This window comes from Gymnogyps californianus, chromosome 3, assembly GCF_018139145.2.
Source record: "Gymnogyps californianus isolate 813 chromosome 3, ASM1813914v2, whole genome shotgun sequence".
NCBI classification, from domain to species: Eukaryota; Metazoa; Chordata; class Aves; order Accipitriformes; family Cathartidae; genus Gymnogyps; species Gymnogyps californianus.
In genome coordinates, this window is record NC_059473.1 from 30,762,800 (window position 1) to 30,834,438 (window position 71,639).

Here is a 71,639-nt window from a genome sequence, read left to right on the forward strand (position 1 = left end):
TTGGAAGGGACCTACAATGATCATCTAGTCCAACTGCTGTATTTGTTGGCCTGAATGAAACACAAGCTTAATTTTAGGCATGGGCTTGGGTCTGTGGACTTCTCATATTTCAAATTAAGTACCCTCTCAGAGGTTAACTGAATCAGACAGTTTTGTTCCTTTTTTGGTTGACTGTTTCTTCTTTCTTTTTTTACTATCTCTTCTACCCGTACTTTCCTATCCATAATTTTCTCACTCTTCCATCTCCCTCCATTTCCTGCAGCATCCTTCACCCTGCTTTGGCTTTCCCTCTCTTTTTTCCTTCCTTTCTCCGTCAGGAATCTTCTTTTCCAACTGTAGTAAAGTAATGTTACATTTAATGTCTTCCTTAATTTCCTAAGAGGGGCTGGTAAATAGCATGCTAATGAATTTGGCAGCAAACACTAATTTGGGAGGTATTACAGGGATCAGCATGGGATAAATAACCCCAGAGAAATCAAGAAAAAGATTAAGTAAGATCTTAAGAAACTTATTTGGGGAAAATCAATCAAATTCACAGCTATTTCTCAGGACAGAGAAATCTGGAAAGCTAGGCATGTACCTGTGGTTTGTATCAGTTCACTCGCTCTCCTTTTTATGTGTTGTGCACTGGTTGAATTTCTTCAGGAATTGGTCTATAAACTCTGCAGAAGAGAAACTGTTTTCCACCCTGTATTTGAGTAGTTCCTATTCAAATCACCTCAATTAAGGACACGAGACTCTATTGTGATACAGTAGAATAATTATTAATAATAGTGTGATGATACAGCATTGCTGCAAAATCAGATGTATTCTTGGACTGTATATCTAAAAGAATTGCAGCTCAGAAGTGGACAGCACTTGTTGGGTGGTTATACTCGGACAATGACGTTGAAAACTGGGTACTTCATTACTGAAAATAATGACAAACAAAGAGATTTCAAGGGAAAAAAGTTACTATGAGTTAGAAGGGAACATATTATCTTACCATAGTTTAGCATGTCATGAGCATGAGGGAGTGCATAAGCTCTGCAGATGATGAAAATTCAGTTTTATGAATATTTTTGAGACTTGTCTTTGTCCTAATTAGGAATGCAACCTGAAAATTTTGAAATCCCTTAAAAAAAACTTCTAGAAGAAAAATGAGGCTGATATTGATTGAAATGTTTAATGATGTCACCTTTTCGTTTATGTTACGCTATATTCTAACACTATGCTAACTTAAATTGAAACCATAGTGATTTAGAAAAGAAAATATTTTGCTCTAAAAATATAAAAACTGGATGCTTTGAAGCTGCCAGAACATTTTTCTGCTTTTCTTAAAACATTTTCATGGAATTCACATGATTTCAAAAAGTATTCACCTCAAAGGAGCTGCCTTTTCAGAGAAAAGGGTTCCACTGATGTATTTTCTTTGACCATCTTTAAAGCTCCTGCACTACAGTTATTAAGAAAAAAGCACATAGAGTAGTGATTGTGACACCTTCCAGTGTCTAGTGCCAAATTTATTTTTAAAACATTGTATCTCATTCTCAGCAATGGGCTTTAGTTTTGGTCCTGGTGCCACTGTTTTGCTACTGGCAAGCTACGTATGAAGTCCACTGAAGACTCCCATCTCAGTTACATCCGTGCAGAAAGGAAGGAAATTATTTAGGGTGGTTAATAAAGTATCACAAGCTGTAATAGCATGACAGAGTAAGATGAGACAATTCAAGAGACCTGTGCAGGAGCTTTCCATATAGTGGACCACACTAGGTTGCTCCCTGAAGAGACCACATGATGTTTCCCCTGCTTGCGACATTCAGCCCCATTCTGGGAAGAGGACCACGACAGGTACAGTAAAGAGCCAGTGTGCTCTAGCAATCAGATGACTACAGCAGATGACCTAGAATGTGTCATCCTGTTTTATTCTGATTTTATGTACTGCATGCCTTTGCTTGGAGACATCACCGTGTTCATGAAACATATTATGAGGGAAGCAAGCACACAGTCAGGACCTTTTAAATTGAGAGGAAATTAGTACCAGTGCTCTTGTAAATGATTAAAAAAATATTTAGGGTAGAGTACACACTGACATTCAGAAGGAATTGGATCTGCAGCTACTGAATTGCCTATCCATTTTTGGCACATTAGAAATATGTGATTTGTTTCCTCTGTATTAGCTGGGATACATAAACATTCTCTGCATTACATAATCTTGGATAGAGAAGCAAAACTGTAATGATCAGATTCATAAATTGTAAAAATGGCATTCTCACCATTTATGACAACAATAAATCACTCTGACTGAAAGCCAGGCTTGCATTATGTCCATTCAGGTGTTACCTTCTGCTGCTTAGGGACAGCTCTGCTCGAAAATGAGTGATTGATTGGTCTGAAAGACGATATGCTGCAAACAGGGCATTCAGATGACGTTGCCCTTTTCGCTGACTTTCCTAAAGACTTAACATTCCTTGTAAGTCTAGAAGTTTTTTTAGAGAATCATAAACCATGGCTCCAATCATGCACAGACAGGCATGCCTAAAAAAATGAATCCTCTGATGGACTTTTGTGGGACTGAGTGTTTTTCACACATCACTTTGAGCTTTGGCTGGGACTTGGCATTTTTAGGGGTGTTCCCTCCAGTATTGGCTACTCCCATGAAGTAATTTCACCGAACATGGGAAGATGTCCATCTCTGTCGTGAGATGCATGGCCACTCTCTAGCGGTGCACATCAATCCGGTGACAAGGTGAGGCACCGTGGCTTATCTGGCAGGGTGAACAAGAGGATTTGGACAGAGAAACACTGGAGTGTACTCACAACGCAGAGTGGCAGCACAATTGACGAAAATAACCATATTGTGTAAATTTTGAGGTTGAATTTAGAGAAATGTTAATAATTGAGATGGACGGATTTATCTTTTCAAAATGTGTTGAATTTAGGCAATTAACAACACTTACTCCCTGGTTCCGTAGACCAAACAGGTCTTTTGCTGCTTACTAAGGCCTGGCTCCATCACTTTCTCTTCTATTTTTCCTGCTGCTGGTAATTTCACATGAAAGACTTTGTGATTCTACTTCATGGTCCTACTCCGTGTTCGCACTTGCAGAAGTCTGTATACCCCAGAAATTGCTTCCAAGAAATGTTTATCTTCTGTCATCTAGCTGCATGGTCATCTATGGGGTTTCACTAGGCTTGTGTCCTCATAGGCTTCCCATCGTTTATTAGACCTTCTCCTCTACACACTTTCCTCCATTACTGACCTGAATTATTTGGAACAGGCCTGATTTCTAAGGGTAATCGAGCTGTGTTTCTTCCTCCCAGTGAATGCTCAGCCTCATACGTATAGAGAGGTCTTACAGAAGTCCTACAAAGCAAAATTTTAATTCTGAAAATGAAAAAAATGGACTGTTTAGTGCTCATATGTGACGCTGAAGTAACTGTTCAGTGCATAAGCTAGAACTAGTCACAAACTGTCCTTAGAAATTAATTGTGAAAAATTAGATTTCTCTGAACTGTTTTTCATTTCCTAACAACTTTATAGTAAACAATGAGAAATAAAAATACATTTTAAATATCACTAAGATGATAGGAGTTTCCTTTTAACATTTCATACTGGTTTATTTACTACCTTATGAAAGAAGTTAGGGAAAAATGGTTAGATTTAGTGTATTCAATGAAGATATTTAAAATAACATTTGTCACAGGTAGGTAATTATTTTAACACATTTTTTATATTTGTACTGCTGAAAAATGGAAGTGTATTACACTTCCAGATCAGGTTGTTAATCTATCTGAAAGAAGGGTGTGATTCCTGGTAAGGTATTTGTTGTGCCAAGATATAGCTGAGTTGAATTCCTCCACTGAGCCATGTCAGTTGACACCAGGAGAGGCTCTAACACATTCTTAGGGAGCTGCTGAAATTCAGAAAAATTTAAGAGAAGAAATCAATTTCCAGGAACTCCCGGTGACTTTATTCTCCTTATTGTTGCACCCTCATTATCACATGGCTCTGGGTGCTTGCTCAAAAAGGACATTTGCAAAGGGTGAAAAACAAGCACAGGAAATATGCTGTGGGTGAAACTACCTGAGCACTTACAGTCCTGTGCCCCTATGGGTGATTCCCTAGAGCCGTATTGGCCGTGGGGTTTGTGTGAGGTTTTATGAGGTCCCACTCCTGCAGCTACGCGACTCCCCGTGGCTGTGCGACCAGCCAGGCTGGTGAGGAGAGCCCAGGCGAGCGTTTCAGTTTACCAGTTCCGTATCTTCATTTTCTCTAAATATTTACTGCAGACTAATTGGCCATCCATTGTCTGAGAGAGATGGGGGACTGGATGAGAATCATTTGGCTGAGATTGTGCAAGTTCAAAATGATGATTACGGGATTTGAGAAGCAACACTAGCAATTAAGCAAGCAGCAGACTGGAGGAGGTATACTTCCCACTGATTGCGCAGGCGGCGGCCTGGGGTGCTGTTGCCCAGGGATGCAGGTGTTGGGTGTTCCTGAACATATACATTGGCAAGTACAGCAAAAAGGAAGTGGATGTCACCTGGGCCGCTGAGTATTTGCGTGCTTTCAACTCCCTCATGGGTACCTGGGAACATCTAACCTCAGGTAGCATGAGTCAGATCACTGTAAAGCAGTTTTCCTGGACCTAGTCCCAAAACCCATCCCGAAACAGCTGCTCGTGCAGGACATACCTGCTTATTAGGCAAAGATGCTCTCTGGGAGACCTGTGTGCCGAGTCCTGCGCTGGCTGCCAGCTGACTTCTTGGTAAATCCAGCTTTTTTTTATAGCTGGTAATTTCCAAAGGGCTGAGGAAATACCTCCTGGGGCAGCCTCTGTCTGCTCGTGGGTTTGGGTTGATGCTCTCTGGATGAATCAGGAGGAGATCGCAGCAGAGCAGTCTTGGATGTCCTGCTTTCCCCCTCCGTGGTCTGAAGGCATGAAAGTTCGATTGACTAAGCTGAAAAACTTGCAAAGTAATAACTTTTCTATTTTGTCCTGATTTGAAACCATGTTTTATCGAATATTCAGATAAGCTTTGTGCAATGTGGGATTTGCATTTATTTTCTCCCTCAAGCATGTCAGAACAAATAGAAACACAAACTACATGACACAGAGGTCTCCTCATGGTTTGCGCTGTTGCGTGCCGTTTTTTGTCGTAATTGGATAGGGCTTATAGCATAAATCTGCAAAAAAATACAGACTAGAAAAGGCAATTGTTTTCTGTCTGACTGTAAGTGTATTTCACACCATTTGAAAATGTGAAGTTGGAAACAGCTTGGCTAGGGCGAAAGCCTAGTGTCACTGAATGGTGGGGGTTTGCCATTGACATGAGTGGGAGCGTGATTTCACTCATTTTTCATGCAGTATCTGATCTCTTTAGCTCTTGCCCTCCGGTCCTTCAGCCTTTCAAATGGGTACGCGAGGTTGTTTAAACCACACACGTTCGTGTTCTTAAATACACGCCCACCCCTGAATTTCAGACCCAGAGACAATAAACTCAGCGCCGAAAAAAATCCTTTCTCGTCCCGTTGATTATTTTCATACTGAGTCAGTTACGGGCGAATGCCAGAGGATGCGGCCGAAGTTTCCTTTATACGCAGAGGGGGCGATGGCGGGGGGAGCGGGGGGGGGGGGGTCAGCACAGGAGAATTAAGGAGCCCCCGCCGCTTCCTCGGGGCAGGAGCTGCCGGCAGCGCCCAAGTAACTTGCGGAGCGTGCCTGCTCCCCGGGAAGAGCTGGGTGTTGCTGTGCATGCGTGTGCGGGCAGCGGGGCCGGGGCGAGCGGCCGCTCACGCACGCCGGCTCCAGCCCCGCAGCCCCGGCGGCCACCCGGCCGCCGCCTCGCCCCGCCGCCAGCCCACGCGTGGGGCGCCCCTCCCCGCCCCGCGTGGGGCCGCTCCCCGCCTCCGCCCGGCCCCGCGCCCGGGCGGGCGGCGGCGGCGGCGGCAGCGGCGGGCGCTTCCCCTGCGCGGCGCGGCCGCGGCCGGGGGAAGGCGGCTCCCGCCGGGCCCAGCGCGGCGGCTGATGGCGGGGGGGCCGCGCCCGGCGGGGGCCGGCGGGGGCGCCCGCTGAGCGGCGGCGGCGGCGATGCCGGGGGGCCCGGCGCGGCGGGGCGCGCCCGCGGGGCCATGAGGGCGGGCTCCGGCCATGGCCCATGGCAGCGCGGCGGTCATGCTGAAGTGCGTGGTGGTGGGGGACGGCGCCGTGGGCAAGACGTGCCTGCTGATGAGCTACGCCAACGACGCCTTCCCCGAGGAGTACGTGCCCACCGTCTTCGACCACTACGCAGGTGAGCGGGCAGGGGGCCCGGCCGCCGGCGGTGGCAGCCGCCCTCTCTCCCTCCCTTCCTCCATCCCCCGGCCTTACCCTGCCAGGGGGGGAGCGGGCTGTGTCGGCCGGGATTTGCCCCCCCCTTCACCCGCTGTGTTTCTTCCCCCTCGCAGTCAGCGTTACCGTCGGGGGCAAGCAGTACCTGCTGGGGCTGTACGACACCGCCGGCCAGGTGAGTGCCCAGCGCTGCCCGCGGCCCCCCCGGCCCCGGCCCGGCCCCTTCCCCGGCCCCGCGGCGCTCCCGGCGCTGAAGTTATTTGCAGGGCTGCGGTCCGGGCTGGGTGATTCAGAGGCGGGTTGGCGGGGGGCGGGGAGGGGGCGATTGATAAAAACCGGCTTTAAAAGAAAACCATCGATCCAACCCTTATTCCCGAGGGCGGGCAGGCAAGCGGAGACGGGCTTTATTTCTAACGGTGCGTGGCCGGCTCCCGGGGAGCCGCGGCCGGGGCGCCACGGCATCGCCCGGCCCAGACTGTGCCAGCGCTTGCAGGGCAGCGCTCCGGGCCGGGCATCGCCCCCGGTCAAACCCCCCGGAGTGCCGACCCTCTCGCCGGCCTTCGGCGGGGGAGATGTGCCTCGTTTAGCCCGGAGGGAACTTGCCGCCTCCAACGCGTCGGGTCGGATAGAGACCCAGACTGCCGCAGCTTGCCTTGTTTACGCTTTACAGCTCTTAAATAGCTAAAAAGAGTTGTTCAACTTAAAGGTGGAAAATAATAAAATGTAATTCTCAGCCACTGCCTTTCAGATAACCGGGGTTTCTTCTGCTATCCCAGACAATTCGAGTGATTCATTTGGTTAAGATTATTACAGCCTGTTGTGAAAGATGCTATGTCAGCATGTATCTTAAGTAACTTTAATGATGGATAAAATGCTTGATGTTTGGAGGGGTCACTGGCGTAGCGGCTACTAAAGGGCTCTATTATTCAAGTCACTTCTTGGTCAGCTTAACTTGCACGGCCCTGGCCGCGGGCCGAGCACGGTCTCCTGGGTTAAAGTACTCCTGGCTCTCTGGAGATGCCTTATTGGAAACAAAATAGTTTGTGGAGGGCCTGACCCCGGGAGGTGCAGGCGTCTCCCAAGGAGGCGCGGAGCATATACGGAAATGCTGCATGGGTTTTTGCGAAGTTGAGTATTCCTTGTATTAAAACTTCTTCTTGCAGTGTGAGCATGTGTTTTGGTCTCACATGACCTCAGTCATGCTTCCTTGTTGTAAAGAGCAACTAGTAAGATAATCTCACTGGACTCGCATAGGCTGAAGCCATATTTTTTAACCATGTTATTCCTATACTTAATTGAACAACTGCTACCTAAATTAGTGTACCTTTTTAGATCCGCATACAGCCTTAAGTAAGGGAAGCAGCATTTAACCGGTCTTTTATATCTTTGTTAGGCCTGAAATCAGTAATAAAATTAATTCCATGAGAATTGTAGGAAACAGTCCCATTTCCAGAAAGCTGATACCTGAAGGGTGAGACTCTTCCCAAAAAGACTGACTTCATGATTGTCATCTCACTGACGTAAACACAAACTAGTCAAATTTATGCCAACTAAGTGCATTTCTTACTACTGTCATAGTCCTGTTTTTCAGTAGTAATTGGGTTCAAAACACAGCTTGTAAAATATTGCTTAAGTAGGTTACAAAACGAGGATCTAGTGCTTGGGCAAATAAAGCATTTGGTTAATATGCAACTATTTTTCTATTTTTTTATAATGAGCATTGGAAAATGTGAAAGTGACCCTAGCGCTACTGTACATATGCATAGCTTGTTTGTGGATGCCATCTCAAACTGCTTGTGCTGGCTTGTTGCTGTTAATGGGAGCGTGCGTTGTTAGCTCTGTGTGTTTTTGTGGTATCCCACTCTGCCTGAATGTGCTGAGTACAAAACCAAGTGACCTTTGGCCTCCTCAAAAGCTAGTAGGGTAAACTGGCCAGTTTGGAGCAAACAGCAAGCAAAGGTATTCCTGTTATACTAAGAAAAACTTTTCAGTGTGAAATTGTATATCCAGATGTGTAAAAAGTTGAGGTAAGCTGGTTTTTTTTTCAAATTCTGAGAAGCTGAAATCTTAAGTTTGAATTACGGAGCAGTTTCTGATGTACCCAGGACCAGATCTTGCTGGCCTAATTCAGAGGAGCCTCAGCTCACGTAGAGTGTTTTAATGAGGCTACCTTTACAAATATATCTGGTCTTGGCAAAACTCCCCTTTTAGTCTGACCTGCGGTGCTAATAAAATCTTTACCATTATCCCCATCCCACTTCAGCATGTTTGGGGAACTGGTGGACATCTGGGGCTGCCCACGGGAGCCCCATCCCAACATCCAGCACAACTAAGGAGGGCAGTCTGTGTGAAGATGCCAGTCCAGCAATTTCATTCAGCTAAAAGCTGCTTCGTCAGAGAGTGTACTGACAAGCCCATCTTCCCAGAGCTATGAGATAACAGAAAGCTTACTTTAAAGCTTAAATATATGTAGCAAAGAGCAGAAAAGACATGAGTTGATGGTGCCTTCTCTGTGTTGAGGAAACAGCGTGCTGCATCTGGTACATGCCTGCTGCTTGCACAGACTTCTGTACGGCTCGGATTCTTTGCTGCTCAAAGTCAGGATTTCTGTGCCAGCATACATCAGTGTTTTTATTTCTAATTCTGTCACCCCCAAATAGTTTTGCTATAAAATAATGGCCTGATACGGTATCATTTTATCAAAACTTGGCAGGGCGTGATCACTGTGGTATCTAAGCAGTTCACAATCTTCAGTGTATGTATACTCCCAGCTCTGGACAGAGTACATAGGTAAAATCTACAGATGTCATTTCAGGGGGAAGAGGAGTGAGGGGGCAAACGGAGGTTCAGACAGTGACCTACTCCAAATCCATGCAGGAAGCCCATAGCAGAGCAAGGATTAAAGACCTTTTGATTTCTAGCTGGTGCACAGCAGGCTCATCGCCCTGAAATACTGACTTACCAGCCTGTGGGTCTCTCTAACTTGCATGGTTATGTATTTAGCAACTTGTGACAGACTTCTCTTTGGCAGAGAATTGCAAGCTTTTGAGTTCATGGCATCCAGTACTCATTTCTAGCTTGCTTCTTCACAACACACACAGGATCACGTGTAGTAAGTATACCGATGACATAATGCCTCATATCTTTGTGAGTTTAAAGTAGGTTGAGAATAAATCTATTAAAATCCCGTTTTTTTTGCAGGTTATAAATAGCAGGGAAAAATGCGACTAGCGGTTCACAAACTTCAGTGTATATGCAGACAGACCTTCCCCCCTTTGGGTGTGTGTGAGTTCAGGCAGGCTATTCTCTGGCTGAAAATACTGAGGCCCTGGTTCGGCAGAAAATAGCCAGTACAGCTGCTGGGCAGTGGAGGCTCTCAGAGCCCTTCTGGGTTTGCAGCTGTGGAGGCAGGCTCCCGTGCCAGGGAGGCGGGTGGGAATTCGGTGCCCGTGGTGTCCGAGAGTACATTCCTCCAGCAATTCCTCCCAGAGGTGGAGCCGGCAGCTCCTTTTAGCCTTGCTGCTGCACATAGCCGTGTGTTGAGACTGGGTGGGCTTGGAGTGGGTCCTGGTTTCCCCAGGAAGATGAGAATTGTGGCACCTACCTACAGCACCTGGGGCTGGGAGCATCAATGCACTGAAATTTAAATGTGAGGTGCTTGTGATACTGATGCTTGGATGCCTTTGGCTTTGCAGTAGCCTCTCTTGCTCTGGGAGACCAACAACTGCATGTCAGTACTGCTCTTCATTGAGCAGGGGTACGTGGCAAAATCAGCCTGGGAAGAGAACCGTGGCTTCATCAGGGGTCTGTTAACTTCACCGTGGTGGACTGCTTTTGAACTAGTGACAAGTGATGATCATTTTGATCTTCCATAATACCAAAAATAATACTGCCAACTCGTATGATATTAAAACTTTTGGAGGAATGTCTGTAAGCACTAACGAAGAGGTGTGCTGCATGTCCCCTTGCCACAGCCCAAATGATCGGGATAAGTGGGAGGACACACAGGAGTTACCTCTTGGGGATTTCGCTCCATATTGAAGGCTGCAGCTTAAAATGGCAGTTGGGGTCCGTCCTCCTCTCAGTCCCTTTTGCTGTGGGGTTTTCTTTCATGGTGTCCCTTTCCTCCAGTATGTGCTGACGACATACAGGTGGAAGCCTTGCTCTGCTCCTGTGTCTTTGGTGTGAAGGACTGTCAGGACCTGGAGGGAGGATGGGGGGATGCAGGAGCAGAGCCTGTGCTGCTCCTGCTGCCCCAGGAAGAGAAATGCTGAGGCATAGCATGGCTGGCTGGTGCAGGTTTGGCACCAAGCCAGCATCTGGGCAGTGCAGAGCAGGGTACAGAAGGAGCAGAGTGAATCTTACTATGGTGCAGTGCCTAATAATAACATTTATATCCCTCAGCATCACTTACTGTTGTGATACTAGCGTGGCCTGGTTGGACAAAGCTGAGGTGAACTGTGTTCCTTGGCTTGCCACTGTTATTTCTCTGCCTTAAAGGCCCTAATATGTGCAGGACAAGCTGTAGGTCTGATACAATAAAGCTGTCGGTGCCTTCTCAACTGTCACCAAAACAGTAGCCACAAAACATGCTAAGCACAAGAGCAGAGCAAGCTGCTTCTTGGTTTCTCTCAGCTCGGATACTGATGGCTACTCTGGTTGCAGCTGCAGCCATCTTAATTCAGATACACTGATTCTTTGGTTGTAACGGAGGCCCTGATGTTAAAAGCAATTTTATATTAAAGTTGGTTGGGCTGCTGAAGTGTGTAAAGCTAACTCGACTATTAGCAGTCATTAAGGCCAGATGTAAAAACAAATGGTTATAACTGTCAACGTGCCTGTGGGAAAGAGAAGGGTGGAGGTGTTGTTATTAAAATGGGTGGCCACCAAACTTGCGGTGGTTGCTATAAATAAAACAAGAAATAGCAGTAGTCTTTGTACTCCTTGCTGGCTGTTTGTCTCGGCTTTGGTAGGTAGCCCTGGTCTAGCAGGTACCACTTCAGTATCCTACCTAAAGGAGAGACAGCTGCTGATCATTTTGGCTGGTCTGTTGTGAAATAGAAATGTTCCTCCTCAGACCACATTACTCCTTCCGAGTTGTACCTACCGTGCAGCCGTAGCACCAAATGCCAGCCTGGAACATGCGAGCACGGTCTCACACAACGTAAAGCCTGCCACCCTTTACTGTAGAGTTGTAAACACCGAAAACTATAACGTGATTTTGGCAGATCTAAAAACAAAATGTTAGCAATTAACATCCTGTCCCCTTTCTGCTCCCCCCGCCCCGCGCTCCCCTCCTCCCGCATGTGTTTTCCCTCGCTCCCTTTACATTGTCCCAGCTGAGCTGGCAGCTGGCGCTGGGAAGCTGCGAGCTCGTGAGCTCACTCCCGGCCGGCATGCTGGCCTATGAATAGCTCAGCCTCCGCTGAAGCTGCTCCGTGCTTCAGGATGTTGCCAGCCACATAGATTTAACGGCTCTGCAGCAACAACTGGATGTATGCGGATAAAATAAACACGTGCCTAGATTCTCCCTTTGAAATTTAAGTTTTTCAATGCAAAAGAAGGAGGTGAAGTGCCTGAGCTTACAATCTCTATGTTGAGAGTTCTCTAGACAAGTGTTTAAGCACAGACAGGCTTTCCCTTTAAAAGGAAGGGGACTCGTACCTTCAGATTCGCTTTTAAAAATGGCTTTCCAACAATAATAATCCCAGTGCAAAGCTTACATTCAGATGCCTCATTGTGAGCCGTGACTCACCCTTTGAAAGCATCGTAGCTTTCCTAGAAAGATAGGTAAGTATTGTTATCGCCAGATGGGGAGTCTCAGGATGGGAGATGGTGCTCTGAGCTCCCAAAAGCATCCACTAAATATATGTTGGAAACTCAAGACAGTTATGTTTCATTTTCAGAGCATCAAAAGCCCCACGGCACTTCTAAATAGCGGCACTGAGTTATGTTAAAATCAAATGTAAGGGGCGTGCTTGAAAATGTAAATCCAGAACGTCTTTGCCAAATTAACAGTAAGTTAATGGCAGACCAAAGTAAAGAACCTAAAGCAAACCAAGTTTGAGAGGTTCTCTGAAACTTCCAATTTTTGATATGTTAAAAGCACATTTTTATGAAGACTACTGACCTAGAGAGACTCTTGGTAAACATTGATTATGTGGTCAAGTAAAAATCCCTTTTTCCTGGGTTAAGAGTCAGTAGATATTCTTTAGTTTGTGACAGAGTTCTGTCTGAATTTTACTCATTTATAATTTCTTCGAGGTACAGTGACATCTTTCAATGCTATCCAAACATTACCAGCTAAAAAGGCAACCCTGAATACAAGCAATAATTATTGCTCTTCCAGCACAATGTTATTGCATATCCTCTTACTTCCTGACTTCATTTTAAGATGGTGTGTGCACCTGCACTCATTTGAGTATCATATAATCTCCAGCTGTATTGCAGGAGGCAAGAGCGATGGAATGGGACAACTGGGTAAGGTGGCATGAGCTGGCAGAGTTCTTCCGATAGAAAACGTACAAGACCCTGGGAATTTTTGGCAGGTCCATAGTCAGACTTCTTGATTGAAATCTGTTTCCTTTGCAAAGAGCTCTTTATATGTTGGTAAATAAGAAAAGTATAAAAAAATGCATATTTTTCATTTATAGCCTAACTCCTGATTCAGCCTCCAAACTACATCTTAAAACAAACTAAATATAATTTAGACTAGAGTACTGCCTCCGTAGCGCAGACCTGCAATGCAAAAGGACTTACAATGTGTGTTAGGGTCTGATCCAAAGCTCTGTGTTAGCAGGCACCGCAGGCACCCTATTGCTGATTTCAGTAAGCTTTGTTCCAGTTCCTTTATTGAGAACACATGGACAAAGTGGACGTAAAACTTACTTCAGCAATACCAAGGTTTTGTCAGTCCCAGGTATTCAAAATGATGAGTCAGCTATTCCTATCTGCAGACACCACTACCTAGAAAACCTAGGAAATCAAAATGATTTGAGACTTTTTCTTTTGCCCTTTGCTGGATGTGGGTTTTCTTTAAGCCTTTGGGCTTCAAGTATTCAAGTTTTCTCTGTATCTGTGGGGTACTAGAAATTTATCTTTCATTTAAAGGTGAAAAGGATGTGATTTTTCTTTATATAATCATGAGACTCCAGGAACCTGGGCTTTAAGAAATAATATAAAGCACACTGATTCCAAATCCTGCAGTTTTATTGTGAATTATAAAAACCAACATTACTAAAATGGATGCTTTGGGACAGAGCTTCAGGACTTTTTTTTAAACCTCCAAATTAGCAGTTACATTTCTAACAAAACTCCCCCTCCTCTAATGAGAAAAAATGCAAAATGAGGGCAGAGAGGAGGGGAACTATTATCTTTTTACTGCTCTGTTCTGTGGTTTTATAAGCAGTCTGTTGGTTTGGGTTGGTGACTGGATGATTTATGTTAAGAAAAATGTGTCTGAGCGCTACATGGCACTTTCAGCAGTTCTGAAGAGGTTGTGTCATTTGACACATTAGCGGCTACTGTCCTCAGTGTGTTTTAATCCTGCTCTGTGCTGCATCCATGTTGTGGCACGTGTGCAATAATTCTTTGCGATGGCTGGCACTCGCTGGTGTGTTTATAAAAATGCAGGTGGCAGCATTATTCTGCAGAGCAAAGGAACATCTGTCAGCATCCTAGGTGAGCTTATTGCTTCAGATGAATAAAACACAGACTGAAAGTGCCTCAGGCAGCTTGAGCTCTAAATTAGATGTAGCCGTGAATGCTAAAAGATCATCTGTAGGACTTACTGCTAGTTTCTTGTTGGTCTGATTTCCAGTTGGGATGCAGTGGCGGAGTCAATAAGGGATGGATGCCGGGCGTGACCTGGGCTGCATCTTTAGTTACTACCAACAGATAGCCCAGCCACGGGCAGTGAGATGGCTTACATATTCCTCACTTAAGAAAGAAAAACCGTAGGCAGTTTTTCAACTGCCGTAACATTTACCGCGTTCTTCAGTGGAAGCTGTTAGCCCTGACAAATTGGGACTTGACATAAAATGAGGTGCAGAAGACTCTTAGGAACTCCTTTAATTCCAGAAACTCTTTCACCGTGATGTGTTTATTCAATGTGCACATGGTGGCACCAGTACTCTGGCACTTCGTCTTCTGAGAAGTTGCGTGATGGGAATTAATCTTGAGGAGTCAGTGCGAAGGCTTAGTCTTCTATCTTACAAAGCTGTTGCTCAACACTGGACTGAAGAACGGGCTTTTGGGGTTTATTTGTAAAAAGTGAAAGGGAATGGGACACCTAACTGATCAGTCTTTCTTGCCTCGGCAGGATTTGTATAGTTAGTAAATGAAAAGACATGTCTGATATGATATGGATAACTATATTAAACCATCTCTATTCCATAGTCTGTTTTCCCTGTGAGAACAGATTTATTGATTGTCATATTCTTCTGTAAAAAAGTGAAAGAACCCATCTTTCCAAAGAGCAGGTTCTGCAGAGGGTCTGACCAGATCCCCTGTGCCAGGGGGAATTTTATTTTTTCCTTTGATTGCCCATATCTGAAAGAATGGAAAATCCTGATTGTTCATGGCTGCAGTCACCAAAACTAGGGTGAATTCCTTTCCTGGAGAAAGTGGAAATCCCGTGTGGGAAGAGTGCTGTTCATGAGGTCACTGATGGTGAGAAGGGAACCGGCGCAGGAACGTACCGCAGCCTTGTGATTTCTCATGGGTAAGGAGGGAAAGGGCTTGTCCGTGGCAGTTACTCTGCCACTTCTTAGGAGCTCCATAGTGGATAAGCAACTAGCGTAAGGTGTTTAGGTGAAACTGTGCTTGCCGATACTGCTTGCAGTCAGTTGAATCCATGTTGTGTTGTTACAGACGCCAAAATAAGAAGTCTTACAGAGAAAATTCAGGGACTTCCACTTTTAGAAAACCACGAAGAAGCCAGCAAGTTGAAGTTCCTGTGGTGATGGAGAGGAGAGAGGGAGTGTTCTGTTGAGACTGTCTAGGAAAATAGTGTAGCATCACCACATGGCAAGATGTAGGATTTGGACAGTATTTAATCCCACATTAAGACTCGGATCAATTCTGATCACTTAAAGGCAATTTTGTGTATAATTAAAGGAATATTCTGTCCTTCTTGTCTCTAATGCTCTAAAATCCATCTTACTAGGTTCCATCTTCCAGCTAGTTATTTCTCTCTATACAGAAAAGCTTTTCAGACATGTAGGCAGCTGCACAGTCTCAAATATACCAGAAGGAAAGTTTTGTCAAAAAAAAAAAATCGTAATTCACAAACCCTGGGCTTTTTCAATGTATAATTCATACCTCCTTTGAATAGTCCTCCTCACAGGAATTTAGAGATGGATTTAGATCAGCTTACTTCATTTTTAGAATACAATGGAAGAGCACTTACCCTGCATTCTTGCAGCCTTTTCTATAAATTAAAAATAGATGCTGGGCCCAAATCAGCAGCTTTTTGCATTCCCTGGGAAACCTGTGTGAACGAGCCGCAACAGGACAATTCTGCTTTCTTTAGCAATGCAAGCTCTATCCCCAGAAGCCTGTGAAGAGACAGAGGAACTGTAGCACACTTTTCTCCTGCAGCCGGGGAATAATCACCACATCTTGTTTTGCGTGTTCAGAAGCTAGTGCCTACAGATGTAGGCAACTGAAGAATCAAACGTAGTGATCAGTGTAACAGGGCTTGGGTTGCGGAATTGGGCAAGCAGACATTTTACGGCAATGCTGTGTCAGTCCAAATTGCAGCTTGCCAAATGGCCCTGCATTAGTGGTGCCTTGTGAGTGGCAGTGCCAGGAAGCCAGCGTCCTGGGGACGCTCCACCCTCCTTCCTTGCAAAGGGTTGCAGCGTTACACAGCCCAGACTGAAAAAATTCGGAGAGTTTTTTTAGCCAGGGAAGCAATTTGTGCTTGGCATGGGGCAGTACAGACCACTTCCCTCGCTCTCCTCCCCCACCCAAGCATCTGGTAGAATCAGAAACCACAGGGTGATTCAGCGGGGTGAAGTCTGTTTCCTGGTGTGCTTCTGGAGGAGGCAGTTGCTCTTGGAGGCTTTGCCTGGTGCTTATGGCAAAGCTGCAGATCAGCCTTTAATTCCAAATAATCTGGGGGAGATGGCGGGATGTGTCCACTGGGGTAGCTATGAGCTGTTACTAAGTCCCTGGGGCACATGTTAGATACAAGAGTCGTTATGGTTCACTCGTTATGTTTCCCGAAATATTACAGGGGGCCTTCTGAAACGGAAATTTATTTTCAGGGAGGAAAACTATGAAAAATGCAGTCTTGAAGGATAGCTTTGAAATGCACTTCAAAAATTAAAGCATGGCAATTCATTTTGAGAGAGGACTTTAGACTGTTGTTACCAAGCCCTACTATGAAATGGGTTAAAACTTGGACTTTTAGCTGGGATTCTGCACCGCAGAAACCGGCTAGTTACGTACATGTGCCTCACTGAGACCCTCTGAGCAGCAGTAGTGATTACCCTTCACTGCATGAAGGTTGGATTCCTCTAGCAACTCTGCCTGATGTCTATTTTTGGCTTCCCCTCTAAAAACAGATGGTTGGGAGTGAGAACCTCCTCTTACGATTGCTGTTGTAAGCTGTGAAAGCAACAGATGGTTGCTAACACAGAGATCACAAACCTAGAGTTGTTGAGCTCCAGTTTTTCTTCCAGTGGTGTAAGCTTTATTTTGTTCCCTCCCATTCACTTTATACCTTCTCAGAATAGAAAAGAAACAGGCTTATCCTTTTGTTTATAAGAATACGTCAGTATGATATAACTGGAGATGTATCATTAAAATTTCATTCCTAAGCTGCAAAACACATAAAATCATTAACTGCTTTGGTTCCATCAGAGTACAAAACACCGGGCCTGGATTAAAACATAAGCATGACACACCTTGCTCAGGGCCCCTGCCACAATGTTAAAGACATACCAGAATTTGGTTTCTCCTTGTTGCTTAAAGACGCTAGCCCCCGTATTTGCAAGGAAAAAAAATCAAACAAACAGATCTAGGTTAACATCTTCTTTGCTACCTGTGACAGCAGATCTGAGAGTTACGAATTTCCCCAAAGGTCTTGGTCAAGGCTTGGGAAGGTATTGACTGCAAAGGTGACTCCTCTAATTGCCTTTCATCTCTCCAAATTGGATAGAGAGACCCTAATACCATTCCAGAGGAGAAAGAAGCCTGTGGTCTCACATTACTGAGACGGGGGTAAGGACCTCTGTCCCCATCACTTTAACTTGGGCAGGGAAGAGCGTGATACCATAAAACAGGGGAGCTACAGGGGCTCTAGTACTATGGGATCTCAGTATGCCTGCACCTCTTCAGTTTTCTAATAAATACAAGGAAATAATGCTTTTTGTGGGTCAGGAAGGTTGTCCAGAAATTATTAGACTTCACTTTGTCTTAGCTTATTTTTTTAAAAATACCCCACTGCACATAAGCTATGTACATCAAAGGCTTTTGGAGTGCTTTGCAAAGACTAATGCATCATTAAGCTAGCAAACCCCTACAGATGGGAAGATGCAAGTAGAGACAGGATAATAATTTGCTCAGGGCTACATATTGTGTCAGTGGCAGAGTTAGGAATACAGTTTGTGTGTTTTTAACTATGTCTCTCAGCTGATATCCATGGAATCGGGCAAAAGTATTAGTTCAAAATCAATTGTACAACTTGAAATACGGCACTGCATTCTGCTTTTAGTCTGAGCAAACCCTTGAAATGAAGAATATAATGCTGCAGAATTGCAATACTATTCTTCAGTCTGCATACAAAAAGTTCCTCAAGACCTCTGTTGTTGAGCAGGTAAATGTCAGGAAGAGAAATAGCCAGATTTTGGACATGTTAAAACAAATCCACCTGAACATCTAAAATACAGTGAAAATCAGTGATTCAGTATTCAAGTACAAGGCAGCAGAAAATCTCAGAGAGGCAGATTATGAGGTACTGTAACATGGAAAAAGAGACCTAAAGGAGAGATTTTAAGGAGCTAAGATAAAGGCAATTCTAGACTTACCTGCAGATTATAAAAACTAGGGTGAAATGAAAATGTAAAAGTAGGAATTTCCATTCTCCCCTCTTAATAACAAAACAAAACAAAACAAAACAAAAAACCCAAACAGTCCTTCCCAGTTTGTAGTTGAGAAGCCAACTCAAGTCATTAGTTCCTCCATCTCGTCTCCTTTCCCATGTTTGTTCTGTATTGGCAGCTGTCCTGGGTTACCACAGAGATACTAGGTAAATGATGGACGGTCCTGCTGCAGTGTTGTATCTTTTATAGGGATCACAGCTTCATGTAATGTTAATTAAGCCAACATACTTGCATCCAATTTGTTTAAAGTTATTACAACTCTCATATTTTCAGCATGTTTTTCTATCTGCATTCATCTGCTTCAGCAAACAGCGAACAACCGTGTTTTAAAGTCCAGAGTATGTTGGAGAATGAGCCATTTCACTATTGTAGCCTGGAGTTTTTGAGACTTGTACTGCATATGTCGATCCTTAGTGGCCTTCTTGCCCATCTTATTCACATTCTTAAAATATTCCAGTTAAATTCTTTAAGTATTTTTAATGCCTAAATGTACACGCAGTCCCTCCCCCAATTAGATTGGAAGTCTAATTGCTGTACAGTGTGGTGTGTACATGCACTCAAATTGGAATTTATGTTGACTGGCTTGTATAATTAGATTTTGCCATTGCATTTAATTTTAGAATAAACCACATTTATTTCCCTTACACTAGATTCAGGAAACAAATTATAGTTGAAGCAATCAGATTTTTCCAGGCTTCTCTAATATTCAGTCTAAATTCACTTGGTATTTCAGATTCTTCTACCAAGTGCAGCAGTTATTTAGGCCCAATACATCAGAGAAAGTTTTCAGGTTTGATTGCTATTTCTGAGGGGCTGCTGGGGAGCAGAAGGAGTCTTTAAGCACAGATGGCCTACTAGATGCTGGTAACATTCAAGCCAGGGTGTCTCTTAGGAGGACCCAGGACCAGTCTAACTATATGTGGTGGGAGGCTTTATTAGAATTTCCTGCCATTATAAATATCAATATGAACCTAATTTTCATAGCACAGACAAGGTTTAAAGGGGAGCCTGACAGCACTGACTTGTTTCAAGCAGCAGGATTGGTGGGCATAGCCAAATTCTCTGTTAATTTAAGTAAGCGTAAATGCAGTGAAGTCACTGTAGTGAATACCACGTACATCTTTGGCTGTGGTACATGATGTATCCAATCACACTGTACTTGCCTTCAGTTTAACTTCTTAATTACACAGGATGGGCCCACAGCTTGCCCAGTGCAGATGGGACAGGGTATAAATCAAAAGGCATATAAATAGATGCAGGGGCAGGAAAGGAGTTCAGCAAGCACACGCCTTAAAAAGTGGTAACATAGCTCACTCCCAGATGACTGCTAATGAATACGTGGGAAGTAAGGTGCAGTACCAAGATGTGGCTAAATGTACAAGGATTTGTATCCAATGGGATTTAAAAAGATAAACTAAATAAGAAAGTTTTGAAGTGAACCATGCAAATGTAACTTGGCTTTGAGATCAGAAAATGATTAGTATTTGCTATGAATAAAAGGTCCGTCTGTAATTTGAAATGATTAACTAAAGAGGTATTTTAAGGTCAAGGGACTAAGAGTAATTTCCGGTGACAGTGAAATGTTTTCTCCATTCCAGCATTTAATGCAGACAGTATTCTAGTTATTGTAACCCAGATGTGAGATTTTTACAAAATGTGGAGTGTAGTGAAGGCAGCTCTTTGGTGGTAGGAACAAATTACAACTTTAAACTAGATTTTTTTTTTTAAGAAAACCTATTCAGTAATACCCCAGATATGATTCAGTAGAGCTGAATTTGAGAGCAACTGACAGATCTGCCTGCGTGTTCTTGCATGCAGATTTTGTACTCCAGGGACCAGTGTAATTTGCAGTTGGGAAGCTTCTTTTAGGATTTTGATCCCCACCCCAGAAAGCAGAGTGGCAACCCTAAGCAGGATCTAACTATATTCAGTAGTAGAAGTGAAACATAAAATACGTGCTTAAAAAAAGAATTGAATGTTGAATAGTTTCAAGTTGCTGTTGTTATGTTCTTAAAGTTATTTCTGCTTTCTATGGTGAATGTCCGCAGATGTGGAAAAGACACGGTTACTGTTTTTTTCTTTTGAATCAGGATAGGAGCCTGACACTAGCAGGGAAACAACTGATCTTCAAAAAGCTCTGTCAAATGTTGTAGTTTCATAGCATCAGTTACTGTGGTTGTGAAATTGGGAGCCCGTGTTTACAGCTAAGCGTGGTCTAGCTTATTGACAAAACTGTAGAGTATACAAGACTGGCAGTAGAGTGTATAATCAAAATGACAGATGAAAATACTGATTACAAATAAGAATATTGTGTAAATAGACACTGAAGAGTACTGGCCAATGGTCACCTCCTTGCTAGTGCAGAATCTCCTCCAGTGCTTGTCTTTTCTCCATTTCATGATGAGGATAACTGCCCTCTTCCCATAGCTGTTGACTTCCAGATGAAAAGATGGGTCTAGCAGAAACTGTTCTAAGGAAGTTCTCACATGTTTTCTGAAATTCTAGTGACACCATCTTTAAAACTTTACAATTAATCAATGAAGGGCTTTTTTGAGGGTGCAACTATAGGTTAATAATCTGGTAATGTGACTGTTGCCAAGGAAATGAAAATTTAATTTTCTGGCTTGTTTCAAACATGGAGTTGAATTACATTTCTGTCTCTACATTTAATGAACAAATCGTTCCAATATTTGTGAGTTTTAATTAAGATGGGGAGCTTACATGGGGAAGAGGGAGGCTGCTGCAGCAGCCATAATAAATCGGTGTTTATTGTGGAAGAGAAGGCATAAAACCAGCATTCTTCACTGTCTCTGCAATGCCTGGGCTCAGTCTTAGTTATCTATGTTAAAAAAAAAAAAAAAGCCTAAGGTAGGAATGGTAAGGCATTGGTTCACTGCCTTAGACCAAAGGAAGCCTTGCAGAGAGAAGATGGGGCATGTTCCCTCCTGCTCTTAGCTAAAAAATACAGCAAAATCCACTTTCTCTCTTGCTAGAGAGAACTCTGTTTTACAACAGGGGCAATGCTCCTAGGTACCTCTGTTGCCACGGTATTGTATGCCCTGGCAGTAGGACTGGTGACTTTAAAAGCTATGGCTCTAAATGAGCCATAATCATCTTTTCACACTAACTTCCCCCCAAAGAGGGCATTAATGTTCCCATGATAGTCTTCTTGATCCTTAATTTCTGTTCCTTCCCCCTCTTTGCTGGCTTGCTTACAGAAAGCAGAGTCTAGACAAAAGAGGTCCCTTCTGATCCTTACTTTGTCTGCCCTGATCACTAGCAACAGGACAGTAAGGTTTCTAAGAGACAGAAAGAAAATTCTAAGGAAGGCCTTAAATATCACCTCTACATATGATCCAAAAGAGAACATTTAAGTGCATTAAATAGCCTTAATCTAGCCTAGCTTTGTATAACCTGGCTGGCTCTATAGCAGTCACATCTGCTTATTTCTCTTTGGTCAAACAAATGCTAACCTTTGATCTACAAGTATGTTTGAACCATAAGCCTTTTTTCCTTTAAGTGAAAACTTTTTAAAGGGTAGTCTTCTGTATATTCTTGTACAGAAGTAAGTTTCTATCAGTATTAACACACTTTTCAAAGTATTTATATTCACATATAGTTACCCTCATATGCAGATTTTGCTCTAACAGCCACGCTAACTAACCTGGAATAGTGGTAAACATTCAGAAAGTTTGCCTCAACAAAATTCCTGAAATGTGAATACAGTTTCTGAATATAACTGTTAAAATTAACAAAACACAAGCAACAATTTAATATTGCAGATAACAGAATTTTTCTTTCTCAGGAAGACTATGATCGTCTGAGACCTTTATCTTATCCTATGACCGATGTCTTCCTTATCTGCTTCTCAGTGGTAAACCCTGCTTCATTTCAAAATGTGAAGGAAGAGTGGGTACCGGAGTTGAAGGAATATGCACCTAATGTTCCCTTTTTGCTAGTAGGAACACAGGTATATCTGGTTCTGTTCTACTTTATTTAAACAATGCAAATCATTGTATGGTGCCTTTTCTTTGGGTTGGAAGTTCCGGCCCGACAGGACCTGAGCCGCACCTCCTTCTGGCTTTGGAGGAATGACCCTAACAAGTGGCAGAAAAACCTAGATCTGTGTTGTTCTCTAATGAGCTACCTCCATTTTGTTAAAATACATGCATTGTAAACAGGGTGGCAAGATTGGCTGCCTCTCTCCATGTGACTTTATAGAAAGTCATGAGACTTACAGAATAAAATTGTCTGTTCATACCCATGTTACTGGAATTACTTGGGTCTACAACTATTGGTCATATCCAATATTTGCTGAAGCAAAGGAGCAAGGGGAGAAGTGAGAAAATTTCCTCTTGCTTCTTGTGGGCAGTGGACTGGGCTTCCATTACAAAGTGACCTACATGTTGGTATTATGTTTGGGTTAATCTTTCTGCCATTGCTGGATATACATTCTGGTATTCCGAGATGATCACATCTAATTGAAGAGCTGAATTACAGAATAAACGTTTGTTCCTTCTGGATTAAAGGTAGCAGTTCACAGCTTAAATTTCCAGGGCTTTTGGATCAGGAAGGGTCCACGATCTGAATCATGACATGACTCCATTTTTATACATGTAATACTCCATTAAATAAATAATTCTGCTTTAAAAAGAGGGTATCATATAGCCTGCTGACTTTTGTGTAGAAAAAGTATTCCAACATGACTGCAATCTTTCTTGCTAGATTGATCTTCGTGATGACCCAAAAACTCTGGCAAGACTGAATGATATGAAAGAGAAGCCCGTATCTGTGGAGCAAGGACAGAAGTTAGCGAAAGAGGTAAACTGGATACTCCTAAATGAAACCAAGTAGCAAAGAAGCAAAAACCCCTTCTTCCAATTGACTTTTTCTTCCTTTACCACTTTGCCCATTTCTTTTACCTGTCAATGTATGAAACCTTATGACTGGTTACCAGTTAACAATATTTACTTACATTGTTGAATACAGGTAACAAGCAGACCTGTGTAATAGCACTTCCCTGTTAGTAATAGTTCTAACTTTCTGTGTAGACACTTGTAAAAACTACATAAGTATTAGTCAGAGAGAATTAAAATCACAGAGTGGTTGAGGTTGGAAGGGACCTCTCCTGCTCAAGCAAAATATTGGAAGCATTTTTAAGAAATTATTTGAGAATGCTATAGTACCATTTTAACACACTGTGTGGATAACGCTTATCAGGACACTTATAGAGTCTTATTTTTGAAACATAAATTGGTCATGTAATTCTGTAATTCTTTTTTGCTGTTTAATTATCAAAAATACCTTAGGACCACACTGCCAATCCAAAGAGCTTATTTAATATGTTTCCTTTATAAACCAAACCAATTTAAATACATTCCAGATCTTTGGCCAAAAGACAATTCTTCTTTTCTCCTACAGGGGGATGCACATGCAGATAACTTTTCTAGATCACAGCCAAACATTGTGATGTCACTATAGAAAAAAAAAAAAGCAGAAGTGCACAGATAAAACTGAACAGCTGGAATATATTGCTATTGAATTAACTTATTTTCTTGACAGATAGGAGCCTACTGCTATGTGGAGTGTTCAGCTTTAACACAGAAAGGACTGAAGACCGTTTTTGATGAAGCTATTATAGCCATTCTAACTCCAAAGAAACACACAGTGAAGAAGAGAATAGGCTCAAGATGCATAAACTGCTGTTTGATCACGTGAGATACATTTGACAATGGCCAGGCTTACTGTGAAATTCTACTGAATTTAAATACAATGCATTAAGTACACAGCAAACTTGTTACAGGTTTGAAAGCTAAAACTATGATTCTGCCTTCTACAACCAGTGAAATCCAGAGGAATAAAGTCAAACTCAACGAACTTGTAATAAGAAGCCACCACATCTGTTACAAATATTTTATTCAGACTGGAAGGTACAATCTCTCAGGGTTACATAGTCTAGAGGAAGCAAAAACTGCACCATGCTGAAACAGCATCTATGTGATTTTATTGAGTGGAGATGCTTGGCCTGAAATACTCTAAATGAATTTGGATAGTCTTCTGCTTTGACTATACATATATATCTCTCTCTCTTAAAAAACCCCCAACTTTTGCACAGTCTGTATGGAATCTGCACAAAGAAATACCTTGTCTCTCTCTGCTCCAGTTATCTGCTTTTGTATGTAAGCTGCTTCCGGTTCCAGTGTATCCACAGAGGTGCAATAATCAGACCAGCCATATAGCCAAAGGTAGCTCCGAGGGAACAGGAAATGGGCCATACCTGAGGGGAGAACACAAGGTAAAAGCAGACAATGAGGAAAATGTTTGTGGTTTTTTGTACTTCGTGAGCACAAATTCTCAGTGTAATCTAGGTACTGAAAGACAGTACAGTCTTACTCTACTTTAAAGCTTGACGTGCTTTCCTAAAAATGCCAAAAGTGTAACAATCATCTTCATGAACACTAAATGCTGTTGTACAGTTTTTAATTAATATGCATTAAAATGTAACCAGGCTTCTGGCTATTGCAGACTTTAGTTCGATATTCCCAAAACTATGTGAAAAAACTTACAAGTATTTATATCCCCTGAAGTGTTCAGCTAACCTAACTTCCTGTTCTGCTGCACACGTTTGGAAACCTACAGATTTCTTGGCGATTTCTCCTTCCAATCTCTCATGGCCTTCTGAAACTTTTAGAGGTGTATATAAATGAACTAATATTCAAATAAGGACAGAGACTGAGATGGATAGAGGGTTTTTCTTTCTTTTTTTTTGTCTTGAAAAGTAGGCAAAGGGATGAATTTCCCTCTGGCTAGCAGTAAGGAGGGAACATAAATTTGGAAACTGACTGAACATCCTGCACCCAGTTCAGCAAACATGTAGTAAGCCAGTTATGTTAAAGAGAGCTTTAATTATAAGCTCTATTTCCTAGTATAAGAACAGGGAACTGACTCAATACAACTGACTCACTTTCACAAACCATCTAGTGCCAAGGCAAAGAAGTAATGGGATTCTCCCCCCGCCCCCCTTTTTTTTTTTTAATTAGTATTGATTTGCAGGGAGGAGTGGCCAAAACAAAACTTAACCAGTCTGTCCTCAGATGTAGCTTATATTACCAGTCAACTACATACTGCATTTGATGAAAGTCTCAACTAAGTTGGTGATTAAAAATATTTATTGTAGAATAAACTGAATTCCCATCCCTCTTCAAAATTCTCCTTTGCATATTTTTTTTGCAAGGATAATTTTGCATTTCCTGCTGTACAGTGCATGTTCCTGAAGCAAGTACAGACTGCAGTCTCCTATTTTTTTAATTAAGGTGGATACTTCCACCTTCTATAGTACTTGAGACTGAGAAATGCACTAGACATTAAATATCCGCATCTCAGTGTCCAGCCTTCTTTTCTACTTCATTTTGACTTGCAATTCATGAATATCAAATGAACTTACTCTTAATGGTACTGGTTCCTCCTTTCATTCATTTTCCTAGCTCTGATTCTTCTTTTTACTCCATTATCACTTGGAAAAATGTATTTATTCACATCCTTTGATCATGGGAATTTTAACAAGGAATAAGAGTAATGTATTTTGTCCTCTGCTGTTTCATCTTCACATTCCTTAGCATTTGCAGTTTTATATATTATTTGGAGGTCTTAAGGAGTGTAGCAAAGATGACTATAAACAAGGTGCCTTAGGTACTCTTTATTGACCTTGTTTCATTCTTCCATTTCCGGACATTCTGTCTCTGCTACTTGTTTTTGTTGCTGAATATTTTGGCTGTTGCCTCTCAAACCAAAGACTTGCTTGTTTTCATTCATTTAACAGTGGTATTGTAGATCTGCTATAAAAAGCCTTGAGATGCTTTGGCATGGTAAGATATTATGTATATTTAAAACTCACATGAGTTTGTGGCCTTGGCTAAACTTACACTTCAGGTGGATCTTTTCAACTTTTAAATGAAATGTAACTAAGTTATTTCTAGCATTTTGCATATTACACATGTCTAAAGGACAAAACAATAAAAAAGTCTCTGCAACCCCAGCTGCTTACTCAGTAACGCTCAGTTGGAACAGGAGTCGTACTTTCTTATCCACTGATGAAGTCAATACCACTCTAATATCCACAAAACTATGGACAGAGGCTTCATAACTCAGTGGTCTTTTTACATCAGATTCTCTGAGCGATCAATGATCCTTCATTAAATTTTACCTACATTAGGTGAATTTGTAGTTGCCTATTTGCTTTTCAGAAGTATAGGTAGATGTTGGACTCCAAATTTTTCATGTTCCCTTAACTAGAGAGTCAATATCCACGATGACCCATTGATCCTGTATCTTTCGGTATTTTGTGTATAGTGGGCGATTGTTGGTATGATTAAAAGGATCTCTGATGATTGTTGTAGCTTCTTTTACCTGACTGAACTGTAACTTGGAACATGGTTTTTTAATAGTTATGTAACTTTTAATATTAATTATGCCTCTGTCTTCCAAAACATTCAATTTTTGCTTTGCTTTTTAAAAATCAGTGTTACCTTACAGAAGATTCAGGCTGTCTCACTGAACACATGAGTCTCTGACCTCTGAAATCCAACCCTCACCAATGGCAGCTGGCAAAGATAGATAGGGGGCAGAGGGAAGAAACCATAAAACACTCCATCTCACTGTCTATGAGACAGAAAAGAAGCACCACCTCATCCCTTCTAGTGGCATAGAACAGAAGGGTACTAGGCCAGGTACTCATTATGCTGGTCAGATGGCCTAAAGGAGTTGTGAAGGCAGTTTGCTTGGCGTGTTGAAAACTCCCTAAGCACAGGAGTTAAAAGCCTGGACTTAAGAGCGTTGCTGTCATGCTATTTTCTCTAACCCTCAAGGCAGGGCAAAAAATCCCTAACAAACAGGTAATTATACTAGTTCTGCACCTTTTATTCTTGACTGCTGGCCTTTAGGCTACATATAGCCACATGCACCCATGGGTATATCTAAAGCAGCAAGTTATCAAAGACACATTAAGATGTGGCTCTTAAGCACATCAGCTACACTAAAGTAACACGGTTACTTTAGGGTAACAGGGTTGCTTTTTGTCCGTCTATGAAAGTGGGTTGCTTTACTTTGCATTAGCTGCTGGCCTTGTTTTTCTGAGACCAAATCACTTGCCACTGGACCTTTTTAAATGAATTTGACTTGCTTGATCAGTCTGCTTTTGCCCTGTCTTTCATATTATCTCTTAAACTTGGTTTAGCTTCCCTGACTTGGTATGAACTGCCTCTAAGTGATAAAAATCTAAGCAGCTAATATCCATCTGCCTGTTCTAAGAGATTCCATTCCGCTTGTTTAAAGTATGCAACTTGTAATACACCCTTCTTATCCCCTGAGAACTGTTCAGCTCAGTCTCTCCTACTTTATGCTCCCTTCTGCTGTGAGGAAGCTGACATATCCTACCCTAGTATTGATGTCATGTCTAGGCTGGGTCAGCAGCAGGGGAATAAGATGTTAGGCAACATCGTCTAGCTGCACTTTTTTTGAGGGGGAAGAAGGTTGATCTGGAGAGAAAAGTGTGGGGAGCGCAGGAGACAGGACAGAACATTCTTCAGGAAACTGTCATGAAATGCCTTGTCTGTCCCAGCAGCTGGGAAGCATCAGCTACCATCCTCACAGCCTAATACAAGAAGAGTCAGTTTACATATCAAATGCATGCGGAAAAGGACAATTTTAACAACCTGTATATGATTACTAGGAATCTGAACAGCAGCTTGGCAAAAACAAATCTCCACCTACATGCTTAACAAGCACAACAATTGCATTTTAAGAGACAGAGCATGAGCCAGTGGTTAATGCAAAACGATCCTGACTTCTGCTATTTGTTTAAATTTTCTTTTTGCCTTTTCTTTTAATCTGGCAGCAGTGATAGGAGTTAACAGAGATTTTTTTAGGGTAGCTAAATAGACACTGCAGAACTGCAAGGTTTCTAGTATATATTAGAACTCATTTTAAGAATAAGGACTCAAAATAGGAATTGCCAACCTTTCAGGACACAAATGAGCTAGTTTCCTCAGCGCTCTTTAGAACACCTATGAACTGGTGTGAGAATGCTTAGCATATTGCATGGAAAGCAGAGCATGTTGCAGAATCCCAGCAAGTTATCTAGCTCTGCTGTACTGTGCATGTAGCTAGTTAAACCAGAATTCTGACTGCATGACAGTTTTGTCATCTATTACAGTCTGTAACTTGCATCCCATGCAATGGGAATTACATAGACATTGATAAGGACATAAAGGCCAGATTCTTACAGGCCAGAGCAGCAACACCCTAATAAAGTTTTTAAGCTGCTTTTATAGTAAGCAGCTGACTGCTGGAACTTTAATTATACAAATGCAAATACAGTGGGGCAATCTACCGTACTTACTTTTTTTTCTTAGTCAACTGGTCCTATTCTTTAGATGAGTGCTTTTCTCATATTCCTCAACTTTATTTTTTTGTATGCTTACTATTTCAAAAGATCCATTTCTGACTGTCAATTAGAAAGCTATGTAATAATTTTTGTTTCATTTTAAAACTGAATAAATGAGCACAATTACTTTCCCTCTCTGTTTCCAACATGCCTTAAATTCCTGATTGTTTAGTCTGTACTGTCTTAAAAATTTCAGTACATGCCTTTAATCTATTTTGGTTGCATGTACATGTTAACTAAAAGTGTCTTATCACATTGTACAGAATGTGTGTGTTGACAAGCACATGCCGAGGAGAAGAAAGCATGAGGGTTTTTTTCAGGATGGCATTTGTAACTAGAAGTTGGTTTTGTGGATTTGTGTTCTAAAGTTACAGCAAGCGTAACTGCCTTTGATCTCACCATTAAGGTTTACATTAAGAAAACATACCATTAAATAAACAATGATAACCACACTAAAGTGAAACAAGCTTCTACCTCTGTTTAAAAAAACTCAAACACTGGATATTATCCTTTCTACTCACATAATGCAACTTCTTTTACAAGAAAACTTTCACGGTAGTAGATCCAAAAGCAAATACAAGAAGGAAATTCTGAGCTGTGCTAAGAATAACAAAGTAGCGTGAAAGTTTATAGTCCTATTTCAGCTTACTCAAGTAACCACCAAGAGCTGTACCCAAGATTCTCCAGATTATTTTTCAGGTTACAAATGTCTGAGAGGTATCTAGGCTAGTATTTACAGTCATATTGGCTAAATTACATGGCAGTCAATCAACTCATTTGAGTTATATCAGCACTACCTATTATGTTTGTGGTATCCAGTATAAAGTGGGAATACATCAATTTCACTTTTACCTAATGATATGAAAACACTGTAGGCAGAATATTGTTTCAAAGTCACTTTTTATCATTAGTAACAGGTACTACAGATCAAAATAATTATGCTACAAAAAACCCCAGATGGATGGGTGGGCATGCACACAGTAAACCCAGGAACGTGTTTTAAAAGTCTGTTATCAAAACATGCAGCAAACCCAGGAACTTCACAATTTCCAAAATTCAGTTGTTATCAGTGACAAATGGGGTGTCTGGAATACTAGTTCCACTGCATATAAAGTGTGCTGATAAGGTTTTGGTCTTTAATTATACAGTCTTGTTCTGCAACTAAGTTACCTCAGGCTGAGCAGAGAAAGGATGTATCACAATGTGTCTAATAACACCTAAATGATCCCATTCTGTTTCAGTGGTGGTGTGCTTTAAGGTGCCACTTCTCAGATGACACATGCAGTCAGGATCCTAATCACATGTGGTTATTAAGAGTACACCATCAACTTGAAATACGCAATCTGAAAAAAACTGAGCAACTGTAACAAAGGAAGTTATTTTCTATTTCTTTGCTAGAACTGTCCTAACTAACTATAGCACTTACATACCCACTGTGCATCAGAGGGCTAGAGGCAACTAGAGATGGATGTACAACTCTTTAAACTTTTGAACATCGTCTAGAATAACCTTATTTAAATGATCATAATTAAGTGTTGCAAACTATTTTAAAAAGTGTTTAAGAATTAGATAGTAATCTCAAAACATTGGCAAAATTATTCTACCAGTCTGATACTTGTAATAAACGGAAACATGTCTTGCAGAGTAAGTCTTGAAAAGTTTGGGCTTTTTTTTCAGTTGTTTTTTTTTTTTTTAAATACAGAAATGTAACTACTGTAGGGACTAACTTGCATTCCTGTAAGGCAACTATCTTTACCTTTGTCTGACAGGCTTAATTCTGCAGACCTATAACCAGGAACAACCACAGAGTAGGCCTCCCTGACCAACTGTTTTGCATAGTTACAAAATAAATTTTTCTGAAAACTAGCAGAGGGGCAACAGGCATGGCCAAATTATGTTAAAAAGTTACTTTAAGAACAACAACAGAATAATGAAAAACAATGAATCATCAGGATACCAACTGACTGTCAGCAATATATTTTATACTTCTAACAGAAATACTTTATATATTTTTCATTTCCATTCTGAAACATTATTCAGATAATTAATGTCATTTTATTTCCAAAACAATATTCTGTTCCTATTAAGTAATATTTACTTAGCGTAAAACTTGTTGTATGCTAAAAAATGCATTTTACATTATTATTTTTAAACATAGACAGGCCCACTAATCTGAATATCCCCTGTATGCAATATTTTTCAAACATAACATGGAAAATAAAGTGAAGATTTTCTGAGACATCTGTATTTATCTTGGTTTTGTTGTGTGTCACAAGAGGTACGCGTAAAGAACCACTATGTTTTCTTTGGTTTATGAATAACTCAGGATGAAGTAGCATTTTGGTTTTAGCCACTAGCACATGAATTGGAACTCCTGATGATGAATTTCACACCAAGTTTGCTCCACAGAACTCTGAAGTACTTTGAAGTAAAAACAAATTCTAGTGAAAGATATACAAGCCATTGACATCTGATTTTCTAATCAGGTAAGATATAGGGAATGGTACTACAAACTTCTCAGCTTCTGCTAATTATCTCAACCATGATGTAAAGGGATGATTACCATATAATTTTTCAGTTCTTCTATTAGGATTGCAGGAAAAGATGCTAGTCCCAATATAGACAGCTAAGGACTGGGAAGTAGACTAGCAAAAACATGAACCTAATGTTGCCCTCAATTGCTTTTTCTTTTAAGGCCACAAAGCAGCAACAAAGTGACATCAGAAGAACTGTCATATGTATCAGTGTGGCAATTCAGACAACAGGTACCTTAGAGAAAAGTGCAGGCAGCTTTATTCAATACTCTACTGGAATTCCAGCATCCTCAGTACTCTCTCTTTCTTTCCTTCAACCTCTTGTTTGCTTCAGGTGAGTGACTACAGGCCATTTTCATTTGAAGGCATTTCTATGAATAAAACTGACTTCACAGAAGTGGCTTTATGTACTCCACACTCTGAACTGGACTACAGTAATTTTAAAAGTAGACTGTAGACACTCTGAAATTGTCTACAGTTTAAAGTGTAGACACTAGATTTGATAAAGTGCTAAATCCCTATCAAGTGGAAAAATATACCAATTCAAGACACAGTGCTTAACTTTTTGTGTGAGCCTCAGGTTATATTAGATTGTTCTAACAGAGCTAAATCAATAGCATTTTTCATTCCAAACTCATAGTGCATTTCTGCACCTGCTGGATGTCAGATGTTTTTGCCAACTTTTGACATTTCAGGGCTACAAACACAGCACAAGGGCAGCAGCAGCAACCCTTTGGTGTGATTTATCACGTGATATTTCTCAACTATTGTTGACCCATCCAGTTCTTGTAGTACCAATTTTGCCTTGTCTACAACACTCCTTAAGTAATGAATTGTCTGAAGCTAAAGTTACAAATGCAGCTGTGTTTCCATAACACATTGTTAAACCACAAACACTAACCATAACCAACAGGAACATCAGAACCAGATTTTGCAACAAGCAGGCTTAAAGGCCTTAACACTGCTCTCTAAAATGATAATACCACTTTAGTCTTGCCCATATAATAAGATTTAAACCACATTTTCTGTTCTAGAGCAGAACCATTTCCACTACAGATTAAAAAAAAAAAAAATTGTTTGCAACAAAAAGTCTAAAGTATGAAAACAATCACTAATGAAACTTGTTCTTATCTCAAAAGCTGGTCTTGAGTCCAAACACTAAGCTATTCTGTTTGAGTCCCTTTTTGGATCTGAGAAGGGTAAATCCAAAATTGTAATCCTCAAGCTCTCTGCTTTTAGGCTAATACAAGAAACAGCTAATGTCAAAAGCATGACAGCTTAATACTTTATTCATGCAGATGCCTAGAAGTAATTTGGTTTTGACTGGGCTCTGATTACTTTTAAGCCTACATTAAGATCTACATGATTTTTTTTCAGACCTTGCTTGGGACTTAATCTGTAGGTGTTCCTGTAAGCATACCAGCTGGATTAGGCTCTATACAAAACACTGACAGTCCATGTCTTTTGGGGGGATTTTTAAAATTATTATTATTAAGTTTTTTTTAAAATAGAGAACCTCTTCCTGCAACTCAGGAGACAGGCAATCTGCACTAAAAGTTTTCTTCCCAAACTAAGCAGATCTGCAACAACAGCAGAATCCTTTATGAGGGCCATTCTTCTTTCCCCTGTCTTAGGCTGAAGACAACACAGAAAGCACCTCTCCTCTTTCACTGCTACAGTGAAAGAATCTACTATGAGTTTCTGTAATCACCTGACATCAGGTAGCAAAAAGGAATACTCTTGTAAAAAAGGGCTTTCGTTGCTAGTGCCCAGTGAACTTCTAAAGAACAACAGAAATGTCTCTTGGCTCTGAAGATTTCTGAGACAGCAATGCAGAGCTACTACGTGCAACTCAATACCTGTGTTGTTGAATCCATACTTCTCAGTGGGGATAGAAAGACAAAAGACTCATGTCAATTGTTGCATGAAGTTCAGCGTTTGCAGAGAACCTGATTCATATATATCTCAGCTTGGCTGAACTGGGAAGCAGTGTTTCCAGGGCAACTATTGAAAATGCCTGGCCAGGACACTTCTCGCCCTCCCCCTCCCGCTGCCTCCCCTTCTTCTGTGCCTTGGTGACTAATATTTAAGAGATCACCTTCACAAAAATATTAAATTATCGATAGGTGATTGAAAACTTCTGAAACTTGTGAACAGGATCTCTAACAGGCTCCTTTAAAGAGGTTCGTTTCTGCCTTGAAAATTTGTTACCATTTTGGTGCTTCACTGTGTTGCTTTGCTGAGATAATTTGACTTTAAAAAGTACATTACATTTCAACAAGAACTTCTTGCATTTCCCCTTATACAGCAGATCTTAAAAAATTAGCACTTGAAACTGCAGTTTTCAAAGACCATTGAAGTGGCAGCCTGCAGGACTGATAAGCAAACTTCTCTACGGCTGCTCTTGAATTGCTCACGTGATGATTAAAGTAATGATCAAGCAGTTCAGACCCAAAATGGAAAGCAAGATTTCTTCCCCCACCCAGCTATTTTAAACCCTACAAGGTAAAAGGTGGAGAAGTGGGGACGGGGAAAAGCGAGGGGAACTTAAGGGGAAGAACACAGCAGCCAGTGCTCTGGATCTAAGCACAGGAAAATTGCTTTGATGCAGGAATTGATAGTCAGAAACTGTCCCCTGCCAACTTTGGTATCAGCAATATGTCAGAAATGAGGGTGGAGATGGTGAAGGAAAAGGGAAATGCAGACATACAATTTCTGCTGCTGCCTGAATTCTCTGGGGAGCATTCATGCCCAGAAACAGCTAGTGACAAGTTATGGTATCTGAGGTTTCTGCAGATGCTTTGGTGTTCTGAGGAGTCAGATAATATCTTTTTAGATGTCTAAGTATAGATTACAGAGCTTAACTTTCATCAGTCATGTTTGGCTTTTATTGACTTGGAAGAGTTTTCAAACAGAAAAAGCTGCCAGACCATTACCAAACTTATGTCTCCTACTATGGGAAGATGGGGGAATGGACAAATAAAGTAAAAAATTAACTGTACTTCAAGTATCTGTCTTAATCTATTAGTGTCTTTGTTTTGTTAATCAGAGCCTACTGACTTAATTATTAAGTTTTCCTTCTACCATTGGTGCATAAAAGGTGAAATTTTTATACACAGCATATTAGAAAAGTCTGAGATTTTGGGAATAAAATAAAACCTGCCAGATATGACATGCCATTTTAAAATCCTAGCTGAACAAGAAAAAAGTGCTTGCCTCTCATTGGAACAGGAAAGTGAGTAAGACTTCGCAAGAAGATATGAAATTGCATTTCAATGAATCCCTTGATTTTTGGGTTATATTCATGTCCGTCCAACAATTAACTAGTGCCAACACATACCTATGTCAGATAGATGGTGAAACATCTTGCAAGAGTAAAATCAAGTGTTTTTAGGGAAGAAAACCTGATTTTATTTACTTAAAGTATTAACCTACTCCTCTATTATTTTTTAAATAGAAATTTTAATATCTCATTACACTGTTGTAAAGAAAGGCTGGTGGCATAAAAGCAGGCTGTTAGCTACTTATGGAAGATAAATTTCTATTGCAGCTGTTAAGCCACAACGTCTCTACAGCATCAGAGAGAAAACCGTGTTGCCTGTTACACTGATTTCTGAAAGAAACCTTTGAAACCATCTGCTTAAGAACAGGCCTGGTAGATACTACTCAGCTGAGAGTGTATAAGTTTGGTAACCTGAGGAAAGAAAATACCCACTGAGGACATTTAGGAAAAAGTGTTACTAGTGTCATCATTTTATGGCAATTGCAGACTTCAGTTATGTTTAATGGAATCATTTCTCCATGCCAACAAAAATATTAAGAAAATAGCACAGACATTTGAATTTATAAAGACAGAATCTGCAAGAAAAGCTTCAAGAAAAGCTTCACATTTTTTATTATGCAACTACAAAGCTAATGCTTGCCTTCCTTTGAAATCAGAAGGTAAGTTTTTAGTACAGTGCTTTGGCCGTACCATTTCCACAAATCAATCCAAATCCATTTAAAATGCATTCTGTTAAGTGCTTTTATGGAAGATAGAGGGGAACTAAAACACTGGGAAAGCATCCTTCCCTACCCATAAACAATAAAAGCTACCAGACTGGAGGCAGACAAACTTGGAGCCATCTTCATCATTTCACATTTCTCCTCCTGCTTGTCTAGCTGCTTCTTATCAAAATACTTACAGCTCTATTTCATGATAAAATTTGCATGCAACGGACACTCAAATCTATAACAAAGAACCTATTAAAAATGGAGGTAAAAATTTTGCATTTTACATCCTTACACTGTAAGCACAGATGCTTCCAATGACTTTTTAAATGTTTGGCATAACCCTGTAGGAGCAGCTTATGGGTAAGTCCAATATACCTATACAGTTTCAGAGCAATTTTGTGTAGCGTGCTTATCCAGAAAATTAATATTTTTATATTTATGATAAAGGTATACATACTAACCTGCCAAGGCCGATCCCAATCAAGAGGAATAGGAAATGCTCCAAACCAAGCTCCAAGTATACTGCACATGGTAGTAATCTGTAGACTGCTTTCCCAGATGGATGTAGCTCTGTAAAAAGTGTGTTACAAGATTTCAACAGCAGCAGAAGTTACCATGTCAGAATATTAGATCTGATTTCTCCCATGATTTTTGAGACTATAAACAGATATAAAAATCCATATATTTGATAAATAGCATGCAAGTTTCTTCTAAAAGATACAAACGATATGTAAAATGTAAGTTGTATATTTTAGCTATAATCACAATCTTTATACCACACATTCAGGAGATTTTTTCCCCCTTGAGATGTTTACCGCAAAAGCTCATTTATTTTACTTGGAAATACTCCTATTGAGCTTGAAACACGGCTTGACTGAGCAAATGAAAATATCACAATGATACTGTGTGCATTGCAGGGAGAAGCAGACATGAAAGGGTAGCATGGGATTGTATAGAAAAGCGCAAGCACAATCACAAAGTACTCTATGGTGTAGACATGTTGTTATTATTTGACAACTATGACAATTTGAAATTTAAAATAGAAGTCCACTATGTGAATAGTCCAAAGCAAGTTTCCATCAACTGAAAAGAAACAATGCAAATAAATGTAACCTGCACGTTGCAGCCCTTCAGCAACATTGCATCCAAGTTCAAGTACACTGGCTGCAGGATAAATTTATTGCACACTAAAGAACTCTTGCATTGCCAATCATGGCACATATCATATCATAAGTGATGTTAATTACTTCAGTTCTCAGTTTATAGCCTTCTACCACTACCGACTTCAACAGTTTTGGAAAAGTTGGGTTTCTGTTTAATAGATAAGCACTTATTGTCCATCATTAGTCTAACAAGTGATTGCTTTGCTTTTCTCAAGCCATGAACATTTGAGTACTTGGTACCAATTAAGAAAAAAGAACAGCAGAAGTTCAGAACACAGTAGGGCACAGTTCTGAGACAGGAGAACTGGGTTGAAATCCCTGCTCCAAATCAGTAAGGTAAGAGATCCGAATCTTAAATTTGCTACATCTCAGATTATAAACACAAACCTAGCTTTAGCTAACAGAAGAAAAAAGGTGTATTTTTATGGTTAGAAGACTAGGAGGATAGTAAACTGAACTTCACATGTGCTGTTTAGGTTGCATGACATGAAAGCTTTGACCCTACACCTTGTTTTGAAGAGTCTAAAATTTCTGACTTTACTTCTGAGTACACCTAACTCACTGCTGCATTTGCCATTGACCAAACAGCTCACAAGTGTAAAGCAAACATTCTTCATTGTTTGCAAAATAAAGGTCATACAGATTACAATATTTAAGGTACAACGCTGACATTTTGAGGAGAGCTGTTTCTTCTACAATAACCCCATCCCTTTAACTTACATCACTCCGTTTCAATTCACAAGCCTACCAGCCTGAGATTTTTTTTTAAAGAGGAAGGTCCTGATTTAACTATAAAACTGTTTAGGAGTCTGCACACAGAAAATTCTTGTAAATTATTTTCAGAAGCTGAATAACTGAGTGGAGAGCTGTTAGGCAGCACAGGGAAGAGAACATTCACTACACCCTTAAAGCAGTGAAAGAGCCAGCAGGATATACTGAGGACTGACAGAGGTACATTTATACCCCACAAGACATCTTAGCTGGTAAATCTACACACATACTGCTGCAGCATATGGAGATATCAGACTGAGTCCAAAAGCAAAACAACAGAATTAGCAAGGCACAGTGCCCAAGTGAAGAACAGCCATTGGTAGTTTGGCAACCATTTGAGCTGCTAATTCAACCACTCTGCAGCATGGACACTGGCTACTCAAATACAACCCGGCTTGTTCTCCAACATTATCCCCAAGGAACGATGCTTTGATTATTCTCTTTTCTTCATGGAATGTCACCTATTGGGATTTTTGCAGGTATTCTTTAACCCATTAACCTATCACATAAACCCCTCATTTGCATGAGGCTAAACAACTGCAGCAACATTTGTAAATTTTGAGCTTTATAGGTTTCTTTATTTTTTAACGATGAATAAACTACAACTAAGATCGTTCTGCAGGCAAAACTAGCAATATTTAAGATAATAAATGATCACTAGTGGCACAAAGGCCTTTTAAAGCCTAAAGTAATTATTTAACCCCTTTAAATAATACAATACATTATTTAAAACAGCACTTAATGTTTGAATTAAGAGGTTAGCTAACATAAAAGAATTTACTAAGACAGCTTCTGGATAGACAAGATCTGGAATTTTGGGCTGCGGCAGGACTGAAATACTAAGCAGCACTTAGTATTTGATGATGCCTACCTTTACAAAGAACTTTTCCAAGTCTGTAAGAGCATGCAGTTCATAAACAAGTGATAAAATAGGTGAAAACCGGAAGGAGCCCTAAAGTTACGGTTTTATACTATTTTTTGGCAACCTCCAAATAAAATCTATTTCCTACCCAGGTGACATCTTGTAATTGCTATTATACCAGAAATTTCAACACAATTACTCAGACTAGCTATTTATTGCTCCAAAAGGAGCAATAAAAATCAGCAATTGAAAACTGATTTCTTAAAGGCTTTTATGCAGGAGGCTATTTCAGCCAACAGTTACTGAAAAGCCATTTAAAGAATAGTCACCTGCTTCCATTAGTGCCGATAACCCTTTCTGTAGCTTTTATTTCCCTCTGTCTGCTTACAGCAGCACATGATAGCATATGATCAGTGTCATGACATTGGTCACAACACTACATGTCAGAATACGGAGTCCAGAGATAGCTGGCATGGGCCCACCCCTTCTCAAACACAGAATTAGTGAAAAGAGCCCTATTTACAGCCTACTTGGAATTGAAGTTTTTGTGATGTAGAATACACAAACTTACTTTTCTCAGATATTCTATGTGTACATAGACTATAAATATGCAGGTAAGAACAAATTGTTCACATTTCTTAAAGTAATTAAAAACCCCAGAAATCTATTTGGTCCATCAAATCGACATTTCCAATTCAAAAGTGTACTCAGTTTGAAAACGTGGAGCATGTGCAACTTTCTGTCTGAGCTACAATTGTGTTTCATGCAATTGTTTCATGTATTAAAAAAAAACCCAACCAAACAACACCTCCCCTCCACCCTGCCCACAACCCAAACTTTATAATACAAACAATAAACCTGCAGTGTCACAGACTACATGTTATCATGAGACAGCACATATAATCCACCTCCTAGAGGCACGGGCACTTAAAGACTGATCTTGTAGTAACCTTATTAGAAGTGATTTTACTAGCAGTGACTGCACTTCCAAGTGCTGCAAGTAGAAACAGAGAAAGCTAAGCATCTCTGCAGAAAAAAATAAGCACTTTGCAAGATTATCCCCAAAATATTTAAGTCAGACTGACTCAGTTGTACCATAGTTATTATGATGCAACAGATTACATACAAGTTACCTGAATGCAACTTTATGAATAGTCCTATGACAAGACATTATGCGCATCAGTATTTTCACACTAGACCACCTAAAACATAGCAGAAAGCTATCCAGAGCAATAGCTAGGTAATTAATATCTGTTACTTATTTACACTTGATATATCAAGATAAACCTTCTTTTTCTAGATGTCTTTTTCTGTCCTCCTGCAAAGATAATAGCACAAGCACATTTTGATCTTATAAATATTGCACAGGTAAATAAAAGTAACAAAAATAAATGCCAGTGGTTACTTCAGTCTAAATTGTATTCAGATATTTTTAAAACACATTCCTTTTTCATACTAAGCTATATGCTTAATGAGACTTTCCAGCTTGCTGTTCCAGTGCAATTCAATTCGCTAAACTCTTCTTTCAAGGCAAACAGCTGTGTTGATCTTCCCTAACCATCCTTTTCTTCCATTCAACCAGTCCCACCTCATTCCACATGGTCAAGTTAGAGACAACCTTTTAATACATCATGTCTACACTCAGCTCATGCCTAAAGGCAAGACGTTCCAACTCATTCATGAGGTCAAATAAAAGAACTATTTTTAAAAGAGCAGCTTGCTACAATCCATAAAAAAATTTGCTACAATATTTCTTTGTAGTCTATTTTCATTCAAAGGCTAGTCTAAATAAACATCATTATTAAATAGACATTTTATTCAGATAACGTCACATGGCTCACTAGTAACGGGTATGTACAAGTTGTCACAGCAAAAATGTCAAAACAAGACAACTCTGTTTCCTATGCAATAATTGTGCAGAAATAACATTAAGATCTAGACTGGGAAAGAAAGAAATTGACAGGCATTCAAAATCTAACCTGGCACAAAGACAGATTGTTGTCAAACATCTGTTACTTCAATTCAACTATTATTTCCAGTTGCAAAACCTCCAAAGATGACTAAGTGAATCAGCAATGATTTGTTTTGACTAAACAACTCCATGCTTTTATTAAGGACTATTCAACCCTTCCACTGAAAATAAAAAAACAAGCATAACTGACTTGAATAAGGACTCAAGATATTTTTCAGTAAGCTGAGAACTAAGATAAACCAAAAGTCAATACCTGAAACTACTATAAAAAGTCTACTTTTGTCCTCCTCTACAGAAGTTTAAACCGTAAGTAACTCCATAGGTCAGCAGTGTTACACAACTTTTCACTTTTTTTTGAGATGAGACTTCACCCTTATGAACCATTAAAAGAGAATGAATGCTAACATCTTATCATTAAATCTCAAGCATATGTGGGGCTTCTTTATGTTTCAGCATCCCAGTCTTTCAACAATCCTGTTATTTAGTGAGTAAAAAAAGGCAGAAGAGATAGAATACTTCTGAAAAATACATCATTCTTGATACATGCTAATATCATGGCTGTCACTGAGGTGAAAATGAGGTAAAAAGGCTCATTTTACTTTAAACATACTCTTGAAAAAAATTAATGCTTGAAAACTCTGACACTGAAAACAGCTTTCTTTGAAATTTGAAAAAGAGCATGGGTAAAGATTACATACTTAAGACCACAGTAAATTATATATCATTTTCACCATTATATTCAAGTTAAAAATACTGTTAAAATAGCATTTGTTTTGGCTTGTTATTCCTACTTTAAAAGCTGTATTTAGAAGGTACTATTGGATCATGTGCAAGGTTCTCCCTGTACAGCTCAGTCTCAGGTCTCCTCTTTATTTGACAACCATCATACTGGACTGCACAATGGTTTTACACCAGTAAAATGTGCGTTTGAAACTTTACTTCCTTCAAACACATATAAAGTGAGATTCAGTGTCTGGACACCAAAAATAAAAAGCCAGTTTTCTGAATCAATGTCTTCAAAATAAATAATAATTTTCTTTGTTAGAAAAGTTTTTATAAGCCTGTAATTACAAATATGAAAAACACCCATAATTCAGGAAGTTTTCCTTTCTTTACAAAAAATTCCATGATATATCGTTTACATCAATTCTGGCCATTTCTATTCTGAGTAAAATCAGAAACTTAAGAATAGAACTTACCCATTTTTACTAAATACCCGTATCCACGCTTGTATGTTTGGTCCCAGCATACACAAGCATTGTAAAGTAGTAAAGGTAGACAGGAGAACTGCAAACAAAAACGTCTCAGTCACTGACCTACAAAGAAGGAATATTACAAAATTAAGTGAGGTAGTTACTAGTTTTCTAAGAGTTCCAAGATTTAGGAAAAAAAACCAAAACCTCTAAGTCAACTTGTGAAAGCATGCATGCTTTCTTAAACCTCATGTAGAAGAATAAAGTATTTTCTTCTTACTCTGTAGAATAATAAAGAAAGATGGAAAGAATTCTGTTGAGATACCTGTTTGTTATCTCAACAAAGACTGAAATGCAGTAATTATTTTAAATGCCTGATACCTCTAACATTTTAAAAAACACAGCTGTACCTCATACAGAACATTAGTTCTGAATTGAGGTACACTTGGATATTTACTTCATTATTCCATTTATTTTTCTAGTTTGATGTTGTGGAAGCAACTACGAAACCAAATTACATGATGCCATTGTTAGTCAGTAACTTAATATCTCTCTCAGAAACCAGGCTGCTTCATGCCTCTCCCTTTTTTTTTTTTCCCCTTTTTTAATCATTCCTAAAAATTAAAACACTAATATCAAAAGGATGAAAGATATGCAAGATGCATGTTGTAGAATCTTATGGGGAAAGTGACTAAATGAAACTTGGAAAAATGTTTGTACTCATATGTTTAACATAAATATTAAAGTAAAAGGATTTGTTTGTAATTGTCTTGAACAACACATCTCCAAATACACAGAAATTGTAAAAGCAAGCTTCTTAAAAAAAAAACCAACCCGAAAACCACCAAAAAACCCTCCCAAAAAACCAAAACAGCCACCCTTCTTCCCCCAGCCAGGAGCTTATCCTTTAACTTCCAATGTACCAGGAAATACACAAGTACTTATACCGATATCTGCAAGGAGAACTGCCCCTTAAAATGTTTAGAGAAAGACAGGGTCTTCTGACTTACTCTATGAGAGGTGCTCCATAAAGAACAATAATCGCATGAAATAGTATGCAAGACATGAAAAAGTATATACAGCATTTTAGAAATCTGGATATCTAAAAAAGAGCAATAAAATATCAGAATAATGTTTCAAAAGAAAAGAGAACATAAGTAACATACATAGTCTATATCTTATCAATAGCATTGTACCCTATTTCTTTAATTTCAGCTACAGTACAGTACGATAATAGCATGGCATATTTCAAAACAGTTTTCCCTATGTTTAATACTTTAAATAATTAATTAAAAATGATCACACTCCATCTAAAATTTTTTCATGCACCCTATTATAGTAAGGCAAATATACAAAAAATATCACTGGAAATGACAAGATAAACAGAGATAATTTTATTGGATATTTTTACATTTCTGTTTTACATCTGAGTGTTATGTCCATTTATTAAAAGGCATCTTTCACAGAAAGTGAAAAAAATATTTAAAAGCAAGAAAATATGTAATATAAAAAAGACATTCAGAATCAAATGTAATACTTAAAATTACATGAAATAAAAACCAGTACATTTTGAACTTGGCATCCTAAATTCTAAATCCATTTGAGAAATGTCCATGACTTTCTATAAATCTGCAAAACACATGTAATTTTCTATGAATTTAAACAACAGTTTCTGGGTACTCACTATATGATATAGAAGCATAGCCACTTGATAAACAGTTCTGGTTAGGTCTGTTGTGATCAGGTCACCAATGGCAATCCATAATTTCACTTGGAACACTTTTTTTTTTTATATTTATTCCTTATGCTAGGCTGGGATGAAATCTCACCTAGAACATGAAGCCTGCTTCATTTTTAAATCACAGATGGCTAGAATACTTGTTTTCCATAATGATTTTGTGTATTTCACATCCCCCTCAATCAGCAAAAGTAGACAGAAGCTTTGCATACAAAGATACTGCTTTCAGGGATGCTTGCTTAAATGTTTAAGCATCACCACATCAGAGCACTGAATCTTGTCTGACTCCGCAAGTTGGGAGTGCAAGACTATCCACCTGACTTCAAAATGCTGGTGCATTCCCCCACTCCGGAACAGGTCGTGTGCTGCTCCAAATTCACTCTGTTGAAACCTATTTCATTGGGATTCATACCTTTAATGCTCCCGTTACAAACTGTAACTACAAAAATTTCTCTCAGATTTAGATTCTTCTGTATGCAAATGTCATCATTCAAGGAAATGTAGCTATTTTAATATTTTTCCATGTAATTTTTTTAAATTTACCAACTTTGTTTAAATTGTAATGAGCTAGTCTCTCTTATGTCTCAAATTATAAAAACTGTTTCTCTTCTTTTAAAGTTATTAGAAACTTATAACTATATGCAAGAAAAGTGTTTCTTCATAACGCTGAAGGTCAGGCCTGGACTATGAAATGAGTTCTGCACCCACTCAATTTTGCTGATTTTTGCCACCATGCAAATTGTTGGAAGATCAATGGCTGGGACTACAAACAACAATATATTGACAAGAAAAAGGAAAGGCACAGAATCACTCACCTGAACGGGTTATTTACAGGTAGAGAAAGTTTAACATCACAAAAATATTGGAGAACTTATTTCAAAAGGTGCTACACTCAGCTCATTCATGGAAAACAAGAATTCACCACCAAAAATTGTCTTCTTTCTTTCTCATTTGATTATTTCAGTGAAAGAATTCGCTTCCCCTCCATATTGTCTGGTAGCAATTTAAAAATCTTACCTTGTGAGCAAACGAACTTCTCTTAGGAGACAGATTTGGTTTAAGGACTAAGTGCAAGATTATATTAAGGGTACTAACACAAACAGAACAAATACACAGCCACGTGAGGTGTGTTCCCAAAACTGTGAATCCATCCCAGAAGAAAGGCGGAACAACCGCTGTCAGAATAATTGAAAAAACACAGAGAAGGTTGGCAGCAAAGAGCCTCCTGATTTCTGCTTCTTTCATTGCGTTCCCTATTAACCAGCCACCTGCAAGAGAGCAAGTCGCACCCCGTTACTGAAACGCAGCAGAAGCACTACAGGCTAAGATTCTTCCTAGTCACCACATACAAGGCAGAGCTCTGAGCTTAGTTTAGGGGTGAAAGTGATTATTTCGGGGCAGAAGAACGTCACTCGTTTAAAAATCAACCCCAAACCCCCGGACACAGCAGCACCCGCGCTACGAGAGCTGGGCGAGCTGAGCGCTCGCACCGAGCAGGCGGCCTGCCCCCGCACCGGCACCCCTCACAGCACCGAGGGCGCTTCCTGACAGCGGGAACCGCCTCAGCCCCTTCCGCGCCCGGGCTTTCCCAACCGCCCGGGCCGGGCTGCTCCTCACCGCTCCCTCTTCAGCCGAGGGACAGCGGCGGAGCGACCCGCTGACAGGCCTCGCTCGGCAGCACCTGTGGCGGGGCGGGGGGGGTGGGGTGGTGGGGGGGTGTGGGTGAGGTGCCGGTCCGCCTCTTACCGCAGCGCCGCCGCCGCCGCCGCGGTGCGCGCGCGGGGCCGCCCGGCAACGGAAACCGGCGACGCCCGCGCGTCAGTTCCGGGGCGGGCCCAGAAGTGATTGTTTGTTGTGGTGGGGGCCGCCATGGTGTGCGAGAAGTGTGAGTGCGGGCGGCCCTGGGGGAGCGGAGGGGCCCTGCCCGAGCCGGCGGGCTGTGCCTTTGGGGGTCCCGGGCGTCCCCTGAGCTGAGCAGCAGCTATGGGTCCCGGGCTGTATGGGGCGGGCTGTAGGTGGTGGTTCCGGGAATGTCTGTGTGTGAGCTGTCATTCTCCCGCAGGGAGCGCTTGTTGTGAGTATTAACGCAGTGTAGTTTTAATTTTTTGCTTTGTAATGTTTCCTTGTGTAGGTGAGAAGAAACTCGGTACGGTAATTACTCCCGATACGTGGAAAGATGGTGCACGAAACACTACAGGTAATCTTGGGGAGGTTTAACACTTGTTTTTCAGGTGTCTTAAAGCCAGTTGGGCACCTGAGCTGTCTTATGATCTTAAGGCTAAAATTTGAAATAGTTAATCAGGTTAATTTTTAACTCCTGTAGTTTCCCTCCCAGGCTAATTTAATGCATTGGGAATTTAATTACCCTGAGCTCTTCAGTATTCAACTTGTCTGTTTTTTTTCTCTTGTATGGAATGACGATATGCAAACAGAGCACAGTATAAAGTATTCTGTTGTCCTGTGCTTTAATGCTGTGCTATATGTTTTGTCTGTCTTTGTGACTTTATTTGCACATGTGTAAAAGCTGTAAACTAAGCTTTTTTTTAAGTATGCTTGGAACTGGGAAATTTATTGGTTTATGGTTTTATTCTTTTTGTAGAAAGTGGTGGCCGCAAGTTAAATGAAAACAAGGCATTGACCTCAAAGAAGGCAAGGTTAGTGTTTGGTTAAGGTTAGATTTTGGTTAAAAAAGTCAGTTTGCTGTAACTGAGGCCTGTTTCCTGCATATCTGGGCAACTGCTCAAAACTTGTCCAAAATACACTTTGGGGGGGGGGGGAATAAAATTGGGGGGATTATGACATCTGATTAGTTGGTAAAAGTATGTCCATACATATTTCATGGGTGCTTTATACTGAATCATAGAGCGTGGGCAACTATTTTACTGCAGTTCTCACTGATATTGCTAGGGTTTGATGCTTTTGTTATGAGAGGAGCCGGGAAGGCTTATTTTCTGTGCTATGATTGCCCATACAATCCCTTGAGCATTTCCTTAATGTCCGGGGGATGTTCTGTTATGCAAGGGGGCAAGGCACTGCTGGAAGGTGTTTAAGTTCAAAATAGTCTAGTATCTTAATAAAAAGACACATTTTTAGTTCTGCTTTTGTTAAGTTTTTGTCCGTAATGCAAGAAATTTCTCTTAATGGGGAAAGTGGGAGCTTTTCTGTATACCTTGTGCAGCCTGTTAGAAATAATCCTTATATGTCCCTTTTCTAAATTGTAGTTTTTGCTGCAGTTTCTGTCTGTGCCCTCTGGCTTAGACTTTTTAGGATGAGGCAGAGGAAATACTTTATTTCAAGGTGTATAAATAAAATACTTTTCCTTTTTCCCAGGTTTGATCCTTATGGAAAGAACAAATTTGCAATATGTCGGATTTGTAAGAGTTCTGTCCATCAGCCAGGGTCTCACTATTGTCAAGGATGTGCCTATAAAAAAGGTGAGTTTCACTGAGTACCAAATTACCCCAGTTTGGTTTCAAATTAGAGAGCAAGTGGAACTCTTTAATTTGTTTCACCTTACAAAGAGAAGGCTAAGATGAGATTTCATTGCTATCTTCAACTACTAATAGGAGGGCGTAGAGAAGATGGAGTCAGACTCTTCTGAGGTGCACAGTAATAGAATAAGAGACAACATACACAGGTTAGAATGTGGAAAATTCTAATTACATACAAGGAAAGCAATTTTCACTGTGAGGGTGATCAAATATTGTAATAACAGGGACCCACAGAGGTTGTGGAATCTCTGTGGGAGGTATTCAGAGCTTGACTTCAAAAGCCCTGAGCCAGCGTCATCCAAGTTGGCTGTGTTTTGAGTGGGGCAGGGGCAGGACTGGAGACTGCTGGAGATCCTTTCCAACCTAAGTCATTCTATGATTCTGCTTCTCTTAGAATGTTTCTGGTATCTAAAGCAGTAGAATTGGAAGAATAACTGTAAGCTTACCTTGGCAATTGCATAGAAAACTGTCATCTAGCAAGTTTGATTTTTTCTTAGTTTTAAAAAAAAAAATCAGATTTTGTTAAATTCAATTGCTTGTTGCAGTCCCTTTTCTGTTCCCTTCTGCCCTCACCCCTTTTTATAATAACTAAGTCTAAAACTCTAAATAGTGGTCTCAAAAAAAAAAAAAAAAAAAAAAAACAAAAAACAAAACACCAAACTGAAAACCAAACACCCCACCTAAAAACGAAACACCCTCCCCCGCCCCCCCAACCAAAAAACCAGACACCCCAGACCCATCCACCCCCAAAAAACAACCCCACAAAACAAACAAAAATGCAACTTCTTATCTTGGTAAAGCGATAGGCTAGCTTAACAAAAGTAGAATACCTGGGGAATAAAAGGCAAAGATAAAAAAATAGATTGAGTTGTAAAAGCAATTAAGAAAGTATCTCTGAAGGCAAATCATGCTCATGGTTGGCTTTGTGCCTGCATGTATTCTTACGCATTCAGTGGCTTAACATGAGAAGTCTCTGGTCCAATTGTGAACATGCTTGATGCATTGTAAGTCAAGCTTGGCTTAACATGAAACTGAAAAATGAAAATGAAGAATATAATCATCGTCCATAGAAAGCAGGATATTGCACTGTGCAGTATATAATATATAAAATCTTTCTGTACTTAAGAGTTATGTATGAATGACTGCACTGAAATTCTGCTTATACCTGGAAACTTTCTATTTCCCATATTCATAATAAGTCTTCAGTATTGTTAAAAACTGTTCAAAAATTCCTGAGGGGGGAAAAAAAATCAATTTCAAGCAAATTTGATGGAGAGCCTTAAGGATATAAAATTTTCACTAGTCTTGTGATTTTGAGTAGCTAAGCAAAAAGGCTCAAACTTGTAATTCCTGGAGGGGAAAAAAAAGCAACATGAGCTCAGTTACATTATTAATACTGAGGAATCCACATAGCACACAGACATGGGGTGAACCAGTTGCTAGATGTAGAGCTACAGCTAACCAGTAGTAAGTTTTGTTTATGAAATGACTTTTAGTTGTTTATAAACGTGCACTGTGTCACTGAGTCAGTGGTTTAGCAGCCTGCTGTAGGAGGGTTGCCTTTTCTAGTTGCTAGATGCTCACCAGATGGCTGCCTGAATCCCATATGGTAGAAACTTGTTCTCTTTCTTAAACTTATGGCTGGTTTGGGTGGGCTTCAGGATTTCGTCTTTTGCCTGCTTGTGTATTCCAGGTTGAATCTGGTTTCTTCATAAAATTCAGAACTTTAAGTGCTTTAGGTTCTAGTTCTGACCATCAGAGACATGGTTGTGGCATGTTTCTTGAAGCAAATGCAGTCATATGGCTTAGTGCTTCAACTGTTGCATATCTCTGAAATTGAGATGCAATCTAAAGTTAGTTCTCTTCAATTTAGACCTGAAGTGAACAGCCTGTGGGCTGGATTTCGCTCTCCAAAGTAAATCATGTGACATTCCCTGCTGTTCTCTTTCCTGATGGACTCTTAGATATGTGTCCAGTCACATGATGTCAATATATTAAAGCATATGATTTGGAGAGAGTTAACAGTAAGAGTTGCCACTTGACGTTTTCTTTTGTCTGCTGATGAGTGGTCGTATAAAACGAGATGTGGCCCTACCAGACATAAGATTTGGCACCTTTCTGCTTTAGAAGAAGAGGGAAACATTGAGATGACCCCCGCCTCTGCCCCTGCCGAACTTGTGTACTTTTTGCTGCTCTAGTCTTCTGACTTGCCACTCTTTGGGTTTAGGTCAAAGTCCTCTGGGACATCAGTGGTCATCTTCACTTCAGCTCTCAAGTATTCTTGGTGTCCATTGTTTCTCACTTCTACTACTCTATAAATAGCTTAATTCTATGAAACTGTATTCTTCTCAGCTTTCTCAATTGCCTGAAGCTCCCCACCTGTAATCTTCCATTTAGGAGTCACTTTGTTGGTGACTATATTTTCTTAGCCTAGCTACTTTCTGTCCATCTTGGGCCTTGGTTTGGCTGCAGGACTTACAAAGTTTAATAATACATCATTTTTACCTGTTTGCCAGATGGGAGCCTTTCCTGGCTCTCTTCCAGTATTCCAGCAAATTACAGAGGTTTTGGGCAGTGTTGTGAATCATAATGCTCTCAAAATAGAGCATATTTTTGTTTAAGTGGCAGTATTACACATATGCTGCAAATGCTAATGTGTAGTAGGAGTCATATTATTACTTATGAATTTGCAATATCTGGTGAGAAAATGCACAGATAGATTGTCAATGATAGCTCATTTAAACAATTTTTTGAAAATTATCTTTACGAAAACGTAGCAACTATGTTTTTGAAGAAAAACTTTAATGATTTTAAAATAATTTACACACCTTTTGTGTGCTTATAGGCATCTGCTCAATGTGTGGCAAGAAGGTCTTGGATACGAAGAACTACAAGCAAACGTCTGTCTAATTGTATTGGCTAGTCTTTTTATGAACTTTAACTTCTGTGTCTTTGTACAGTAACTTCTCTAAAATCATTTGTGAATATTACTTTCTGGAAGATAATACGTTTACTTGGAATGAGATGAGAGGTAAAGACAGCCTGATTGTTTGCTTAGAAATGTATATAATTGATTTTTTGTTATTTTAGCACTAACGTTAACTGATATTTAAAGGTAATCAACTGATACAGTTCAAAGTGAATGAAAAGATCCTAGTGGATAGGTTGAAACGATGTTACCATCATAGCACAGATCTTTGAGATTAACACTTTTATTCTTTTGCTGTAGCTTGAGTCTTCTGCTTGTCTGATAGTAATATTTTATAGATGTATAAGGTATGAGCTTGTATCACCTCATTAAAGTGGTATCTTCATTTAGTTCTGTGCTTATAGGTATTTATAATTACTCTCACCCCAAACTATTATGTCCTCCCCTCTAAGTATTGCTCTCCAGATTTTAATGCAATTGTCCTGTTGAATTTTGTTTCTGCCTACAGTAGAGTTGGTTAAATCACAAATTGTTAAACTACTGAAATCTAGTGTGTTACTCTGCCAGTTCTCACTTTGGCAGTAAGACTGATCAGCTATTCCCATGTCAGCCTCTAAGGAGGCTTTACATACGGCATCTGGTGGCCCAAGGCAATAAAATAACGAGCATCAATTTCTAATGCCAGGTCTCAGTCTCATCATTTCCCAAGTTAGTCTGGCTTTTAAAGGCCTGGTTTGAAACTGGCTCTTGAATTCTATGATGTAATTGCTTATATACATGTCAAATTTGAAAGATCAAAACAGGCTGCCTTCTCTTCAGCATTGGTTTGATATAAGACTTGAAGTGAGCCTCTCTGAACATGAGACTGAGTGTGGCTCTGCATTTCTTTTGTCCTTTGGTTAATTTCTACATAAGAAAGCAATTTCTGTTATGGAGAGTGATAAGTGTTCACTGTTTATGCATTTTAAGGGAAAAGAATCATCCTCTTAATTCATGGTGCGGTTTTAACTAGACATACTTAAGTGTTTCCTCCTCCCAGCAATCTCCTCTTGGCAATCTCTTATGCTTTTGCAACTTTCTTTCAACTGTAACAGAAAAACTATGAATGGGAATTTCCCTATGAATAGATACTCTGTTTTAGGTTTCCTTTTGTTGTCATGTCTTTTACCGAGACAACTGCATGACTAATGGAGACTGAAAAATCGCTGTTCTTTCTATGTGTTAGTGGGAGAAAATAAAGAATACTGGGAATATAGTTATTCTCTTTGCTCTTAGCTCCTGCCGTGCTGTGGTTGTGCTGTAAGAAGCCCTCTAAAGGGGGTTGCCTGACATGTCCTGTCACCCTTAACTATCCATTATTGAGCATTTGTCACCAAGGTTTCTTGTTCCATGTGTTGACATCCTGCAGTTGCTAAAATGGTAATTCTTTCCAACATTTTATATCTACTAAGAAGCTTTGTCAGGATAGTGGAATGATCTGGGTCCCCCAAAAGAAGAGGAATGCTGCTGCTTTTCATTTTTAAAGCTTCACCTACCTTAACAATTGAATGGAGGTATGTGGATTAGGTAGCTGGTGATAGCTGGCAGCCTGCAAAGTTATTTCCACCTGGTTGTGGCCACTTGTTTCCAAACACATCAAGGAATTCTAGTATTAGTGTACATCTCTGGCACATCCTTTGTATGGATGAAAAGAAAATGTCTATAATTGGCTTCAAGTTTTGCAGCAAGTGCTTTCAGCAGAGTGTATGGAGATTTCAAGTTCTGATATTCTCTGAACTCTTCACCCTTTATGGGTGTGTTCTATAAGATTGATTGATTTTTTGCTATTCTGTGAATAAAACTTCTTTTCTTGTCTTCCTAAAACTTGCCAGTATCTCTACTTCAAAAGCATTACTGTTTGTAATTCTTGAATACATGGTATGAATTGAATGTTTATTGCACTCTGTAAATATTGGCACTGAATGAACTCTTACCTCATTTTGTAACTGATTTAAGAACAACAGGGATTTAAATAATATGATCCTTTGTTCACAATTATTTTGTGAATAGAGCTTTTATGCACCTGTATCCTGTAACTGGGCAGCTGCTTTTGCATGTTAGAATGTATTTTTGTTGGAAAAGGAGGATAGTTTTTGTTTTGTTTTTAATAGTTGATACAAACAGTGGTTTGTTGTTCTAGTGGTTTGTACAGACTTGGGATCTTCCATCTGTAGCTCTCCAACCTTCTTAGCCTCATGAGAGGTTCAGTTCCTGAGATTTGTAAAATTTGCTGATGTAACAGTCAACTTTCAGAAAAGCCCATTTTCCAAGCATTGTTTTGGAGACCCATTGCTTTAAATTTAGATCACAAGCCCCCTCCTGCACCTCTCGGATGCACCACAGTTCAAGGCAGTCTTGGCAAAGAAGCACTTAAAGTTAGCTTTTAAACTTATATACACCTTCAGTATAATTGAATTGTCATATAAAAGCATTTTTGTTGACACTAAAAATGTCTTGTTAGCATGGGACACCTTTCCTGAGACATTATGCAGTGAAAAACAAAAGAAAATCTGTAATGGAAATTTCCCATTTTTGTTTAATGTACTGAGAAGAACACATTAATGTTCCCAGATGATCAGACTGTCCTCTAAATCACAGGTTACATAAGAGATTTGTGCTGCCAAATTTAGTAGGATTAGAATTTTCCTCAGTACTGCTGAATTCCTATACTGTCCTTGTTGTTTCTACGTGTTCAATGGCTAGAGCTATTACTGAGCTAAGTATAAGCAACATTTTGATGCAGATTATTGAGAGAAAAGAACAGATTAGCTACAGAAATATTACTGTGCCTGTAGCAGCCAGTCAGATGAAAACTGAACAGGAACTGTTGAAGGGTCCTTGTTGTCTCAGGGTGTTCTCACATTCTTCCCCATCCTTACCATTTGTTACTGTGATGGGTTTTTTGTGTGGTGTCTTTTTTTATTTTAATCCTGTTCTTTCTGCTGCAGAAGCTGGAGGAAGGACCATCCAGGATAGTCATTTGGCAATACTGTTCCAAGGCATTAGGACTATTTTAATTGTTTACCTGTAGAAATGTGGCTTCCCCCCCCCCCTTGGGTTTATTCTGTTCCTTCATTATCAGAAGGATAGCAAGAAAGACACTGTCTTATATACAGGGATGTCAGTGACCACTTTGCATTCAGTTTTTCTTGAGAATGGCCAAGACTTGCACCAAAATCTCTTATTTAGCAAAATAAGAGATGTACAGGTTTCAGATGGTAAGTCTGTTGCACCTACGTGCTTGTTCTGGCATCACTCCTATCATCAGCCCATCTCTCCACAGTGCCTCAGATTGTACAAATACTCCGGTTCTGTACTAGCTGAGCATCATTCTACCCAGAGACGCTTAAGCCAAGGCCCTCTGCCAATCTCATTGTCATAAATTCTAGGCAAGAATGACTGGTGCTTTTGTATTATCAGTGGACATAAGAGGTATGTGCAAAAATTAAAAAACAAAATTAAGCAGCTGCACAAAGTAATGCAATGAGTCATGTTGCTATATTTTCCTAATACAAAGCTGTAAGTTTCCGAGCCACAGAAAGAATCCCCAGCATGAGAGATTCATTATTCATTGAAAGACAGTAAGCCAAGAGCAGGAGCTGTGGCTCTTTACATTTGGTATGGCAAAACTTAGTTTGTGATAGAGCCTCTACACTGAGAATAAGATTCTGGGGCTAATAAAGTCTTTAAACCCTCCCCCAGACAAGTCATTGTTTTCCCTGGATTGAAACTGGGATTCGTGATCTCCTGTAAGTATATACAGCCTAAAGATGGGCTCTTTTCTGTCATTTGCTTTGGATGTTGGAGAATCCAAGAGTGGTTTTTGGGATGTTGCTGCCCAACTGACATACTGGTTGCTTAATAGAACTATCCGCTCAGCGAGCGCTGGTTCAGCATGGGATCCTGCAGGTATCTGTTTTGCTTACGGTATCTTACCAGATCACTGGTTTAGAAAAAAAATGTGGCAGGGTGCAAAACGGAATACTGGTGACAGGAAAACTCACCCTGAATATGGTGAGAGAATGAACACCTTGCCACATCACAGCTGAGGCTTGCTATTAAGCAAAAATATTTTTACTCTCCCAATCGGCAGAACTGGTTGGACGATCTGATAAGGCATGATGACCGCCCTTACAAATAACAGAGCCAAATGTTTCTTTTAGTTAGGATTATAAATGTGACTCACGTGAAGACCAACTGGTTTTGAACTGCTTGTCTTCCTGCCAGACTTGTGCTTTTATGGAAGAATTTATCATCTGAAATTCATCAGAAGCTGACTTTACATCAACTTTTATGGGTGGGGGCCCTAGTTCACTTTGCAGAACTTGCATGAGGTATACACGTGTTCATCATGTCTGGCTAACGCCTGCAGAAAACAGGAGTTCTCTGTTGACAAGGAGTGCTTCCTTCACCCACTTAAGGGCAACAGGAACAGATATGTTGAAGGGACCTGGAAGAATTTGTTTGAAATCTTGCCAAGAAACTGGAAGAAGAGCTGTGTGGAGTATTCTCCATGTGGGTATTGCTGGTAAAGGTTACTTTCTTACATGGTTCACGAAGATACTTCTGACACTTAATTTTTTGCCTTGCTGCCATTCATTTGCGATAAATAGCAAGTAGATTTTTTCAGGCACCACTGAATTGATGGCCAAATAACTACCTAATGAAGCAGACATTTCCAGATTGGCTTTCTAGTAGAAAACCTAGAAACTACTTCTCCTTTCTTTCTGTCTCTGTCTTTGCACTGAAAGATACAGACTGAACTTAGCAATGTTAGCGATTCATTAAGCATAAGCACTTCCAGCAAATGCACTTACTATGTTCTCGTCTGCCAAGTGGTATTGGGAAAACAAATGTTGAGATTTTTTTTTTCTGCCTCATCATGGTTATGATGATTAAATATCACTATTGTTAACTGTTTCAGGTCATATGCAAACACACAGAGCTCACAGTTGCCATTTTCTACTGGCTAATGGGTCTCATCACAGGCATCCTAAATATATAATTATCAGTCTAGTCTTCAGGAAATCATTCCTTGCTGTTAATTTTCTGTTACTCCTTTTGCTGCCATAGAAGGTAAAGATTTTAAGTTTATACAGCTCCCAGATTGTTATGGACGTTTACTGTTCTGGTATGTTTACTACTGTTCAGTAACAAATCAGTGCAACTGAGATTGTGTGACGAAAGGCATGGCTCTCAGGGAGCTGGCATCTAGCCCAGTCCAATTGTCATCTTTTATTGATTAAAATATTTAAATACTAATTGGATTAAGCAAAGACTTTACTCGGACATCTTAAATCTCTTTCTATGAAAGGCTTTTGAAAAAATGATGACATGACATTTCAGTGATGCATAGCTTCATCTTATGACTTTCAAAATCATTGTTTCCTAAAGGATGGGAAGTAAGCAAAAGTGATATAAGGGAAGAGTTGTTCTACTGATTTTCAGATTTTTTGTTTGTTTGTTTTGTTTTGTTTTTTTCAGGTAGTCCCTACTTACTAAGATTTCACAGAAATCTTTAAAAGGTCAGGCCTATTTTGTATATGCAGTGGTGTCAGCCTGAATTTGCAGAGAGCCTGAAGCAGTGACTGAGAGATTAGTTGCTCTAAGCTTAAAATAGATCCTTGTTTGGATAACGAGATATTAGTAACATTAATTGCTGCCGTTCTCATCAGAACATGTAAAATCTGAATTCAGAAACTCACCAAACTTGCACATTTCCCAGCCTAGGTTAGGAATAGTGGACAGGTAAGTAGATCAATATGGATTTACCTACATTTGGTAGGGCTGCAGTGAAGAGGAAGAAGGGGGCATCATGAACTCACTCCGTGTGGCATCCTGCAGTGCTGTTGTGGAGGTTCTGGGAAGAGAGGCTCCCTGTGCCTATCCTGGTGGTAGCTAAGAAAAGTGTCTGCTAGCGAGGGCAAGCAGGATTCAGGCTTTAGGAGTCAAAGTGTTCAAATTTAATGTCTGCCGCAGATTCTAAAACATCACAAATAGTGAACTGTGTGAGGGAATCTTTGAAGCTTCTAGGAAGACTGTAGAGAACAGCGAAAACAACTGATTTCTCAAGATTTTGCTGATAATACCCCCATTTCTTTCTGTTTTATCCAGATTTCCTATTATAACTACCTCTCTGCACCTGGCTAACATAGAAACATATGTTATTGCTGAACTTCGAGTAAGTGCAGCATTGATAGTTGCACTGAGGAAAAAATAGACAACCAGGTATTATGGTACATGAAGAAAAAAACCCCCAGTTTTTGAAGAATGTCACGTGCATTCATTGTAAAAGAGAAAACTTTTAAAATTATTTCTTAGCTAAATTAAAAACAAATGATCATGCAAATATAAAGGATATCAACTAGCTTGCAATCTCCATGCCTTTTTATTCTATAAAAGATTTCTGAAGATTGGGGTTTTTTTCAGAAACAGCTGGGTGCCAGGGACAGTTTTTTTAAAGGTTAAGTTTATTTAAGCAAATAATTAAAAGTTTCAAATCCTTTCCAGTATAAGACTATATATGGCAAGGTCATGAAGATTGTTTGGAGGTGAATATGTAGGTTAGCCAGGTTTTGACAAGTGCACCTGTCACATGCTAGCTGTGAAATGCAATTTTATAAAAACTGCTCAGCCGTAAAGTGCAATATGCTCTGGCTTTATTCCTGCCTTTATATTCATAATGAAAAATCAATGCTTAGATTGAGGGAGGAAATTGTAGTACTAGCAACAGTAAAAGTGTGTGGAGCACAAGTGTACGCTTCTGTCATTGAGCACTCGGTAAGCATTAATTTTCCGTCACGATGCCATGCAAGGTAGATAAATAAGAACCATTCAGCTGAGATTTGTCCAAGGCTGCTGAGGAAGTTGGTGTCAGGTTGGGGTTAGAACTCATTTAAAAGAACTGTGGCATATGTAGATTGCTGGGAGATGGCTTGTCTCTGTGTGTCTTTTGTGTGTGTAATACTTTCGATACCTGTATGACCAGGCCAGACTAAGACAAGAGTTTGACGCAAGAACCCCTTTAATGAAGGAATTAGTTAATTTGGAAGACAAATAGAGCATAGTTTTCGTATGGGATTTTTTTCCCCTCAAGGTCCGTTCAAACAGTTTTCCATAACATTTTATGTGTGTGTATGTGCATGTATGTGTCTATATAAGTTTCACCACCAGTACTTAATACTTTGGGCTATACAGCTGTTTTATTTGTGTAAACACTTTCTCTGTATAATTGTTCAACTTTCAGCGTTGATTAAAGTTAGGCAGGAAATATGATATTTACTGAACATTTCATACATAAAACTATCAGTTTAACTTGTTCTTATTTGGACACCTATGGGCTATGATATATTATCCCAATTCTGCCAAAGATTAAGGCATATCCAGGTTGTTGTAGGACAATGTTTTCTCAAGAAGATGGGTCAACAGGATTACAGTGCATTGAGGAACACATAACTATATCTCAAAGTACATTTGCATGTGAAAAATGTTATATTTATAAAATTGGTAAAACTAAGAATGCTGAAGAAAGAGCAGGTATTAAAATATATCAATAATCTGATAGGAAAAACCCCAAACATCTATAGAAGATAAACTTTTGATTCAAATTCAGGTTAACAGTCAGATTTTGCCACTCTTCTTGTTGTAGAATAGTATCTTTTTCTCTAAGTATTGCTCCTAGTTTGGTTCAGAGGTGCAAATATTTAAAGGTGGTTAGGGACCTAATTCCCATTGAATTGGTTTCATTGAGAACGGGTGCTCGCATCAAGCTGTGTAATAAGGTGCTGCACAGTATGAATAAGGTACAAAATGTGGCATATTAGTGATGGTATATAAAAAATGCCACTTGTTCTATCTGATTTACTGTTACTGCAGGTTTATTTCCAATAAAGCTTTAATAAAAATTCAGCTTGCCACTAGCAGGTAAATAGTGATACAATAGCAGCTGATCTTTTCCGTATGCATAAGGATCTGGAAAGACTGTTTGATCCCAGAGATCTTAAGAAACAGCATCGTGTTCCTTTGTTGGTTCTGTATGCCCTTCAAAAAGTGGCAAACAGGACTTCTGAGCTGGAATTTCCAGCTAGTGATAAATAAATTACCTTCACAGGAGGAATGAGGCAGCCTGTTAACAGATGATTGAGCATTTTCCATATATCGAAACGGGCTGATAGTGCAGTACTGACTTACTATAATACATACATTGTATGGTATATCATTGCATGATACAGTATATCATTCAACCCTTTTCCAGTCTGTCCTAGGAAATTGCTTTAGGTTAAGGAAAAGCATTAAAAAATTTTTTTTGAGGGCTGTCATGGTTTAACCCCAGCCAGCAGCCAAGTACCATGCAGCTGTTCCCTCATTCCCCCACCCCTGATCCCAGTGGGAGGGGAGGAGAATCGGGAAAGAAGGTAAAACTCGTGGGTTGAGATAAGAACGGTTTAATAACTAAAGTAAAATATAATACTAACAATAATAATAATGAAATATAATAGTAATGAAAAGGAATATAACAAAAAATAAGGGGGGGGGGGGGGAGAAAAAAACAGTGATGCACAATGCAGTTGCTCACCACCCGCTGACCGATGCCTGAGCAGCGATCCACCCCTCCCAGTAAACTCCCCACTGTTTATACACTGGGCATGACATTCCATGGTATGGAATATCCCTTTGGCTAGTTCAGGTCAGCTGCCCCGGCTCTGCTCCCTCCCAGCTTCTGGCACACCTGCTTGCTGGCAGAGCATGGGGAACTGAAAAATCCTTGGCTTAGGATAAGCGCTACTTAGCAACAACTAAAACATCAGCGTGTTATCAACATCATTCTCACACTAAATCCAAAACACAGCACTGTACCAGCTACTAAGAATTAACTCTACCCTAGCCGAAACCAGGACAATATCCACCCCTTATTCTGTATCATTTACGTCATGCCCAGATCCCACACTTTCCAATAAATTTCCAATTACTCACCACCACTTTTCCTGTCTTTTAATATATACACACAGATATCATTCCCACAGTCTATGGGCCATCTCTATCAAACGTCTGTTGAGTTCATTCAGTCCATGACTTTGGGCTCCATCTGTCATAACAGTCTGTCTGGGCAGGAGGGATGGTGCAAAGTCCGCTCAGTCAGCAGAACAGGATTGGACTTCGGTGTGGTGCGGTGGGCGGGTGACGTTGGGTGCAGCAGGGGCAGGGTGTGTGGTGTCGGATTGTTGCATGCTGCAGTCAGTCCTGGTTCCATCACTACTGCACGTCGCTCAGTTTTATTGAAGTTCATTCTTCATTAATCTAAGTAATTCTTACTGTGATACCATTAATATAGCATATAACAATTATAGGAATGATGACATACAGTGGCAGAATTATATAGCAATCAACATCATACAATTTAATCTATTAGCTGTTCTCACGTAAAATCAAATCCTCTTGAGGCACACATCGGACTTCCCCATCCTTCCGCATCACCCACCAAGTGCACACAGGTCCTTGAGCAAAAGCAATCCCACGAATGGGTTTGCCTTTGCCTGAGGCAGGAGTAAGCCAGACTGTTTTCCCTAGCATATTTTTTATGTGCACCACAGGAACTTTATCCCCTTCTACAGTACGTAAAAGTTCTGACTGGGCAGGGGCAGCTCGATTGACAGATCCTCTAGCGTTGACTAACCAGGTCGCCTTTGCTAAATGTGCATCCCAATGTTTGAAGGTCCCACCACCCATTGCTCTCAATGTAGTCTTTAACAATCCATTGTATCGCTGGATTTTCCTGGAGGCTGGTGTTGCTGCAGTGCCTGTCGGCGGGGCTGGAGTGGCTGCAGTGCCTGTTGCTGGGGCTGGAGAGGCTGCAGTGCCTGTTGCTGGGCTGGAGTGGCTGCAGTGCCTGTCATTTTATTGTCAGATACAGAGATCTTTGCTTCCCCTTGAGGGTAGTGAATAGTGTTGAACAGGGCTCGGTAGGCATGGGCCAGGCCCCAACACATTGCAGTGATTTGTGTCTCCCTGGAATAGTTGGGGTGACAGCATACTTTTTCCAAATGTTCTACTAGTTTTTCAGGATTTTGCACTTGTTCAAGGGTGAAGTTCCAAAACACTTGAGGTGCCCACCGTCCTAGGCATTTGCCCATGCTACCCTACACACCCTGCCACTCATAACTCTCCAGCCTTGGGGCAGATCTCTGGGTGATCCTCTTAAATAGTTGTTTAACCTTGAACAAGACCTGAACCACGTTCAGGAACATGCTAGTTCCTAGCAATAAGACCATGTTAGTTTCAACATTCCAAGGATATTTAAAATTTTCAAAATTCTCAAACAGTACTGTAATTAGCCTGGAGGAGGAGGGGAAGGTGAAGGAAGGTGTCTCCCCTATAGATTGGCTCTCCGAGGAGAAAAGGTAAAGGATGTAATTATTAATAGTTTCCGCTAGATAGCTCCCAAAGTACGGAGATAACAGCAATGCTGAGTACAAATACTGGATTAGTCCCACGACCGATAATTTTATCGTACCATAAACCAGCGTTACATAGTACAGCAAGGCAAAAACCTTAATCCACTTCTCATGGGTGATAAGCAGCAGCACAGGGACTATATACGGCAAGTAAGGTGATACATAACACAACTCTAAGAATGAGCACCACAACTCTGAGAGCCAATAAATCAACATTATGACCAGCGACTATTAAACTAATATAATGAATGCTTATAACAAATTCGTTTTAACACGCAGTGGTTAGATCTGTCGTTATCTCAACCCTTTGAGCCCCACGTTGGTTGCCAAAAAGGACTGTCGTTTAACCCCAGCCAGCAGCCAAGCACCACGCAGCCGCTCCCTCGCTCCCCCCTGGCTCCCAGTGGGATGGGGAGGAGAATCAGGAAAGAAGGTAAAACTTGTGGGTTGAGATAAGAACAGTTTAATAACTAAAGTAAAATATAATACTAACAATAGTAATAATGAAATATAATAATAATAGTAATGAAAAGGAATATAGCAGAAAAAAAAGGAGGGGGGAAAAAAAGAAGAAAACAGTGATGCACAATGCAGTTGCTCACCACCCGCTGACCGATGCCTGAGCAGCAATCCGCCCCTCCCAGCCAGCTCCCCCCTGTTTATATACTGGGCATGACGTTCCATGGTATGGAATACCCCTTTGGCTAGTTTGGGTCAGCTGCCCTGGCTATGCTCCCTCCCAGCTTCTTGCACACCTGCTTGCTGGCAGAGCATGGGGAACTGAAAAGTCCTTGGTTTAAGATAAGTGCTACTTAGCAACAACTAAAACATCAGCGTGTTATCAACATTATTCTCACACTAAATCCAAAACACAGCACTGTACCAGCTACTAAGAAGAGAATTAACTCTATCCCAGCCGAAACCAGGACAAGGGCTAAACAAGTCAGCTTGAGAGTCGTAATTTCAGGATGTAGAAGCATTCGTGTGGAGGAAGGGGGCAGTTCTGGAGGAGAATGGCTCTCCGCAGCCACTTGTCCATATTTCATTGTAGTCCACTTAACCAAATTTCTGCTAGTGACTTTTAGGAATGGGCACATAATTGCCTTGCTGTTTTTCCAGTGGGCTATGACTTCCAAAGGGCAGCTTACCAGGCAGCAGTTTCTGAAGCACTGGCATGCTTGTCTTGCCATGCCAGCTGGGAATTTTAACTTGCACCCTAATTCTGCCAGCCAGAAAGGATAGAGGACAGTGTAGAAGCAGATTATATCAATCTTGTATCTTCTGGCTGTTCATGGCGGGAATGCTGGCTGGGGAGACCTGTTCTTTTTGATCAAAGCATCTTTTGCAAAGTAACCCATAGAATCCTTTGAAATGGGACAGAATCCTCAGGGGCAAGGATTAGGGGTCTGGATCCTCAAAGGTGTGTGGTCATCCAGCTCTTACTGACATCTGGGTAATGCCTGAGTGTCTTTGGGGATATGTAGTTCAGTTTGTCTTCTGTAGGCTTTGTTAGTAGCTGGGATGAGTTGGTTTGTTTTTGATTTCTTGTGTGGGGATGAGTAGGTCATTTCAGATTCTGGCTAGTAAAATGTTACAGTGGCATGATGCTGCGAACAGTGAGGGAACACCTTGTCTGGTTTTTGTTGGGTAGCTATGAATTAAATACTTTTATCCTTTAGCAAGAATTTTAAGAGACTGCAAGGTGCTAACGAGAAGTGAGAACAAAGCTGTGAAATAGCTGTTTCTCTTGTACAGATTCTCCAAACATAACACAAACATACCACATATGGTAATCAGTGTCTGGCAATTGTTTTTACTGTTAGTGCCGTCAAACTGTGATTCGGAATCTGTTTCCATTTAATTCTTGATCAGCATGAGAAAATTCTTGAATTTTGGATCTTCTTGCAAGACTGCAAGAATGACACTGGTGACTGTCAACACTGAGGAATATCATGCATGTGTTCACAAAGTGATTTGTTAAATGTTCAACTTTAATATTTAAAATACTATAAATCTGGATAAAAGTTCACAGGAGTATCATTCTTAACTTCTGAGAACGGCTCTGAAATGAACTGTTGTTTCTCAGTAGTCAATATTTAAACATGCTTCAGTTAATCAGAAAATCCATATATCACCCACTGTGTAGTCCACTTTCCTATAAGAATGATCTGCATTTTATCTCTAGAATGGAGTTCATGGTGAAAGTCTGACTGAAGACATGTTCCTTTTCTTCATCTTGGGAATTTGATACCTAGCAACCTTTAAGTGTTAAAACCTTAACACAGCTTAGGTAGCCTCTCACTCAGATTGTTGCTTTTTGTGGATCTCATCCTTCAGCGCCCAACAACACACAAGGTTTTGTGCAGGAAAGTTGCAGTGCCCATCTCAAGGCTGAACATCCCATTGCACATGAATTGGCCTAACAATGAAGCACTGGAACACCGATGTCTCTTCTGTGGAGCTAGCTGCAAATGACTTCACCAAGGTCATGGTATCTGGGTCATTAGCAAAATCAGCTTTGGGAGCTGGCTCAACATCTCCCCTAAAATCTCCCAAAAGGGAGGTGACAGTGATACACTGGGACTGAGTAGCTGTTCCTGACTTTTTAATAGCAGGCACTATGATTAAACACTAGGAATTACTTTACTTCTACAGCTGTGGGCACCCCAGCAGGTTTCAGAGCTTCAGTGACTGTAAGAGCAATCTGTTTTGTAAGCTGCTCTTAAACCAGAGGAAGAAAAGTAGGATCTTGCAAACCCTGCTGTTACTGCCAGTACTTGTGAAGTAACATAGAGATGGTCCTACTGCACTCCAGGTACATGCCATCAAATTCTAACACCAAGTAACTAAGTGAGCTCTTGTGCTAGAAGCATCTCTTTAATGCTTTGGAAAGCCAGTAAGTGTAGTGCTAATGAGGAGTACTGGGCTGGCAGCTCTAAAGCTCTGAGTATTTAAAAAGGTGTTACCCTGACTATTAGTGAACATAAATGATTGTACACCACCATATGTAATCTGATTAAAAATTAGTTAGACATCCAGGCCTATTTATAGTATCTTATATACTAGTTACCATTACTATATTCTTCTTTGTAGAATTCTCTCTCAAAATATTTTTTTTTTTCAATACTCAGCTGCTATTGTAGTTTAGATTATGTGACTGTTATCGCAGTTCTGGGGTGCATTCAAAGAAGGCATCAGGGACTTGCAGTCCTATTAGCATAAGCCCATGAAATACATGCCTCACATTCAGCGGTTCAGCTATGGTTGAACCCATTTGCTCCTCCCCTCCAGCCCAATCTTTGTCAGGCAGGAGTTACACCAGCACCCACTTATTTTAATCCATGTAGTTTATAAATGTAGTTACAATCTTCTAAGGTCAGCATACGAAAACCTCTGCTTTTTCTGTGAGACATGTCAGCCAAAACAAAGAGATCGTATTTTACCAGTGTGATCTATTTCCAGTGCATTATCAGCCTTGCTATCACAATTATAAAGCAACCTCCAATATTACAGTGCGTTCATTGCAGTTCAGAGTACAGTAGGAATATAGTAGGGTCACTGGCAAACATTCTTATTTTTTTTGCCTCTTTGGTATGTGGACCATTTTTTCAAATGTAGGGAGTATGCTTGTTATTTGATAGCCTCAGCCCCTTCAACAGAAAGGAGAGCTCCTGACTTGTGAGAAATCTTTTTTTCTATTCAGAAAGAGGCACCAGTCTGAAAGTTACAGGTATCCCTGATGTGCTTACAAAACTTATCTGGCAAACCTAGCAGATGACCAGCAGTGCCATCAGCAGCTGCCAGTAAAATATGTACGCTTGATAGTTAGATCTTAACTAAACAGATCACAGAATCTACCCTTCATACAGACCTTAGCTTCCTGCCAAGTCCCTCCCCACTGAGAAGTCTGGGCAATAGGAAAATATTTGCAGCATGCCCACGAGGCTATTTCAGTTCAGGATGAGGTGCCAACTCTTCAATTAAGTACCTCTCATGGAGAACCCCCTCCTGCCAATCTCTTTCTGCTTGTAGATGATGGCAAGTGTTTTGTGTGCAAGCTTTCAAGAAGTCTGATTAGGAAATGCTGTCAGAAAAGATAGCATTTCTGTGGCATGAAAACAGTTCTGCCATGAAAAAGCTGCAAATAACTATATAAACTATAATAAAATCATATTATGTAAACCCTAATTTCCGACTAAAAAAAAAATTATTTTAAGATCAGTCATAGTCTTTGTTACTGGTATAAAAAAAACATAGACAATCTATCACTGGCACTATTCCTGTTGTCTGTAAAAGACCCTTGCCTCCTATGAGAAGGGGAAGGTATTCCCAGAACTTGGGATGGAGATGGAGTTTCACCTGTGTACCTTGCAGCTGCTCCCTGGCGGTCTTTCCGCTTCTTCAAGTTGGGAGACACTGCAGAGCTATCTGCCAGTTTTTCATGGCTCAAAGGAGGCACAGCACTACCACAGTGTCAAGACTTCAGTCCTAGCTGTGAATCTGTCCCTTTGAGTGGTTCACCACCATGCAGTCTCAGTTCTGAAAATGAGACTTGCCTCTTGCACCTTAACTGTAGTATTCCACAGATTTGGTTATCTATATACATTCAGTTACCTTGCAAGCTTGCACAGCGCAACCACTTTCTTCAGAAGTATCTGATGCATACCTGCAAAAAGAAAGGGTATAGGTGCTGAATGACTAGTAGGAGTGATCCTAGAAGGAAAGGTGAAGTCTAAATAAAGCAAGGACTGAAGAGGATTTCTGTGCCAAGTCTACGGGGCTGCCCATGGTCACAGCAGTATAGATGCAAATCAGAAACTGTAAACACTGAGCTCTTGAGCTGTGGTCTTCAAGCCTGCATGTCTTCCTATTAATACCAATGGGAAATTCAATACTGCATCTGAAATTCTGAAGAGGTTGTCAATAAGTCAGACACACAAAGCATGGTAGTTGTAGAGGTAAACAGTGCACATGTAGAGGTGCTTTACAGCTGAGATGCTAAGAAGCTGAGAAACTCAGTTTCCACCAGTTTCAGAATAAACTCAGTTTCCTCCAGTTTCAGAATAAATTTTATTATACCTTTAACATTGTGAAGGATGAAATGCCCAGGAACAATCATTCAGTTCATGAAGATAAGATGACATTTTAAATGGAAATTTTGTTTTGACAAGCCTTTTTATTCCTATAGCTAGGAATTTAACCTGATTTTATTCAGCTAATAAAACACTACTTTAATATTCTGAATGTTTGTATTATATTTGAATTCCAATTTGCACCTAAATGTAGCTTAACACTAATCAGGAATCAAAAAGAAATCAACTCTAAGAAATATCAGCTACCTTTTCCTAGCATCATAAAATATAAACATTAGCAATCTGAATAAATATATGTCATGTTAAATAAATGCTTGTGTATGTAGAGAACGTGTCTTACTGATTAGCAAAAAGAAGACCCAATTTAATGTAGAGGCTACATTCTGCTGCAAATGAACACCAGATTACTAATCAATGAGAATCCAACTTTTTTCGGGAAGTAACAAAAACATGGGAATGGAAAATTATAAACTATTCAAGTCAGGAATTTCCATTTGCCAAATTAAATAATAATTAAAACAGTGATTCAAATTATTAATCAGTCTACTTTGAGGCACGGTTTATGCATGTCTGGATCACAAGTAGGATTTTTGGTAAGGAGGAAAGCAGGCAGGTATATTTTTGCACATTCCAAATGATTCAAGCTGCCAAGGATTCGCATGGAGTCAGTACTGGGGCCATAAACAGAAAGCTTTAGCTAAGCAGTTTGTGTATAAACAGAGTGTATGGCTGAAGGAAAAAAAAAGAAGTTCTACTGGATGGAAAAAAATCATCTGGTTTGCTTAAATGTCATTCTAGCAAATAAATGCAGCAGGAGTTTCAGTTGTGGAAGGATTTGAGGATTAAGCCAGTGAATGTAAAATTTGAATTAAGTTTGTCTGACTTTGGGTAGAGATACTTCCTTGGTGTAGCTTGCATAGTGTTTACATGAGCAATACTCCTGCTGTAGTCGTTCACTTCAGTGGGAATTATGAATGCCTAAAGGAGAGCAGCAGCTTTACCCCTTACTAGGCCATCAGCTTTCAGCTATCTAGCTACAGAAATAAATGTAACTCTGTCACTTTTGGTGGATATCTAGAGTGACCAGCTCTGGACTGCTTTATGCCACAGATATAACTACTTCCACATTTCATGCTCCTCAAACTACCTTCTTAAGAAGCTACTGTTTTACATATCCCTTTAAGGATGAGTATTTGCTATTCTGGTTTACCTTGCTGGGCATTAAGAACTCACAGCATTTTTTCCTCCTTTATTCTCTTTACTGTTATCTCCCATTTTATTTCCTTTTATTCAACACAACATCCAAGACTCTGAAAAACAGGTCTTTTCCATAAAACAGCTGGAGAATAACTAACTTACAAAAGAAGGGTAGTAAGTGGTGCTTATAAAGGGACAACCTGTCAATATCCTTGATGGTCATCATCTCATCATGACCTTCATCAAGACAGCATCACTAAGTGTACTTAAAAGGACAGAGATGAGCTTTTACTTGAAAGGAAATATCTGACTTTAGAGCAGGAAACTCTGCTCTAAAGGGATTTTCAGTTGTAATGCAACAAATGAGCCATACAGCCCAAAAAGCCAAACTGACATTTGCTGAATGGGAAATGCCAGTGTACATTCCAACCCTTGAAAATGGCTTTAATGAAGAAACCTGCAGTTAACCTATGGGGTTACTCTGAAGACTCAGTAGTTCTAAGAGGAAGTGGGGGTTTGCATCCAGACCTGCCATTTCCTTTTTCCATCCATTCAAGAAAGTGAGGATTCTGCTCTGGGTTCAGATCTGTGACTCAGGTATATTTCCAGTCTTGAACTGTTCACCTGGATCTGAACGTTGCTGAGATTTCACCGAGTTTGAGTTCTGACCAATTTCAGTCCCGGTCACAATGTGATAAATTTCTAGGATTAACTTGATTTGTTTAACTGTTTGTTTTACTGATTGCAAATCAAGGCACAGTGACATGCCCTTCTAAATGTGAAGTCTTAAAATACTCGTAAGGTCATTTTCCAGTATTTTGACAAATGACATGGATTTGTTATACATAAAAAAATGAAATAAACTCTGAAAAATCAAACTAGAATCCCAAGTTTACAAGTAGTGAGTGTGCTGAGGTGAGGGGATGAGAAAATAGGTCTCCCATGCACAATGCAGCAGTAGAGGAACCTCTTCCCAAACATATGAATTACAATGAGAGCAAAATCAAGTTGACACGCAGAAGCTGTGATCCCTGAATGAAATGAGAGTCACAGCAAAAGCACTGGATAAATCATTATTTTTGGTTTCACAAATAAAAGGCTGCAGCCCAGAAAGCAATGATAAAAAAAAATGAGCATTTATTTGAGAGGAAAGAAATTTTCCAGTATTAGAGAAACTGAGCAGAAGAAGATGCAATTTATTGAAGGAGATTTTTTCAGTAAAGCAGTTTTCACATTTTCCATAATGTACCTTTCTTTTGTATGTACTTCTTCCCTGCAACTTATCTCCCATTTTCTTCATTCAAATCCTTCCCTTAAGTCATTGCTGCAGTACTGCCTAAAAAATGCCTTTACCAATTATTAACAATGTTACAGTATTATTATTATTCTACTCTGTTCTCATGAGATCCCACCTGGAGTACTGCATTCAGCTCTGGGACCCCCAACATAAGAAGGACATGGACTTGTCGGAGCGAGTCCAGAGGAGGGCCACGAAGATGATCAGAGGGCTGGAGCACCTCTCCTTTGAAGACAGGCTGAGAGAGTTGGGGTTGTTCAGCCTGGAGAAGAGAAGGCTCCAAGGAAGCCTTGCAGCCTTTTATAGCAGCCTTCCAGTATCTAAAAGGGGCCTACAAGAAAGCTGGAGAGGGACTTTTTACAAGGGCATGTAGTGATAGGACAAGGGGTAACGGCTTTAAACTGAAAGAGGGAAGATTTAGAGTAGATGTAAGGAAGAAGTTCTTCACTGTGAGGGTGGTGAGGCACTGGAACAGGTTGCCCAGAGAGGTTGTGGATGCTCCATCCCTGGAAGCGTTCAAGGCCAGGTTGGATGGGGCTTTGAGCAACCTGGTCTAGTGGAAGGTGTCCCTGCCCATGGCAGGGGGGTTGGAACTAGATGATCTTTAAGGTCCCTTCCAACCCAAACCATTCTATGATTCTATGATTATCATAGCCTTAAACTGGCCAAAGAACTGAGCAGCCAGGGGAAAAACAGAGGTAAATGCCAGATGACCTTAGCAAAAGAAAGGGAAAACACAGTCAGACTAAGTATAAGGGATGAGCTCTGAAAATCTCTCTTCTCATCACATGCTAAATGCTCATTTTTTTAAACTGCTCCTAGATATTTTTTTGGTCTCAAGAGCACTGTCCATGAGTACTTTCTGACCTGATGTATGACCCGGTTCAGTGAACGCTTTGGCACCAGCATTGTTTTAATCATGTTAGCCCAGGTAAATTCCATGTGAACAGAGATAATACATACATGTAAACACTTTCAAGATCTGGGCTTTGTTTTTAGTATCAAATTATCATACATAATTGAAGGGGAAGCATCTTAAAAGGTGGCTCTGGAATAGATTCTCAATGGAGGATAAAAAAAATTGTGTATGTTGGTGTTTGTTCTTATTTTCGTTTCATTAATGACAAATATGTTTGTAACTACTTGCTGATTTTTCTCTTTGCATGGAGATAGCTTTTTTAGTTGGTCTTAAATACTGACTCATAAAGGACACCTACTAAAAGGCTTATCCTTGACATACTTTCAACAAAAGAAATAATAGGAGGACTTTCTAACCTACTGCTATGTGACTATTCAGAATTGAAAAAATAACAATAGCAATGATAGAACTAATGTGTGCAATGGGTTTCCAAAGGAAAATGAAGATTTTAAAGCATACAAATGTAATCTGTGGGAGTAAAGTTGAGATTATTTATCATCCATGTTATTAAAAATGGAGAAAAGGAAATAAAAACCCTGGGCAGTTTTGGAAGCAGGACCTTTTAAAAAAGAAACAGATTTTTTCCATTAAGAAGATTCTTTATGTGTCTGACATGGCAGAGCCATGAGTTAAAATAGGCCATTATAGCAAGAGGATATCTCATTAAGTAAAAATGATTTCTCAAGAAGTAGGAATATGGTGCTGTTCAGAAAAGAGGAAACCAGCCAGCCCCTGGCTGCATCCTTTGTATCAGGAATGGCTGGTTTTCCTGGCCTTGGGAGGCACATGCTGAAATCTTACAGCTCAGACCTGTAGGGCATATTTCACGTACTGCAGGAGACAACGGGCGGAGAAGGTCCTGAAGAGGTTCATAGCTAGGAAATAACAATTACTGCCCAGAGGCCCTGCTGCCCCATCGCAGGATGAGGATGTAACTGGTCTGAATGTCCTGCTGAGCCCTAGAGTGTCCCCAGGATGGTGGCACCAGCAGCCCCAGACGGCTCACTCCTTTTTGCATCTGACATTAGAATCGACGCAAGAGGAGGCTCTGAGAGCCCTCCTCCGCAGCCCTGCTAGAACAGGATGTCCTTAGGTTTAGGACCTTCTGACAGGGAAAAGGACCTCTGTTTACAGCAACTTGACTAGCAAGGGAGCAGGTAGAAAAGAATCCTATTATCACAACTTTTTCCTAGTTGACTGGTATTGAAATTTTTTGAATTTATTGAAATTTTGGGGAAAGGCTGTCTTCACGCAACTCTCTCAAAACTTTCCATCAGAAGGTGCAGACCTTACTAAGTGAAACCTGGCTCTATTTATTTGCAGCAATTTGAGCCAGGAAAATCCAAACACCCTTGATCTCAACAACTAATTTCCCATTACAGATAACACTTTCTTCCAATACTGTCTAGGATGGAGAAATTAGGAAGAGGGAAATCTAGGGGAGGAATACTCAATCACCAGTGGGAGAGCAAAAAGCAGTGGAGGTGTCGTGGTTTAGGCCCAGCTGACAACCAAGCACCATGCAGACACTCGCTCACTCCTCCCCCCCGGTAGCATGGGGAGGAGAAAATATAACGAAAGGCTCAAGTTGAAACAAGGACGGGGAGGGATCACTGACCAATTATGGTCACAGGCAAAGCAGACTCGACTTGGGGAAAAAGAAATCAATTTAATTTGTTACCAATCAAATCAGAGTAGGATAATGAGAAATAGAACCATATCTTAAAAACACACCTTCCCCCCACTCCTCCCATCTTCCCAGGCTCAGCTTTGCTCCCGATTCCTCTACCTCCTCCCTGCCCAGTGGCGCAGGGGGAGGGGGAATGGGGGTTGCGGTCAGTACGCTGTTTCTGCCACTCCTTCCTCCTCAGGGGGAGGACTCCTCACACTCTTCCCCTGCTCCAGCACGGGGTCCCTCCCATGGGGGTCAGCCCTCCACGAACTTCTCCAACACGAGTCCTTTCCATGCACTGCAGTCCTCCACGAACTGCTCCAGCGTGGGCTTTCCCATGGAGTCACGGCCTTCTCCAGGCCCAGCCACCTGCTCCGGCGTGGGGTCCTCCACGGGCTGCAGGGGAATCCCTGCTCTGGCACACCTCCTCCCTCGCCTTCCTCACTGACCTCAGTGTCTGCATGGTTGTTTCTCTCACATCCCACTCCTCTCTTCGCTGTAGCTCCTCTACTTCTTTAGCAGTCTTTCCCCTTCTTAAATATGCTATCACAGAGGCGCTACCACCATCACTGATGGGCTCAGCCTTGGCCAGAGGCGGGTCTGAGTTGGAGCCAGGGAAGCTTCTAGACCTTCTCACAGGAGCCACCCCTGTAGCCCCTTCCCCGCTACACAAACCCCCACCACACAAACCCAACGCAGGAGGTAAGAGCAGTATGGTGCCAGCCAGACGGGCTTGTCTGCAGCTGAGAAAGGGCTGTGCTGCCCCATAGGTGCCTTTGCCTGAAGTACCGCTTGCCATTCCTGGGGCATCCCTGCCTCCCCCAGTCATCCCCCAGCCTGCTAGTGAGATTGCAGGGGCTGTCAGCCTAGTATAGCCGAGCATGAGCCGGTATGGCATGACCTGTCACAGCTGGATATGGCCTGTCCTAGTATGGGACATGCCAGCACAGCATGGCATGGCACAGTCTGGTATGGCATGAGCTGGGCCATTATGGCCCAGCATAGCATGGCTCAGTGTGGCATGGCACAGCTGCCTGCCCCTCAGGGTAGGGCACCCTGGCACCCACAGACCCCATGCTTCTCTGATCCAGTCCTGGCCCAGCTCCCCCTCTTTGCATCCCGCATCCAACGGAAGCTGCCTTTGAGCGATGCTAAACAGCCTGTTTTCCTGAGTCTTGATTCATGTATCTTGCCACTCCAACCATCCAGGCTTCTCCTAATGACACATTTGCACTTTAACCCATGCTATTATGAAATCAATCTTGTACTGTGTTTGGAAAATGTTCATTACAAAGAAAATCGTAAAGGTAGTAGAACCGGTGTGGGGCTCCCAGTACCAGCGTGAGCCGTGCACACAGCAGTAAGCACAAGACAGGCTTGCCCCGCTTGGTATGCAGAGGGGACCTGTGAGGCTCTGTCCTGGCCAAATCACAAGAAGGTAAAATCTGTTCATATCT

General features: G+C 40.6%; 3 protein-coding genes across 5 annotated transcripts; 2 read left to right on the forward strand and 1 right to left on the reverse strand.

The window, feature by feature from the left end:
- The first annotated feature begins 6,128 nt into the window (after positions 1–6,128).
- On the forward strand, positions 6,129–31,107 carry RHOQ (ras homolog family member Q). Of its 2 annotated transcripts, none has more exons than XM_050893906.1 (5): positions 6,129–6,279; positions 6,434–6,492; positions 22,233–22,397; positions 23,153–23,248; positions 23,990–31,107. In XM_050893906.1, the coding sequence occupies exons 1-5, from the start codon at positions 6,138–6,140 to the stop codon at positions 24,143–24,145; spliced, it is 618 nt and encodes a 205-aa protein (XP_050749863.1). In that variant the 5' UTR covers positions 6,129–6,137; the 3' UTR covers positions 24,146–31,107. The 2 variants fall into 2 exon arrangements, with proteins under 2 accessions (XP_050749863.1, XP_050749861.1); XM_050893904.1 differs by having other exon boundaries at positions 6,138–6,279; positions 23,994–24,088.
- PIGF (phosphatidylinositol glycan anchor biosynthesis class F) lies at positions 24,327–44,353 on the reverse strand. The gene is made up of 5 exons (XM_050893903.1): positions 44,112–44,353; positions 42,367–42,458; positions 41,363–41,479; positions 35,857–35,965; positions 24,327–24,704 (listed from the first exon to the last, which is right to left on the reverse strand). The coding sequence occupies exons 1-5, from the start codon at positions 44,337–44,339 to the stop codon at positions 24,591–24,593; spliced, it is 660 nt and encodes a 219-aa protein (XP_050749860.1). The 5' UTR covers positions 44,340–44,353; the 3' UTR covers positions 24,327–24,590.
- Positions 44,354–44,930: 577 nt separating this feature from the next.
- CRIPT (CXXC repeat containing interactor of PDZ3 domain) lies at positions 44,931–49,903 on the forward strand. 2 transcript variants are annotated; one of them, XM_050893603.1, is made up of 5 exons: positions 44,931–44,979; positions 45,226–45,291; positions 45,694–45,748; positions 46,425–46,528; positions 49,431–49,903. In XM_050893603.1, exons 1-5 carry the CDS (start codon positions 44,964–44,966, stop codon positions 49,493–49,495), a joined length of 306 nt encoding a protein of 101 aa, XP_050749560.1. In that variant the 5' UTR covers positions 44,931–44,963; the 3' UTR covers positions 49,496–49,903. The 2 variants fall into 2 exon arrangements, with proteins under 2 accessions (XP_050749560.1, XP_050749559.1); XM_050893602.1 differs by lacking the exon at positions 44,931–44,979 and adding an exon at positions 45,048–45,105.
- Positions 49,904–71,639: the final 21,736 nt, after the last annotated feature.

Coding starts and splice junctions, on each gene's coding strand:
- RHOQ (XM_050893906.1), top strand. CDS start 6,138: ATGGCCCATGGCAGCGCGGCGGTCATGCTGAAGTGCGTGGTGGTGGGG. Junction 6,493..22,232: donor TGTACGACACCGCCGGCCAG/GTGAGTGCCCAG, acceptor TTTCTTTCTCAG/GAAGACTATGATCGTCTGAG. Junction 23,249..23,989: donor GACAGAAGTTAGCGAAAGAG/GTAAACTGGATA, acceptor TTTTCTTGACAG/ATAGGAGCCTACTGCTATGT.
- PIGF (XM_050893903.1), bottom strand. CDS start 44,339: ATGAAAGAAGCAGAAATCAGGAGGCTCTTTGCTGCCAACCTTCTCTGT. Junction 42,459..44,111: donor GAAGTTCGTTTGCTCACAAG/GTAAGATTTTTA, acceptor GCTCTTTTTTAG/ATATCCAGATTTCTAAAATG. Junction 41,480..42,366: donor TATGGAGCACCTCTCATAGA/GTAAGTCAGAAG, acceptor CCTTCTTTGTAG/GTCAGTGACTGAGACGTTTT.
- CRIPT (XM_050893602.1), top strand. CDS start 45,078: ATGGGTCCCGGGCTGTATGGGGCGGGCT. Junction 45,106..45,225: donor CGGGCTGTATGGGGCGGGCT/GTAGGTGGTGGT, acceptor TTCCTTGTGTAG/GTGAGAAGAAACTCGGTACG. Junction 45,749..46,424: donor TTGACCTCAAAGAAGGCAAG/GTTAGTGTTTGG, acceptor CCTTTTTCCCAG/GTTTGATCCTTATGGAAAGA.